At 42.1% G+C, this 72,089-nt stretch overlaps 1 protein-coding gene across 2 annotated transcripts; it reads right to left on the reverse strand.

The window, feature by feature from the left end:
* Nucleotides 1-26,803: 26,803 nt before the first annotated feature.
* Nucleotides 26,804-48,052, reverse strand: LOC120447498 (protein gustavus). Of its 2 annotated transcripts, none has more exons than XM_039629026.1 (3): nucleotides 47,907-48,052; nucleotides 39,700-40,589; nucleotides 26,804-27,225 (listed from the first exon to the last, which is right to left on the reverse strand). In XM_039629026.1, coding segments are annotated over exons 1-3 (1,032 nt in total). In that variant the 5' UTR covers nucleotides 47,909-48,052; the 3' UTR covers nucleotides 26,804-27,085. The 2 variants fall into 2 exon arrangements, with proteins under 2 accessions (XP_039484960.1, XP_039484874.1); XM_039628940.2 differs by lacking the exon at nucleotides 47,907-48,052 and adding an exon at nucleotides 40,915-41,150.
* Nucleotides 48,053-72,089: the final 24,037 nt, after the last annotated feature.

Here is a 72,089-nt window from a genome sequence, read left to right on the forward strand (position 1 = left end):
TTTAAGGAGCTCGTATAGCTCGCCCATAAGAAGAAAATGGGAAAATGGAGACTATGCGTGGACTTCTGGCAGAAAAACACGAAATCCATAAAGGATGCCTACCCAATGCCACGTATAAATTACATCCTCGACCAACTAAGAGAGGCGTGCTTCATAAGCAGTCTGAACCTCAAAGATAGGTATTGGCAAATACCTTTGGAAGAATCAGTGCTATTCCAATGGAGAGTGATGCCCTTTGCACTAGATCAGGTAATTGGACCGGAAATGTAGATCAAGATGACATTATCGTGATTGACCGCAGCCTAGAGGAATACAAAATAAACCTCAGGTCAGTCGAAAGACAATTGCGCGGCTGGCAACCCGGTACTTCTGGACAGGTATGCAGAGAGACGCAAGGGCGTACGTTCGAAAATGCAATTTTGCACAATGTTCCAACCAAATCAGTGGCAGGCGGCGGGAAAGATCCTGTAAGAGCCCTGTGTGACAGTGTGTGCCGATTTCATCGGACCACTGCCAAGGTCAAAGCATGAAAACAATATGTTGTTGGCGTTGATCGACAGCTTTTCTAAATTGACGGAATTGGTGCCTTTGCGAACAGCCACGGCGGAAACATTGCAGAAAGCGTTAGGGAACGCATAGTCGCAAGATTTGGAGCCCCGAAAGTGGTGATTACTGATAACGGCGTGCAGTTTACGAGCCGGGCTTTCAAGAAGTTCCTCAATGACATGGCGATAAAGCAGCAGTTTACTGCACCGTACATCCCGCAGAAGAATCAGACGGAGAGAGCGAACCGCACTGTAAAGGCAATGGATAGCACAGTTCGCCGGACACAACCAAAATAATTGGAATGAAAGATGGCCCAAAAATATGCTGGCTGTAACTTCCAGATATCAGACTCTACGGGCTACTCACCGCCGTTTTTGACAAAAGAAGAGCCGATGCTACCGGACGCACTATACGACAGAGAAACTCTAGGTACAGGAAGGCAACCAAAGTCGCCGGAAGGAAACGCCGAGAAGATGAAAGAAATCATCGAGATAGTGCGGAGAAACCTGGAGAGTTCCCCAAGACCAGGCAAGACATAACAACCTGCGAAGATGGTTTGAAGCCAAGGATTGGTTAAGTGGCTTGGGCTAAAGAGCACCATTTTTCGAAAGCGGCCAAGGGATTTGCGGCTAAACTGGCCGAGGTTCGATGGGCCGTACCAGATTGTGGATTTCGTATCGCCAGTGATTTGTAAGATTCGGAAGAACCGAAAGAAACGCACGGTACACATTAGAGACCTTAAGCAACAGGATCAGATAAAGGATAAGGCCGAGAATGAGGATACGGATCCGACGGGAGGAAACAGGGAGAGCATGCAGTAGAGACAACAATACCCGAGAATGGACGGAGCCAATCATCTGTGTTAGCCTCAGGCCAGAGCCGGAGTCAACGGAGACACGCCGCGAGCCAACCGGAATACTCCATCCCACGAACATTCCGAGAACGACTGTTTATTCGTCTGGCCTCCTCCAGAGTCAACAGCCCCACCATCAGGGAAAAGTAAGGTGGCAAACTGCGGGATGTAGATGGACGACAATACCTGAGAACGGACGAGACACGACAACCGTTCTAGCGTCAGGCCAAGGCGAGCGTCAACGGATGCAGACCACGAGCACAACAACAGCGTCAGGCCAAGGCGAGAGTCAACGGTTGCAGAACACGAGCGAACTAGAGTATTGCCCCAATGAACATACCCGAGTGAATCGGGATAAAGGGGTAGAAAATGGATAGAACGACTGTTAATCCATCGACGGCGAACACCAAAGACGGGTTTACAATCAAAAAAGAAACAGGATAGAAAAGAGAATGAGACTACGCAACCGATCAACAGACATACCGCTTATCGTCTCCCGAAGAAAGGGAAAAGACGGTACGAACCAAAAGAACAGTACCGTAAATGTAGGCGACTGGAGTCAGAGACCGACAGATACAGACTGAAGCCCGGACCTCGGAGTGGAAGTGTAGAAAGACATAATGGGGCGAAGGAATAGACACTCACGCAAACGCCAAGGGACATAACGGAAAGGCCCGAAGAGGAGACTCGAAACCAAGGTGTTGTGAAGAAGTCACAGAAGTTTCAACGAGCAACATGAGCGCGCATATTACACGTCAGCAAGCGAGGAAGGGCACGCTGTGGGGTAAGGGCGATCGTGGGGTAAGCGATCCACCCGAGCGATCCACCCAGCGGCCCACCCGAGCTCCCGAGGCGTGGTGCCGAGGACGATCGAGGAGTAGACCCAGAACTGGAGGTCACCTCCGGGGACAGCGACCTGGAGTGGAGGGGAAGACCCGGCCCAGAAGAGGAGGAGATGGCCGACGCGCTTCCGCGTGCAGCAGAGGGCGGCCATGTATGAGGTGCTAATGCGGTTAAGGGACCAGGAGGAGAAAGAAAAGAGGCAGCAAGATCTTCGGAAGGCGGACACGGCACTGGCCACCCAGCCCCCCACTCAATTCCTCCGGATGGAGGAGTCGACGACCCTGGTGATTGGGTTTCGCCAACGCCCGACACCGGGGCAGCGGCGGAGCTGGAGAAGGGGCCATGGGTATGGACATCACCTGGACTCCAGAAGCAAGCATCCGCTCCGGCGGTAGGTGCGAAGACTTCTCGGCCGTCCTGGATCCGGATGGCTTCAACGTCGGAGGTCCAGCGGAGGGCTACAATCCCGGAGTCAGACTGGCCCGTCGGAGTCGAGAAGGAGCCAGTCATCGGAGACGTCAGGCGCCGAGAGGCCGTCGGTGCGTCGTCCTTCATAGCGGCGGCGACCGATTCCGGGTGAGGGTGTCCACGACGCGGATCTGGGTATTCGTCCTGGTGGGCGGGGCCGAGGGAAACAAAAAAAAACACGTAGTACACTTTTACCGGGCTATTTAAACAACGCGCACCAAACATGGAAGAAATCAGCATATATTCTCGATCGTAGCAAAATATAACAGGGAAACTTAATTTTGATGCAATCTGAAAAAAAAAAGGGAACAAGTCAGTATGCGCAAGAAAAAAACAAAGGGAGCAGGCACTCACGTGTGTGTCGGAGAAATTAAAGTTGGAGCGTTAAGAGCAGCAAATGTGAGGGCATCCATCCGCAATACCGGTGGGTGCAGAAGAGGACCATTGTGCCAAGAGAAAGTGAAATAAATGGAGGGAAATTAAAATAAAAAAATTTCCCTTCGCCTAAATTCCTTATTGTCAGCAGTTGCTTCGTCACCGTTTGCTTAGCGAAGGAGGCGCCTCAATCACAAGGCGGTTGATCGGCACTCGATAGTGCCAATCGATGGGCAAAAGTATCGGAACAATCAGCAAATGAGCACGGGAGCTATCGGCAACAATCGATCGGCAGGAAGTAGTGTGACCAGATGACGAAAGGACACGAATGCGGAATACAGAAGAGTGAAGCAAGAAGTGGCTTCACAAAAATAAGAATCGGCGCCAAAATTTAAAAGAAGTAACAGAGCAGTACGCTGAGGGATATCGGCGCTGTGAAACTCAAGACTGAGCTGTGAGCGTTGACGGGATCTCAGGAATGTTCCGCAAGCATGCAGTCCTTGCGAATTTAAATTTTCCCAAAGAAAGGGGGGATGTAAAACTCTGCACAAATACAAATGACAATTGCTAGAGAAGGGCCTGCCGTTGCCAGTAACGCAACAAGTCAAGAAGTAGTAACGGCAGTGCGAAGCCGAGGAGAAACTGAACCGGTAGAAAGAGAGTTAGCAGAAACAGAACCGGTAGAAAGAGAGTTTGGAGAAAAGGCAGTTTGAAGGAGAGAAGAGGGAGATGGCACGAACTGGAGCAGGAGAGCAAAACAATAGTAAGCGTCGACGTGCCAGGGTAAGGAGAACAACGGTATCAGCTGGACTTTGGACCAGACCGAGCTGGACTTTGGACCGGGCCAACGGTAAAACCGTGGATTTTGGATCCGGAGACTGGAGACAAGAGGGAAAACCAGTTAAAGAACAGTCAAGGAGAACGAGGATACGAGTAAACAACGTAATGCAACGAAGTCAGTATGAAACTACAGTCGTGATAATCAGAAAGGAACAAGATCGCTACGTCGAGACGTTCGGGACAAGGAAAGTCTCCGAATTGAGACACAGATAGCTGAGGTCCAATACGGTGAGACACGGTTAGTCCGGAAGCGTTCAACAGTCGGGGCCAAACCGAACAAGGACCGGATTAGGCGGTAGGAATTGTAGTGAAGACTCGACAGTGTCGGAGATTACGTACGTGAACCTGGCAATTGCCTGGTGTGTCCACCAGTCAGAGCAGACGTGGGGTAAGCGTGTTGCTGTTTCACCAGGCGTTTGCCTTGGGGACCGCAGCCGTTAGCTGCAATGAGTCCGCATACGACGGCAATTCTTAGACCAGCGACACGGTGTGCACCATTTAGGATGACGAGAGCGGCGAGACAGCAGAATGAAGTCACTGAGGAGACCATCCAGGTCCGTCCGCACCATCTAGAGAAAAGGGTTAGGGTGAAACGTTCATCTTTTACTGGGCGTCTTACTACAGGGACTGCGGCGTAAGCCGGTCGATCGCGCGGAGCGTCGGTAGGAACTAAACAGGCGTCTGGCGGGGCCGGCGGGACAGAGCAAGGGACAGGAGGTTGCGGCTAGCGAGGCGTACGCCTTGAGAGCCGAGCACGTGTGCACCCTAGTCTGGGAACGGCAACGCTTCCCCAGGCCCACAGCCTTTCTCTTCGCCACCAATCACTCGTGACCACAACAGGAGAGCGGACACAACACCGGAGAATCAAATCACAGTATCACTCTAGTCAAGAATAAAGATCAAAGGAACGAGAACTGCTAAGTGTTGTTACTGGTGACCGGGTGATCACTTTTTAATATAATTTTTGTGGGACGAACAAGAATTGGAGGCAGCATATCCAGACAGATCAGGACCAAGCATAAAGCTGATGAACACCGAAGGTGAAGACCTAATAGCAAGTCTGAGCATGGAGGAGATGCAGCAAAAGGGTCAACGAAGAGTGATGAGCAGGGAGAGGAGGCCAAGTTCAGAAAGACCCAGGCCTAGCCAGCCGGATTACGCCAAATTAGGAAAACGAGTCAGGGAATGGTCTTTTCGCTTTCACGGAGGGAAAAACCCTACATGAACCTACTGATACCGGCCAGAGGCAGACACAATGGGTGGCTCGAGGAGAAGTTGTCGGTCGCAGTAATCCAAAAGCACGGCGAAGAGGATGTCAACGATAAATTCCTGGAAACAGAGCTCGTAGAATTTCGTTCTATGACCGGAACATCAAGTATAGCCGAGCACACGATAACCATGAAGGATTATAAACCGAAGCAGAAGTACAACCCCAAGAATCCGAAAATTAAAGGGGAGATTAATGCAAAGGTACTTCTGAATGTCGGATTGATAGAACATTTAAGGAGCTCGTATAGCTCGCCCATAAGAAGAAAATGGGAAAATGGAGACTATGCGTGGACTTCTGGCAGAAAAACACGAAATCCATAAAGGATGCCTACCCAATGCCACGTATAAATTACATCCTCGACCAACTAAGAGAGGCGTGCTTCATAAGCAGTCTGAACCTCAAAGATAGGTATTGGCAAATACCTTTGGAAGAATCAGTGCTATTCCAATGGAGAGTGATGCCCTTTGCACTAGATCAGGTAATTGGACCGGAAATGTAGATCAAGATGACATTATCGTGATTGACCGCAGCCTAGAGGAATACAAAATAAACCTCAGGTCAGTCGAAAGACAATTGCGCGGCTGGCAACCCGGTACTTCTGGACAGGTATGCAGAGAGACGCAAGGGCGTACGTTCGAAAATGCAATTTTGCACAATGTTCAAACCAAATCAGTGGCAGGCGGCGGGAAAGATCCTGTTAGAGCCCTGTGTGACAGTGTGTGCCGATTTCGTCGGACCACTGCCAAGGTCAAAGCATGAAAACAATATGTTGTTGGCGTTGATCGACAGCTTTTCTAAATTGACGGAATTGGTGCCTTTGCGAACAGCCACGGCGGAAACATTGCAGAAAGCGTTAGGGAACGCATAGTCGCAAGATTTGGAGCCCCGAAAGTGGTGATTACTGATAACGGCGTGCAGTTTACGAGCCGGGCTTTCAAGAAGTTCCTCAATGACATGGCGATAAAGCAGCAGTTTACTGCACCGTACATCCCGCAGAAGAATCAGACGGAGAGAGCGAACCGCACTGTAAAGGCAATGGATAGCACAGTTCGCCGGACACAACCAAAATAATTGGAATGAAAGATGGCCCAAAAATATGCTGGCTGTAACTTCCAGATATCAGACTCTACGGGCTACTCACCGCCGTTTTTGACAAAAGAAGAGCCGATGCTACCGGACGCACTATACGACAGAGAAACTCTAGGTACAGGAAGGCAACCAAAGTCGCCGGAAGGAAACGCCGAGAAGATGAAAGAAATCATCGAGATAGTGCGGAGAAACCTGGAGAGTTCCCCAAGACCAGGCAAGACATAACAACCTGCGAAGATGGTTTGAAGCCAAGGATTGGTTAAGTGGCTTGGGCTAAAGAGCACCATTTTTCGAAAGCGGCCAAGGGATTTGCGGCTAAACTGGCCGAGGTTCGATGGGCCGTACCAGATTGTGGATTTCGTATCGCCAGTGATTTGTAAGATTCGGAAGAACCGAAAGAAACGCACGGTACACATTAGAGACCTTAAGCAACAGGATCAGATGAAGGATAAGGCCGAGAATGAGGATACGGATCCGACGGGAGGAAACAGGGAGAGCATGCAGTAGAGACAACAATACCCGAGAATGGACGGAGCCAATCATCTGCGTTAGCCTCAGGCCAGAGCCGGAGTCAACGGAGACACGCCGCGAGCCAACCGGAATACTCCATCCCACGAACATTCCGAGAACGACTGTTTATTCGTCTGGCCTCCTCCAGAGTCAACAGCCCCACCATCAGGGAAAAGTAAGGTGGCAAACTGCGGGATGTAGATGGACGACAATACCTGAGAACGGACGAGACACGACAACCGTTCTAGCGTCAGGCCAAGGCGAGCGTCAACGGATGCAGACCATGAGCACAACAACAGCGTCAGGCCAAGGCGAGAGTCAACGGATGCAGAACACGAGCGAACTAGAGTATTGCCCCAATGAACATACCCGGGTGAATCGGGATAAAGGGGTAGAAAATGGATAGAACGACTGTTAATCCATCGACGGCGAACACCAAAGACGGGTTTACAATCAAAAAAGAAACAGGATAGAAATGAGAATGAGACTACGCAACCGATCAACAGAAATACCGCTTATCGTCTCCCGAAGAAAGGGAAAAGACGGCACGAACCAAAAGAAGAGTACCGTAAATGTAGGCGACTGGAGTCAGAGACCGACAGATACAGACTGAAGCCCGGACCTCGGAGTGGAAGTGCAGAAAGACATAATGGGGCGAAGGAATAGACACTCACGCAAACGCCAAGGAACATAACGGGAAGGCCCAAAGAGGAGACTCGAAACCAAGGTGTTGTGAAGAAGTCACAGAAGTTTCAACGAGCAACATGAGCGCGCATATTACACGTCAGCAAGCGAGGAAGGGCACGCTGTGGGGTAAGGGCGATCGTGGGGTAAGCGATTGCCTATCCAGCGGCCCACCCGAGCTCCCGAGGCGTGGTGCCGAGGACGATCGAGGAGTAGACCCAGAACTGGAGGTCACCTCCGGGGACAGCGACCTGGAGTGGAGGGGAAGACCCGGCCCAGAAGAGGAGGAGATGGCCGACGCGCTTCCGCGTGCAGCAGAGGGCGGCCATGTATGAGGTGCTAATGCGGTTAAGGGACCAGGAGGAGAAAGAAAAGAGGCAGCAAGATCTTCGGAAGGCGGACACGGCACTGGTCACCCAGCCCCCCACTCAATTCCTCCGGATGGAGGAGTCGACGACCCTGGTGATTGGGTTTCGCCAACGCCCGACACCGGGGCAGCGGCGGAGCTGGAGAAGGGGCCATGGGTATGGACATCACCTGGACTCCAGAAGCAAGCATCCGCTCCGGCGGTAGGTGCGAAGACTTCCCGGCCGTCCTGGATCCGGATGGCTTCAACGTCGGAGGTCCAGCGGAGGGCTACAATCCCGGAGTCAGACTGGCCCGTCGGAGTCGAGAAGGAGCCAGTCATCGGAGACGTCAGGCGCCGAGAGGCCGTCGGTGCGTCGTCCTTCATAGCGGCGGCGACCGATTCCGGGTGAGGGTGTCCACGACGCGGATCTGGGTATTCGTCCTGGTGGGCGGGGCCGAGGGAAACAAAAAAAAACACGTAGTACACTTTTACCGGGCTATTTAAACAACGCGCACCAAACATGGAAGAAATCAGCACATATTCTCAATCGTAGCAAAATATAACAGGGAAACTTAATTTTGATGCAATCTGAAAAAAAAGGGAACAAGTCAGTATGCGCAAGAAAAAAACAAAGGGAGCAGGCACTCACGTGTGTGTCGGAGAAATTAAAGTTGGAGCGTTAAGAGCGGCATCCATCCGCAATACCGGTGGGTGCAGAAGAGGACCATTGTGCCAAGAGAAAGTGAAATAAATGGAGGGAAATTAAAATAAAAAAATTTCCCTTCGCCCAAATTTCTTATTGTCAGCAGTAGCTTCGTCACCATTTGCTTAGGGAAGGAGGCGCCTCAATCACAAGGCGGTTGATCGGCACTAGATAGTGTCAATCGATGGGCAAAAGTATCGAAACTATCGGCAAATAAGCACGGGAGCTATCGGCAACAATCGATCGGCAGGAAGTAGTGTGACCAGATGACGAAAGGACACGAATGCGGAATACAGAAGAGTGAAGCAAGAAGTGGCTTCACAAAAATAGGAATCGGCGGCAAAATTTAAAAGAAGTAACAGAGCAGTACGCTGAGGGATATCGGCGCTGTGGAACTCAAGACTGAGCTGTGAGCGTTGACGGGATCTCAGGAATGTTCCGCAAGCATGCAGTCCTTGCGAATTTAAATTTTCCCAAAGAAAGGGGGATGTAAAACTCTGCACAAATGCAAATGACAATTCCTAGAGGAGGGCCTGCCGTTGCCAGTAACGCAACAGGACAAAAGTTGTAACGGCAGTGCGAAGCCGAGGAGAAACTGAACCGGTAGAAAGAGAGTTAGCAGAAACAGCACCGGTAGAAAGAGAGTTTGGAGAAAAGGCAGTTTGAAGGAGAGATGAGGGAGATGGCACGAACTGGAGCAGGAGAGCAAAACAATAGTAAGCGTCGACGTACCAGGGTAAGGAGAACAACGGTATCAGCTGGACTTTGGACCGGGCCAACGGTAGTGGATTTTGGATCTGGAGACTGGAGACCAGAGGTAAAACGAGGATACGAGTAAACAACGTAAAGCAACGAAGTCAGTATGGAGCTACAGTCGTGATAATCAGCAAGGAACAAGATCACTACGTCGAGACGTTCGGGACAAGGAAAGTCTCCGAATTGAGAAACAGATAGCTGAGGTCCAATACGTTGAGACACGGTTAGTCCGGAAGCGTTCAAAAGGCGGGGCCAAACCGAACAAGGACCGAATTAGGCGGCAGGAATTGTAGTGAAGTCTCTACTGTGTCGAAGACTACGTACGTGAACCTGGCGATTGCCTGGTGTGTCCGTGTGAACCGAGTAAGCATGGTACCGGCGCCACCAGTCAGAGCAGACGTGGGGTAAGCGTGTTGCTGTTTCACCAGGCGTTTGCCTTGGGGACCGCAGCCGTTAGCTGCAATGAGTCCGCATACGACGGCAATTCTTAGACCAGCGACACGGTGTGCACCATTTAGGATGACGAGAGCGGCGAGACAGCAGAATGAAGTCACTGAGGAGACCATCCAGGTCCGTCCGCACCATCTAGAGAAAAGGGTTAGGGTGAAACGTTCATCTTTTACTGGGCGTCTTACTACAGGGACTGCGGCGTAAGCCGGTCGATCGCGCGGAGCGTCGGTAGGAACTAAACAGGCGTCTGGCGGGGCCGGCGGGACAGAGCAAGGGACAGGAGGTTGCGGCTAGCGAGGCGTACGCCTTGAGAGCCGAGCACGTGTGCACCCTAGTCTGGGAACGGCAACGCTTCCCCAGGCCCACAGCCTTTCTCTTCGCCACCAATCACTCGTGACCACAACAGGAGAGCGGACACAACACCGGAGAATCAAATCACAGTATCACTCTAGTCAAGAATAAAGATCAAAGGAACGAGAACTGCTAAGTGTTGTAACTGGTAACCGGGTGATCACTTTGTAATATATATTTGGTGGGACGAACACACAAAATCTTCTGAGCTAGCGAGCAGAACAATAAAATCAGTGCGTTACAACTCCTACGGATCATAGCATACAAAAATCGATTTGTTTAAGGGAAGAAGCGTCAAAACGAGGTCATTATTTCTGCTAACGAACTGAAGTTGTCGGTTTTTAGGATTGTCCTAATATTTCAAAAATCTTAGGTTGGTTCAGAATATGTAAAGTTGGAGAAATCTGAAAATGCAGCCTCCATCGGACTCATTACCATGCCGGTGTCAAGGTGATGCTATCACTTTTCAGAAAATGGCCCGTAGCTGCGTTTACTGTTTCCGTTATATGGTAAAGAAAGAGACAATGGGCAACTTGCGAGCTGAGCAGTATGGCACGCCACCTTTCAATTTAGTGTCTTTAAAGATCCGTAGTAAACCTCCTTTTCGTGAAAGGCTAATCATCTTGAACTGGTTGTCGATCTATCCACTGACAGTTCGTTGGAAGGAAAGGGCTGCCGGAGAAGGTGTACAGCGACAACGCCACTAACTTTGTAGGAGCGTGCAACGTTTTGCAGGAGTTGAGCGCAGCGTTTTACCGCAGTTAGGACATGCTGAGAGGATACGCGGCTCGCTAAGGCGTGGTGGAGTGTTTCATACCGCCGAGGTCACCACACTTCGGAAAACTAGGGGAGGCAGACGTTAAGTCGGGCAAACTCCGTCTGTTGCGAGGAGCGGCTCAACTCTCTTCCAATCGCTTCCCCGGGCAACGATCGGAACAAATGGAGCGTCGGAAGCCGCAATCTGGAGGTCGGGTGCTTGGTGCTCGTACACGAGGACAACTTGGCCCCGCAACGGTGGCTAATAGGCCGCGTGGTGGCATCAACAAGGGGCGAGGACGGTAGAGTGCGGGTGGCGGAGGTACGGACCTCAGGAGGTGTCATGAAGCGCACCATCCACAAGCTGGCATTGCTGCCATTAAACAATGCTCCGATCGAGGAGATTAAAGCGCCGGAGGCCTTGAACGGGGACGGAATGTTGGAGCAGTAGTTTTTAAGTTGTATTGTATTAAATTTAAGTTAGAATAAATACTGAAATTATGAAGATGAAATGCAAACAAACGATTGTAAGCAACTTGTAAAACGCCCTTTGCATCGTTGTAAATTTCGGATGCTGCTCGGAAAGACAGTCGCTAAATTGATGTGGACCCTTCTGGCTACGCCCGCGCAATAAATTATCCAACGAACTTCTCTGGTTTTCTACGCCGCATGGAAATTCACCAGCAAGGCCGCTAGTCAGTCCGATTTGTTAAACACTTTTCTTACGGAAAACTCTCCCGGACTCTCTATACACTCGTTTTTGCATTTTCTAATAAAGCGGAACATATAGCCAAAAACTCCAAACAGTTTGGGGAGTGACGAGAATTCCTCGATGATATCTAGCAAATCGGAAGTGTGCACAGCAGCGGTAAAACCGTCTTCCCTGCTTCCGGTCGCAAGACGTAATCGAAGTCGAATGCGCTCAAAATGCGCATTCTTGTGCCAGTTTTCCTCTTTAACCCTCATAAATAGGGGCCTTCTTGAGACTCCGCTACCCTTTTTGAAACGAATGTCGACAACGAATCGAATCGGATGAAGTCGAATCCAGTGAAGAGAAACATAAGAATCCGACCATTATACAATTCGTTCAATAAAAACTTTTAATAAGGGTTTGAATCTATGACAGAGATCTGCGAGAAGGTGAGCGCCACATATGGTACATGGTATTGAGCGGCGCTACTTTCGACTTTAAGGTCAACAATAATAATTTTCAACCTTTTGCAGTTTGGATACGAATATAAAGGCAAGCTCCATAAGCTCTCATGGATGCGTTGGCAAATGCATGAAACTGTACTGGTGACATGGGGTAGTATGCACGAACCGAACAATTTAAATCTCATCCAATTGAGGCAGAGTGCTTTTTAGCGTATTACAAGCTGTTTCCCTATGCATCGGAATCGAATCATCCCAGTCTAAATTATTAAGCCAAAGTTCCTGCAATAGGATCTTTCCTTTAATCACAATGGGACTTAATAAGCCGAGTCTACTGAAACAGCTTCGGTGTTACTGATAGCTCGGAGACCCATGACAGAAGTGTCAATTTTTAACGTAAAGGCATCTTCGCTAGGCAGCCACGATACTCCTAACGCCTTAGTTAACTCTGAATCCGAGAAAGTTATCTTCTTAATTGTGCTCTCAGATGAAGTGACCTCAGGTGAGTTTGTCATTTCAAAACCTGTTGTTTAAAGAACTTGAGACACTTCAGACTAATTGTCTTTAGCTCCTCTACGCAGCACCAGTCACTATGTATTAGTCAGCACATGTCATCGACGTAAAAATCGGATCCATTTACATCAGCAGTTAAAGGGAATGCAAATCTTGCAGATTCACTCTACCTTTCTAACACTGAATAGCCAAAAATGGGGCTGGTCCAGTACCATATGTGTAGTGTTAAGCTTGTATTATCTCAAGGATTCAGAGGGGTCTATTTACCACACTATGAGTTGAAACTTCCTATCCGCTTCATGAACTATCACTAGGCGATACATTTTTAGCGTGGACTACAACTTTTCTTGAATAGTAGGCCCCACCATCAGGATGTCATTTAAGGCCCCCCGATATGACGTATTCCAAGAAGCATCGAACATGACGCGCAATTTTGTCGATGTACTCTGGGACCTTAACACGCATTGATGGGGAATGATATAAAGTGGAGTGGTAGGGATTTTGTTGTTTGTAGGCGACATATAACCTATGGGAAGATATCAAATACATGGTCTTCATGTTAGGAGCTCGAGACAACCTTCGCTCAAGCGACAAAAACTACCGTTTTGCAACCTTGAAGGAGTCTCCCAACCCATTTGGAGCGGACTTAAATGGCAGCCTTAAACCGACCTAATGGCAATACCTTAGAAGTCTTCCTGTAATAATCTTTTATAACTTGTGCTAAGGCGACAGGATTTTACTTGGATTTCGCACTTCCCTCAGTGACCGAAATTTCTGTAGTGTGCTGACAATCGATTCTAACGGCTTTTCGTTTTTCGGTCTGCACTAACACAACCGTAAAAGACGATGCGCGCGTGCTCTCGCTCTGAACAGAACTTTTCGTTTCTCTTCGTTTTGGTTTTCTGTTGACTGCTCTCAGTTTCGTGGTTCTTCTTATGCTCACACAACATAACTCAGAGAAAGCGATCCAACTGAACGCTCGCTCATTCAACGTCAGCAGAAGAGCGAAAAAAAGAAGGACTCGTCGTGAACGGTCTTTTGTCTTCAGCAGGGCTGCTACGTGGGAGCCGGCTAGCTTCACACGGCAAACATTGCACTTTGTCTTATTGTGTTCTGCATTTAATTGAAAAAAAACTGAACTTATTAATAACAAAAGTTATAACACTCCGAACGCACCGAAGCCACAAAAGCAAGTGTGATATACATACAAGTACACTGATCATACACTCATACAAAGGCAAAATACTTTTATTTTCTTCGCTCCTTGCAAACCGCTATTGGTTTTTGGTTCGTTCAAGAGACTTTGGTGTACGGCTCTTGTATGACTTTTTGTGGTGCGCAAAAAACTGTTATTTGGTGACTGCGAGAAACGGTCAACTGTTGCTTGCGAGCTCTGGCCAGGACCTTATCCAATTTGAACAAGAGCTAGCAATTCGAAAAATGATTGTACTCCTATCAAAATATTCATTTTTTGTGATTTATAGAAATTAGGGTCTGCTAGTGGTAAGTTTTTTAAGATCTTCCAAAAACTAAAGTTCACCGATTGATCAGGATGGTAATCGGAGACAGATTTCAAGATCCAAAAATCGAACGAATTCTCGACAATTGTGTGTACCTTTTCTCGAACATTTTAACATTTTCTTAAAGGGAAAAATTCTCATAATCGAGCTCTCCATCCATTTTTGTTTGGTTTCTTGCCTCATTATTAACTAATTATTTAAATTTTTTATTTAAAATTTAATTATAATGGTAGAAACTAAATGTTCTCAAACAATATCGAAAACAAAAAATAATAAGCTTCGAATCAATACATTCAATTCACTTCCACCAGCTAAGTAACGGGTGTCAGATAGTCGGGGAACTCTACTATAGCGTTCTCTCTTGTTTTGTTATTATCTGTGTCACTGTCACTTTATATTTTTGTACTCGTTTTTTAATTTAGTTGACATTAAATAATTAATTAGTTTTTTATAAAAAGCAATAACTTTGTTGGCAACAATAATTAATTTTTTCGCGATGACGAAGAGAGCTTGACGGTTTCAAATTTCGATATAACTTATATTTCCACATGATCACAATTAGAGCCAAGCTTAACGAAAGTAGGCGAAGGCGAGGCGAATTTGCAAAGAGCTCTTCATTATGCTCCCGCCTTCGCCTTACTAACTTACACTAGACTTTACATTTTCCTCCATAAAAAAACAATAAATAATAATAATAATAATCCATACTAAAACTTCAGCTAACAGAAGCGTTTTTGACCATATTCTTGATCAGGATCATAGTCGAGTCGATCTAGTCATAGTCATTTGTTGAGCCACGTTGCCACGCCCACACTAATGAATAATGTTTTTTAGTTTTTTTGTAAAATTATATAGATTTGCATAACCCGCCCAATGCCGCTCGCCCACTCTAACACCCACAAACCGCCAAAAACTGTCTGTGCTGAAATTTCTCCTTCGCACTTCCACTAGCTGAGTAACTGGTATCAGATAACCGGGGAACTTGAAATAGATTTTTGGTATGTTGGGATTGGGTTGGTAAAAAGCTTTTAGTTGGTTTTTTATTATTAGTAGTGAGCTGCAAGTGTATGTTTATTATTACCTGTCGTTTCAGAAAGGTCAGGTTTGATTTGCGCATGTTTTTTCATGTATTCCTTTATTAACATATAAATTAAGTTTAGAATTGGTTATGAGATAAAAATAAAATATCTTTATTCTTTCGGTTTTTTATTAGAACTAAATGAATACAAAAAGAGTTTATCCTAAGAAGGCTGCTGCCGTTGGGAGCCGCTGCCTTCATTGATTGGAGTCTGTCTTACTTGGATAATTTGCAAGTTTCGCATGTTATCACTATCACTTTCGCTTCGATTTTTTTTCGGAGGCTTGGGAAAAAGAACTGGCTTATTATTTGTACAGCGTTCCTATGAGCCTTTTTATGTTACCTCACTACTATATCGCCCTGTTTGTCTTCCCTAATTATTTCTTTTACCCGTTTTTGCGTGTACCTGACCTTATACCCTCTGAAATTAATCGGATAGATGTTCTGTATCTTTCCCATAATTTTCTCTGCGATAAATAAGCCATTTAAAAGTTTTGGATCAAATCGATTTTTTATGATCCGATTTAGATCTTCTTTTGAACAATATTTCCTCTTGAATCCTTTTGAATACTATTTCCTACAATATGTCGGTGGTAAGTTGGGAAGGGTATGGAGAATTCTTCGGTCTCCTCCTCTGAGGTTAACAGTAGTAACTTAATTTGGAAAACGGTGATCTGTACATTTTCTAATGGTATCAGGTTATGTGAAGGTTTCTGAGCGCTGTGGAATTCACAGCGTCGGTGGCCGGTGTATATCACCACCCTGGTAGTACCGTATAGGTACATACGCAAACTCTGAAGAGCCCATACTATCGCTAACACACTTAGTGTGGGCCTTACTTTGTGTTTTGAATATGGTGCTTAAGTGCGAGGCATGTTCGGACTCGGACCGACTGAAAACTATGATATCGTCGATATACATGTAGCATATTTTTCCTACGTGGTCTCGTAGAATATCGTCCATATCTGGAATATTGATGGCGAGTATAGTGAACTAGTATTTTCCTCCGTTTACTGAGAATGCTGTCTTTTCTATCCATACTGGAATGTTTTATGGTGGCCGTGAAGGTCTTACAATGCCATCTAATAGCAGTTGGTTCATTTTTATTTCGACCTCAGGTCTCAATGAGGCGGGTTTGTTTGCTATACACCGGTAAATACGATTAGTTCTTATTTCTCATTCTACTTTGGTGGTATAAGTGAATTTTTGTCGGGTTCAGCGAATAACTCGGCGTGTTTCTTGATGATTGAGTCCATGTGTTCTTTCTGCTTATCAATCATATGCTCAGTTCTCACTTTGATGTTGTTAAGCACCTTAGTGGGCAGCTGTTTAATGTTTACCCTATTATTCCCGTCTATGATCAAAAGGTAATTTTTATCATCGATGACAGCGGTAAGCCGTTTTAAAGTGTCATTTCCTATTATACAAAAATCGAATCGAAAATAGATTTATTTGTATGTAGTTTTAGTTAGATCTTGTATCAATTAAGAATTTAAAAGCCTTTCCGTTCTTCGTAACACTATTGATGTAAGATAACGAAGAACTATTTAGTCTAAGATCTTGATATCGGCTACATATACGAATGCGGTATTCATTCTCCTCTGTTAACACGCCCTTTAACTCCGCTACCCCTTGTTGTTCAACATAAGCTTACTCGAGCCCTTCCGGAGGGTATGACATTTCATACTCTGATTCTCTATCTGACCCCGGCTCTTCAGTGGTAACGTAAAATTGACTATGGTATTTGGGTGTAGGACCAGACTGGCCATGAGAAGGGGGGCGTTTCTCAGCTTCTTCGTTAGCCAGTGGTCTGTTTATCGACTTCCATAGGTGTCGGTCTTGGGTATGGTTTCGGTGCGAATGGTGGGCGAGGTGCTACTTGCTGGTGGCCCTGTGTGGCATTTGCATTTGGTATGGAATATAGAAGTTTTGTGGTGTTAGTATTTTGATTAGCACCGGTCGAAGGCAATAAATTTTGGTATATTGCTGGACTTGGGACGTGATAAAGTCGTGGGTCAAAGTTCCTCCATTGCATGGAACTTACGTTCTGTAAAGGTATTTGGGTCGCGAACCTAGTTATGTGGGGGGTGGGAGTGGGGGTTGTTGTCCAATCCTCGGCGCAAATGGATTTCTTTGCTCCTGGTTCTCTTTAAGACCACACAAATGCAATGCGTGGCTTGTATCTTTTGGTTCCTTTATGGCTAGTAGTAGTTGTCGGTTAGCGCTCTAATGACTTTCGGTGCCTCTTCATGGGTTCCGCTTTGATTTAAAACAAGAGAAAACGCAATAGTCGAGTTCCCTGACTATCTGATACCCGTTACTCAGCTAGCTAATTTCGATAGAAATTTACAAGACTAATACAAAAATGAAAAAATATCAAATCATTTTTCAAAATTGTGGGCGTGGCAGTTTTGGGTGGTTTGTGGGCGTTAGAGTGGGCGTGGCAACATGAATCGATAAACTTGCGATGTGTCTATGTCTCTGGAGTCTGTATGCTTAGTCTGAACTTTCTAGCTTTTGTAGTTCTGAGATCTCAGCGTACTTTATATGGTCGGAAACGCTTCCTTCTGCCTGTTACATACTTTTCGAGGAATCCAGTGTACCCTTTTACTCTACGAGTAACGGGTATAACAATAAGAGCTGATGGTAGACTGCCTGGTAAAATTCGGAAGTGGTCATTCGGCCTTGGCTTTACAAGAACATTCAAGTATCAGATGTTCTTGTAAAGCCAAGGCCGAATGACCATTTCGTTTATCAGCATATTGCTCTGTAAGGCGCTTTCCAATTCATTGGCGTGTTATATGATTCTAGAACCGCGTCTTCGTCACCAACTACCTTGGTACGTACAGATAAAGTCATCAAATAGAATCTATAGGTTTCTTCCTGTCCATCATAGATTCCATGAATTAAAGGTAGTTCTGTCTCCCAAAAATTCCTTATTAAGTTTCGTTAATTTTGGTACCCCACGCGATGAATAAATGATTATTTGTGGTAATGCTGTTACGTTGGGGATGATGATTAATACCAAGCTTAATTCTTCGTGATGTGTGATAGGATTTTTGTTTTGTGTTGGCTTTTATACCCGTTACTCGTGGAGTAAAAGGGTATACTAGATTCGTTGAAAAGTATGTAACAGGCAGAAGGAACCGGTTCCGACCATATAAAGTATAAAGTATGTCCGTCTGTATGTAGCTAGACAGTGAGATTAAGTTTCCAGAGACATAGACGCACCGCAAGTTTGTTGATCCATGCTGCCACGCCCACACTTCTGAAAATTGGTTTGATATTTTTTGTAATTTTCAAATTTCAATAGAAAATCTTTTTACCTCGCCCACAAACCGTCTAAAGCTGCCACATTTGGTTGGGCTTGTAAATTTCTTTTGATTTGTCAAATATTTTTTTCCACGCCCATTCTAACGCCTATAAACCTGCAAAAATGGTCAGTGCTAAAATTGCTCCTTCGCACTTTCACAAGCTGAGTAACGGTATCAGATAGTCGGGAAACTCGATTATAGCGTTCTCTCTTGCTTTTATATATTTTAGTATGTCTTTTAAGTTAAGAATTTCTTTGGCTATAAGTGGATGTTCCATCTTCTTTCTGGTCTGCGCGTTCTTCATTAAGAATGTTGTCAATAGGTCTCGCTTTAAATGCGGCAAAAGCAGTTCTGAAGGCAGTTTTTATTGTTGCTATTACTTTTCGTAGTGTTGTTTGTAGGCAATATACGTAAATTGGAAGCCTGAGGGCCCGGGTCACAAAATAGCTCAGTCTCAAACGGAGAGCTCAGGGTACCTGGCGACCCCCTGTTCTAAGAAGCCTTACCCGGGCGTCGCGGATCTCCGCCCGGGTGGATCCTCCTTTTCTCCGCAACTCGTGGGAATCACATGGAGTCAAGTGACGGCAGTGACGACTGAGTCTCGCCGTACAAACTTCAAGGCAGCGAAGTTGGCGAGTGAGCCCACCTGCCTGGCCAACACCACAGGATCGTGTTCGGGTGAACCCCGCCTCAAATCTGAGGCGACTGAGTGCAAGCCGCCCAAAGCCGTCGCCATGGGAACATCTCCAGGCCCTAGTGCCATGATGCCCCCTTCAGGCGCATCCAAGGACGGCAAGCACTCAGTGGAAACCGGTAAAGGCAAACACATCTACGCAGAGAAACGATCTACAGGTCAAATCCTACGCAGCCAGGAGAGATCGAAAACAGCTCCATCGTCTGAATGGATGAAGAAGGTGGAATGGGCTAGATCCATTTGCCAAACTTCGGCAAGGAAGCCCCCTAACCATCCAAGCCCACAGAGGTCAAGAAGCGACCTCCACCTAAGGCAACGCGTACAGCCAGGGCGATCCTTTGCGGAGATCGCGAAAAACCGCATTCTCCTGGGCGTGGTCGATAAAAACGACCCGAGTGGCAGGATTCCACGAAACAAGTGGAAGTGGGTGGAAGCAGCCCTAGCCACAAAATGCTTTGAAATTCTAGCCAAAGAACCTGGCCCCCCTCCTGTCTGCAAAGACGTGGAATGGTTCCAAGGCGGCGTCAAGGTGATCGCCTTTGACGATGAACGCTCTGCGGAGGTGTACAAAGCCGCAGTAAAGGAGCTGGGGAAGGTGTATGAGGGCGCCGGACTTGTTGCGCTGAGCTGGTCCGACGTACCTTGCCCCGTACAAGGATCTGGATCCCGGCATACATCAAGACCAGATCCTCACCATGCTGCAGCGTTGCAACCCGCACCTTCCCACCTCGTACTGGCTAGTGGTGAAGGTGGACGAAATGGAGGGGCCAACAAACCAGGCCATCCTCATCCTAAACAAGGAGTCTCTAGCTCCCTTTGAGGCCGCTTACGGGGAGCTAAACTTCGGGTTTAGCTCAGTGACCATAAAGGTCTACAAATCAGACTCCGCCAAGGAGGATCAGGAAGGCAGTGGAGGAGTGATCGAGGAGATTGTCGCCGAAATCGAGGCATCGGAAACCGAGGAGTGAAAGTGCGAAGGAGGTCTTCGACATTGACAGTTTTTGGCGGTTTGTGGGCGTTAGAATGGGCGTGGCAAAAAGTTGTTTGGCAAATCGATAGAAATTTACAAGACCAATGCAGAAATGAAAAAATATTTAAACATTTTTCAAAAGTGTGGGCGTGGCAGTTTTGTGCGGTATGTGGGCGTTGCAGTGGGCGTGGCCGCATGATTCGACAAACTTGCGCTGCGTCTATTTCCCTGGAGTCTGTATGCTTTATCTCAACTTTCTAGCTTTTGTAGTTCCTGAGATCTCGACGTTCATACGGACAGACAGCCGGACGGACAGACGGACATGGCCAAATTGACTCGGCTATTGATCCTGATCAAGAATATATATACTTTACATGGTCGGAAACGCTTCCTTCTGCCTGTGACATACTTTTCAACGAATCTAGTATACCCTTTTACTCTACGAGTAACGGGTATAATAAAGTTGAAAAATTGAGTTACATGATTCAAACCTCACAGAATTTGAGCCAGTGCGACCATGCCCACGCTTGCTGCCCCTGCAAGCTGTTAACGGAAGGTACCTCTTTTGAGAAGGGCTTTCTTTTTGCTTTGAGAAACACTCGAAAATAATGGAACCGAAGAGTCTATAGCTCTGTGAAATATATGTCATGGTATTGAGCCGACTATTTTTCCTTTAATGCGACAATCTATCTTTTTTGTAAATTTTATTGCGTGCTTCAGAAGCCTTTTCGCCTAAGCATCCTAGTCGACCTAAGTTCGAATTATTAATCTGGTAACCGTGAACTAATATTTTATGAATTGTTGGTGACATTGGTAATTACGCATATATAAAAAAAAAAGTTGTTTCACAAAATGACCGAACTTTTTCCCGAATTTATATAATAATTGAAAGAAATGACGGTTAAAATGTCGAACAATTTATTTAAAAGATGGCCGTCAGTCGGCGCTGTAATTGTCCATACACCCGGAAGTGCGACTATACTCTCCACGCGAGGGCAGCTGGAAACAGGTCCCCTGGCAAGGTTATGCCCCTGCCAGAGTACGCTTGCAAATGGTAGTCGGGCGTCCCGGGCCGGACTAAGGTGTAACTCAACCCAGCCTGACTGAGGGCCCGGGTCACAAAATAGCTCAGTCTCAAACGGAGAGCTCAGGGTACCTGGCGACCCCCTGTTCTAAGAAGCCTTACCCGGGCGTCGCGGATCTCCGCCCGGGTGAATCCTCCTTTTCTCCGCAACTCGTGGGAATCACATGGAGTCAATAAAAATAAATAAAAAGGAGTCAGGATCTCCCAAAAAACCTACTCAAACGGCGGTGACGACTGAGTCTCGCCGTACAAACTTCAAGGCAGCGAAGTTGGCGAGTGAGCCCACCTGCCTGGCCAACACCACAGGATCGTGTTCGGGTGAACCCCGCCTCAAATCTGAGGCGACTGAGTGCAAGCCGCCCAAAGCCGTCGCCATGGGAACATCTCCAGGCCCTAGTGCCATGATGCCCCCTTCAGGCGCATCCAGGACGGCAAGCACTCAGTGGAAACCGGTAAAGGCAAACACATCTACGCAGAGAAACGATCTACAGGTCAAATCCTACGCAGCCAGGAGAGATCGAAAACAGCTCCATCGGCTGAATGGATGAAGAAGGTGGAATGGGCTAGATCCGTTTGCCAAACTTCGGCGAGGAAGCCCCCTAACCACCCAAGCCCACAGAGGTCAAGAAGCGACCTCCACCTAAGAGGGAGCGCTCCCAGGACGTTCCCTCCGACGCCTCGGCAAAGCGGCAACGTGTACAGCCAGGGCGATCCTTTGCGGAGATCGCAAAAAACCGCATTCTCCTGGGCGTGGTCGATAAAAACGACCCGAGTGGCAGGATTCCACGAAACAAGAGGAAGTGGGTGGAAGCAGCCCTAGCCACAAAATGCTTTGAAATTCTAGCCAAAGAACCTGGCCCACCTCCTGTCCGCAAAGACGTGGAATGGTTCCAAGGCGGCGTCAAGGTGATCGCCTTTGACGATGAACGCTCTGCGGAGGTGTACAAAGCCGCAGTAAAGGAGCTGGGGAAGGTGTATGAGGGCGCCGGACTTGTTGCGCTGAGCTGGTCCGACGTACCTTGCCCCGTTCAAGGATCTGGATCCCGGCATACATCAAGACCAGATCCTCACCATGCTGCAGCGTTGCAACCCGCACCTTCCCACCTCGTACTGGCTAGTGGTGAAGGTGGACGAAATGGAGGGGCCAACAAACCAGGCCATCCTCATCCTAAACAAGGAGTCTCTAGCTCCCTTTGAGGCCGCTTACGGGGAGCTAAACTTCGGGTTTAGCTCAGTGACCATAAAGGTCTACAAATCGGACTCCGCCAAGGAGGATCAGGAAGGCAGTGGAGGAGTGATCGAGGAGATTGTCGCCGAAATCGAGGCATCGGAAACCGAGGACGGCTACTCGACCGATGCCTCAATCCTCCGCAGCCTTGCGAACATGGGTCCAATGCAGACCTAGACAGGACGAGGAGGGAACCGATACAACCGTGGTGGAGATGCCCACAGCAGATGTCCGTGAGGCTTCTGCAAATAAACCTCTACCACCACAGTAAGGCAGCTTCCGCTGCTCTTCAACTCTATCTGGCTGAAGATGGAGTCGACATAGTCCTGATCCAGGAACCTTGGATAGTGGGAGGAAAGGTTTCAGGATTAGGGACTAAGGAATATAAGCTTCTAACAGCTCCCAGCGAAGGTAAAGTAAGGGCCTGCATTTTAACCAAAAAGCACCTTAGCATTATTCTGCTCCATAATTACAGCGATGCAGATAACGCGGCAGCCACCGTGGAGAGTCAGCCATCTCCGTTCCGAGTGCTGTACATGGCCTACGAAAGGCAAGAGCCGCCGGATGAGCTGGTAAGGAAGACTGGTAGAAGACAGCGAAAAGCAAAACATAGGCCTACTAATAGGCTGTGATGCTAACGCCCACCATACACAATGGGAAAGTACAGACTCAAACGACCGCGGTGAGTCTCTTTTTAACTTTATCTTTAGTTCAAATCTCTTCATATGTAATAAGGTAATGACCCCACCTTTAGATCCCAAAAGAGGTAATTGACCTAACTCTCCTCTCTCGTCTCGTCAGATTTCACCGAAACCTGCAACTATGCACTAAAAAAGGCCTGCCCCAATAGCAAACCCAAAAGAAAAAGAAAACCTCCCTGGTGGTCAGCAGAACTGTCCCCCCTCCGAATCGTCTGCAGAACCCTTTTTAACAGGAGGAGGCCCTGTGGACCGCCTACAAGAGAGCCCTTGCAAACTACAAAAAAGCCCACTTCCCAAGAAACAGCCAAAACGCTCTCACCCCCCAACAAACGCCACACTGGCAAGTATCGAACTGTGCATAGACCCAAAGGTCCATTGGGCCATACACAGCTTTAAACCATACAAATCTGCAGGTACAGACAAAATCATACCGGACAAATCCAACATGCGGGAAATATAGCCATAAACTGGCTTCTTGACATTTTTAAAAGATCCCTATTTCTTGGACACCTACCATAATCGTGGCTAGAGTCCAGTATTGTCTTCATCCCCAAAGCTGGGAAACCATCACACACAACCCCGAAGGATTTCAGACAAATTAGTCTGTCATCCTTCCTACTAAAGAATCCTTCATTGAAAGAATCATCGGCCAGCATCTGAGATCAACTCTCAATCCAAGTCTCATCGCAGACACACAACACGCCTACAAGAAAGGGAAATCGACAGAGACAGCACTACACTCTCTCGTCTCCAAGACAGAAAAATCAGGGTACGTGGCGTAATACTTGACAAGAAACTGAACTGGAACTTGAACCTCACAGACAGGTACAAAAAAGCTTCAATAGCACTCTTCACGTGCAAGAAAGCAATAGGGCTCAAATGGGGCATGACACTCTATATAGTAAACTGGATATATACGGCCATCGTCAGACCAATACTACTGTATGGGGTCGTGCTATGAAGGCCGGCTCTGAAAAAGATATCCAGCATAAAAATGCTAGCAAAGATGCAAAGAGCCGCGGCACTCTGCATCAGCAGTGCTTTACGCACCACCCCAAACGAAGCCCTAAATGCCATACTCAACCTACCGAGCACAGAACTAGCTGGCATGGAACAGGTTACAGTAGCGGCAATCAGGCTTAGAGATACCAAACAGTGGAACCCACAAGAAGCGGGTCACTCATGTATCCTAAAAAACATTTAAATAGTCCCCTTCAGGACAGACTACTGCACTCCGAAGGAGTACATGCAAACACCTTTCAACACAATCATCCCAGAGAGGGACGATTGGAACTCACGAACACCTGGCCCCCAGCTAGGCCTACGCATCTCGTTCAGACTCCCCGATCATTGCAGCGTCTTCCAAGCTGAAGTATACCAATAAGGGAGGCCCTAAAACACTTAAAATCACTAAAACCGGAAAGCTCACATGTAAACATTTTCAGTGACAGCCAAGCAGCTATCAAATCGATTGGCTCAATCTCAAGTCAGTCGAAAACGTTATCGAATTGCCGATCATCTTTACACGAGATGACACAACAATTCGTAATCAGCCTTATATGGGTACCCGGACATAGAAGGCAACTGCATCGCAGATGAACTAGCTCGAGAAGGCACTTCAGCGCCACTCATACAAGAGATTGAGGGCCTGAGTATGCCTTTAGCAACTTGTAAACTACTATTTGGGGAAAACCTAAACCGAAACAAACAGACAATATGGGAAAATACCACACACTGTCGGCTAACACGCCAAATATGGCCAAAAATAAGCTCAAAAAGAACGTAAAAACTTTTAAGATTGACCAGAGCAAACCTCAGCACTGCTATGAGAGTCATCACAGGGCATTGGTTGATAGGCACCCATGCCAGAAGACTAAATGCCCCGTATAATGATTTCTGCCGTAGCTGTAGGGACGAAAAAATGGAAGAAACGGTAGAGCATATTCTGTGCCTCTGTCCAGCACTGCAAGCGAAAAGACTTGGAAGAAGACTTAGGAAGCTCTCCTAGCTGGCTGGGAAGATATTTATGAATGTAACTAACAAAATTACTTTTTTTTTCTATTTCCTTTATCTTTCTTGGATTCCAACGCGTTTTATTAATTGCAGCGCCATATTTCGAAGCGCCATAGTTCGCTGTGACTAAAATCAAAACTGCCTATATAATTCCAAGCTTGTGGCTAAAAACAACACTCACAAGTACAATCTGCTTTCAGCATGGAGCAGCTTATTAGTTATATTCCGCGAAAGACGGAGAACGCATGTTAGTTTTCTAAAAGAATACACATAAATTGGATATTACGCAACACTAAATTTCTAAATACATATATAAAATAACACGATAGTGAATACCTTGAAAATTATTATTATTATTATATTATTATAAATTATTATTATTATATTTGGAGCAAATTTCTATTCGGAAATCAGCTAGAGATATACAACTTTAGATTGCAATAAATAAACGATGTATTATTCGATTGACATTTATTTTAATTATCTGAACGATAATCTTGTAACATTACATTTTATATATGATTTCTGGCATATGACCGATACCTCTGGCTCGGATGTAGTCCGATTTTCGATGACTTCAACATTTTGTGGCCGTAGATCGGCAATATCACGGCGAATGGTGTCATTTTGAGGCTTAGGCAATGACTTTACATAGCCCTATAGAAACTAGTCTAGAGGTATTAAATCACAAGATTTGGAACGAAAATCACAGGTACAAAACGTAAAATTAGGCGGTCACCAAACGCGTCTTTCAATAAATCGATTGTGAGCTGTGTGACATGTTGCACCGTCTTGTTGGAACCACAGTTCCTGGACATCATGGTTGTTCAATTCGGCAATAAGCATGGCTCTATACCGATCACCATTACTGTAACGTTCACATCATTATCGTTATTGAAGAAGTATAGATCAATGATTCCAGCAGCCCATAAATCGCACCAGTCAGATATCTGGATGTGTTTTGAGATACACTTGAGGATTAGCGTCACTCCAAATCCAGCAGATTTGTTTGTTGACGTAGCTTGACGTGCGCTTCATCGCTAAATAAAATTCTCTTATGAAAATCCTTCTTCTTGATCCTTCCACAAAATCTTCCATAAAGTAGATGGACACAGATCCAATTTCTCGATGGTTGATTAACCCATGCGTGTCTTCATCAATGGTATATTCTATATATAAGAAAGAAAAAAAAAAAATGCGGTGGGAAAACAATCCATGGTTAAACGAATTTACTGCTCAGATGGACGAACCGTAATGCCAACTGAAAGTAAATCTATAAAATAATCTACAACGCATAAGCAAATTCTGGTGTTTATGAATTTCTAAAATAAAACATATATTGCAACTTTCATTTTAAGGTCGTTACATACTTTTTTGTAACAATTTAATATAATTTTATTGAATACTACTCAGCAGGTAGCGAGCAACATTGTAATTGTAATTTGCGCAATTCCAGAATTTTCTGTGTCCTCACGCCTTTTGCCTAGAAATTTAAATCAGTTTACAAATTGTAATTATTATTTACGATATTTTAAGCTTTTCCCGAAATATATTAATAAAAAATTAAACCAATTACTTTTGTAGTTTTTTATCGTAGAATTAATTATACATAAATATATTTTAAGTAAAACTGCGGTTTTAGGTTTTAATATTTTTACAAATATACTTTTTTATATAACACGAAGTGAGTATAGTTTTTAAATAATGCTACATGAAGAAACACGATTCTCCAATTTATTGCAAAATGTGAGATGTCATTCCGTGTACATACTATTATTTGAATGCTTCTTAATATTCAATATATCTTTATAGCTAAAGTAAAGTATTATTACGAATTGTATACCTATGATTTTCCTGTTGGAGGACAGACAAACATTGATCTAATACTATTATAATCTAACACAATTTGTTTTTGCTGCTTTCATCACATGCAGCAAAAAATTGAAATTGCTTCTCCATCTACTTAACAAAACTATTATCTACGGTTTTTATACAATAAATATGTTTTCATTGATAAAGGAAGTTGAAGCTGTTGAATGCGCTCCTCCAAGTTCGTGCGACCAATTTTTTGACGAATTGTTCTTCGGCAAAGATCCATTAAAGGCAAAGGTTCGGCTTAAAAGATACAAGTAAGAAATTGTTTTTTTTTTGTAATATATATATATATATTTTATGAAAACCTTAAGAACTCTAAATGCTGGTACTTTTCACAGTGCAAAGTAAATCTACCGTGAACATAGCAAAGGTAACTTTTTATAATAAATAAAAAAATGTTTAATTTTCCAAAAGAATTGACGTGGGAGTTTTGTGGGCGTTAGGGGTAGCTAAAAGTTTTTATACCCGTTACTCGTAGACTAAAAGGGTATACTAGATTCGTTGAAAAATATGTAACAGGCAGAAGGAAGCGTTTCCGACCATATAAAGTATATACATTCTTGATCAAGATCAATAGCCGAGTCGATCTGGCCATGTCCGTCTGTCCGTCCGTCTGTCCGTCCGTATGAACGCTGAGATCTCAGGAACTACAAAAGCTAGAAAGTTGAGATTAAGCATACAGACTCCAGACGCCCACAAACCGCCCAAAACTGCCATGCCCACACTTTTGAAAAATGTTTTGATTTTTTTTCATTTTTGTATTAGTCTTGTAAATTTTTATCGATTTGCCAAAAAACTTTTTGCCACGCTCACTCTAACGCCCACAAACCGCCCAAAACTGCCACGCCCACACTTTTGAAAAATGTTTTGATATTCTTTCATTTTTGTATTAGTCTTGTAAATTTCTATCAATTTGCCAAAAAACTTTTTGCCACGCCCACTCTAACGCCCACAAACCGAAAACAACTATCAGTTTCATCCACTAGCTAAGTAACGGGTATCAGATAGTCGGGGAACTCGACTATTGCGATTTCTTTTGTTTTTTATTAGTCAGTTAGTGGAAGGGAGAATGAGAGCCTTAAACACTGACAATTTTTGGCGATTTGTAGGCGTTTGGGTGGGCGTGGCAGAAAGTTTTTTGGCAAATCGATAGAAATTTACAAGACTAATACAAAAATGAAAAAATATCAAACATTTTTCAAAATTGTGGGCATGACAGTGTCAAAGTTGCGTTAAAATGAAAACATTGCAGGAAGAAAATATTTAAGAGTATGAATCATGGTACGAACAAAATAAAGAGAATTGCTCAATTAATCACTGTGGAAGCGCGGGAAAAATGAAAATCGATGGAATTACGGAAATGTTTCAACGATCAGTCGCGAGGCATGGGGTAAAATACGCTTGTTATGTTGGCGGAGAAAGTAAAACTTTTGATGGGATTCTTTATTCGAACCCATACGACGATGAAGTAATTGTTGAGAAAAAGGAATGCTTTGGTCATGTCGAAAAAACAATTGGGACGAGACTTAGAAATTTAAAAAAAGCAAACAATGGCGTTGGGGGGAATGGCAAAGGCAAACTGACTAATAAACTGATTGGTGAATTAACCAAATTCTATGGCCTTGCAATACGCAGAAATTTTGATTCTGTCGATAAAATGAAAACAGAAATGTGGGCATCTTTGGAACATTGTTGCTCCTCAGACAAAAAACCGCAACACAAGAAGTGTCCCCCTGGCGAGAACAGTTGGTGCAAGTGGCGTCAGGCGAAAGCGGCAGGGACTTTGGCCGATTTCACTCACAAGAGAGTACCCATCGATCTCTTGATCGTGAAACTGATAAAGCCAATTTACACGGATTTGTCGGCAAATTCATTGTTGGAGCGCTGCTTGGGTGCATACACCCAAAACAATAATGAATCGTTGAACAGCTGCATCTGGATATTGGCGCCGAAACACCTACATTCGGGGAAAGATGTAGTCGAAATCGCAACTTATCTCGCTGTCATTATTTACAACGAAGAATTTTCGGGCATTCTGAAAACAGTGGATGTTTTGGAAATCACTTTGGGGCCGCAAGCTAAGGCAAGTGGAGCGAGACTGGACGAGGAACGCATACAGCGCTCGGAGCGCAGGATCAGCGACGTGGTGAAAAACGCGAGAATTATTCGTAGCTGATCTGGAACGCCAAAATGAAGAGTAAGGAGTTGTATGGTGCTGGAATAGATAATTCGTAAGTTTGACTAAATTGTCAGTTTTGCCATCGTGTAATTTTATAGTTTATCTTTAAACGCGTTTTCCCAAAAGTAGTGTTTTTCAAAACGGTCGTTAAAATTACTCCGAAACTATAGAAGATATCCTAAATCTGTAAAGCGTCACTTATACACAAAACCTATTACTTTTTTTGACCATGTCCAGTTTTGAAGATATGGAATTTCGAAAATGTTTCTTCTTCTTCTTATAAAATCGCCCTAAGGAGATTTTGAGTCCCAAATATCGTATAGATGCGTATCAAAAGAAAGAAAACTCGAAGGGATTCTAAGCAATACTTATAGTTTGATCGGCTTTTTGACATTCTGTTTTTGATTGCTTGGCTTTAAGGAACTGAAGGTTGTAAACGTATTTATGTAGATCAGGCACAATAAGTATGTTCCTAGGTTCGATCAAGTAGTTCTCGGTTCTGAGAGTATGGTGAAGACGGCAATACAGTCGAAGTAGAGTCACAAACTCTTTCATAACTTTTAAAACTTCATCTTTCTTTGCTACCGCTGTGTGGTGAAGTCTGTGATGCTTCAAGATTTCGGAGGTTGTAAATGCATCGCGTGATGACTTCAGTTTTAATATGGATTTTGTAAGACTTTGCGTTCAGTGGATGTCGAAACAATTTTTCGTTCATATCGCCTTAGCTCTGCAGAATAATCATTGAAGTGAGCGCTGTCACTTTAACGTGCAGTTTTTAGCCCCCTTTACAATCCTGATTTGTGTATTCCTTACAATTTGGAAGTGCGACCCCAAGATATTTAAGTTTTTTTACGGTTTCAAGGTTCCCTTCATCCAGCAGTCAGTGTTCGTTTTCCGCCGGAAGACTTCTTATGAGGGATTCTAGCATAAATCCCAAGTTTTTGATCACAAAGTTTTTAAGGCAATTTTATAAGAAGAAGAAGAAAATTTTATAACAGAAGAAAATATAACAGTTTTAACCTCATAAAAATCGTTGGTAGTGACGGCAGAATATACCAGTTAAAGGAGTACAGAAGATTTTGGAAAGACAAAAACTAAAATGGAAACCTGTTTTTAACTGATGTGTACCGAATGAGAACACTGTAAAAAAGGGAAAAATAACAAATATATTTCTTTCTTTTCTAATATATCCAATGAATACTCAGAATTGTCTAATGACAGATTAATGATGTAGTCTCTCGACATTAATCAAAGCAGAACTGAAATTACAGGTTATCAAAAACCGGGAGTTCCAACTTTTGGGAAACTTTCATGAAAATAGTTTAAAACTAAGAGAGAAGTTTTGCGTAGAAACTGATGGTCTGACAGACGGACATGGCAATCTCGACTATGTTTATATATACACGCCCTTCAATACCAAAATTCCTCGCCTGTATTCTTCCTTGCGAGAGCTCGAAAAAAACAAATCTCACAGGCCTTTTCTAACAAAGTTTTAAACACCGAAGTCAAGCCGAATTCGGTTTGGCTCTGCCGCTGCCCCCCCACAGTTCATATTTGTTTTTTTTTTTTCGAAGTAGTTCAGAGCAGTGACCGAAAATGAGAGTGAGAGATGAGAGGAGACAAACTCAGAGTCGAAAAAAAAACCCTAGGTATAAACTTCTGGATACTTTTGTAATAATTGGTGGGATATTTAAATAGTTTTAAGTGTAAATTTAATTTATATTTGTTGATTTACGGATTTATAATTTTGTAAGAAATAAACCTGTCGCGTTTAATTATTTTCCTATGTATTACACGGGATCATTATGGTCGGAAATACCCTGGTACGCGCATGTCAGGATTTTCGGTTTCGTTTTTCGTCACCCCTTCTCTTTTGCATTTGCATTCAATTGTAGAACGTGACAAGTGGTGTATGGAAAATTTTCAACGTTAAATATATGTATAAAACCGGTAAGTAGTGTTTCGCATTGATAAACTAAATTCCAAACTACATGATATTAATATATATTATTAAAATATTTTTCTGTACAGATAGCATGAGCACATTAGAAGTCAGCAGCCAGCGAAGAAAGCCTTGGACCACACACTGGCATGTGTAGAAAACAATGCAAACAAAAAAATTAATGTAATAGAAGAAAAAATAAAAATGTAATTTAACATTTAAGTACATTTTTTATGTTTTTTGGAAGATTTTTCTGGATTTACAGGTATTTTTCCGAGGGATTGAAGAGGAGAATTATAAAGGAACTCCCGGGAAATTCACAAGGAATACTAAAGGGATTCCCGAGTAATACTATAGGGATTCCCGGGAAATTCCCGAGGAATACTAAAGGGATTCCCGAGGAATACTATAGGGATTCCTGGGAAATTCCCTAGAAATTCATCTAGTATTCCTCGAGAAAAGACCTTGCTTATTTTTCGATATTACCCAGGAATTCCCTAGGAATTTACTCGGGAATTCCTCGGGAACTTGTAATTCCTCGTCACAAACGCCTGTTGTATGGAAATTCCTCGCTGATTTGTATGGAAAAATCCTCGGGATTCCTCGAGGATTCCTGGAGACACCCTAGGATTCCTTTGGGACTGGTACTGTAGGGTGTATCTAAACCTACTTATATATGCATATGTACATATGTATGTATATGCATGCATACACATATTCATGTATGTACAGTTGCGGTCAAAATAATAGTAGTGCCGGTGAAGCAACACGTTTTTTCTCATTATTTCCTCTAGGCCCTAGCATATTCAAATAATTTTTTCACACAAGTGACGGTAATTCTCTGCTCTCTCAGAACGTTAAGTTATTTTCGGTTCTCTCTTCGCAGTCAAACAAGGCGATGTCATGGAGTGGCCCGCAGAGTCACCCGATCTTAATCCAAGTGAGAATTTGTGGTGTGACGTAAAGAGATCACTCTCAGAAACAAAACCGAGTAATAGCTTTGAACTCTGGGAAGCTGTACAAAGGTCATGGGACTCTATTCCTGTTCAAAGATGTCAGAATTTAGTTGATTCCATGCATAAGCGCTGTGCGTCTTTTATTTGAAAAAAGGCTATTCAACAAAATACTAAAATAAACATTAAATATAGGGCTATTACATAGATTTAATTTGGCTGTGATGCTGTTTAAAAAAATGCACTACTATTATTTTGACCGATCAAATTTAGGTCCATTTTCACATTTTCATTTCTTTCTGAAAAGTCTTATGCATTTTCCAAAGTCAATTTTCATTATTATCACCTACTATGAGTTAACTTTCATTGAAAATGAAAACGTTATGAAAGTGGTTTTTTTGAAAACCTCTGTGGGCACTACTATTATTTTGACTGAAATCTAGTCCTGTACTACAAGGGGCGTGTCTGTACTGTAATGCCGTGAGGCTAAACAACAACTAATTTCTGCTGGAAAGATTTATGTACAAAATATTATTGGGTTATCACTATGGTAAGATACGCAATTAAATATGAGCCAGCATTTGTAAGTCGTGGTTGGCCAAAGTTATTGGTCAAAAGGTAAGGTCATTGCTTAGAGGGATTCGGATCGCAAAAAGAAAACATCGTTACCGTTATCTATACGTTAAAGAACACCTCACTTGTTTAGACGTTTTAATAGGACGAGGTCCAAAACATAAAAGTAAACTTGCGACCAATGCAGTCGATGTCATTGAGTGGCCCAGTCATCAGATTTCAATCCAATTGAAAATTTTTTATTGGTGCGATGGAAGAAGTCTCAGTAATATAATTCTTAACTTTTAGCTAGCAATGCCAGAATTTAGTTGATAGAAACCAATCATATAAAACAAAATACCAAAATAAACCCTAAATATAGGTTCATATTTTTTTTGGCTGTAATGAATTTTGAAAGATTTACTATTATTATTTTGACCGAGTTATTTTTTGTCCCATTTCAAATTTTTATACCCGTTACTCGAAGAGTAAAAGGGTATACTAGATTCGTTGAAAAGTATGTAACAGGCAGAAGGAAGGGTTTCCGACCATATAAGGTATATATATTCTTGATCAGGATCAATAGTCGAGTCGATCTGGCCATGTCCGTCTGTCCGTCTGTCTGTCTGTCCGTATGTCGAGATCTCAGGAACTTCAAAAGCTTCCCAAAACATAGAAGCAGCGCAAGTTTGTCGATTCATTTTGCCACGCCCACTCTAACGCCCACAAACCGCCCAAAACTGCCACGCCCACATTTTTGAAAAATGTTTTGATATTTTTTCATTTTTGTATTAGTCTTGTAAATTTCTAACGATTTGCAAAAAAACTTTTTGCCACGCCCACTCTAACACCCACAAACCGGCAAAAACTGTCAGTGTATCAGATAGTCGGGAATCTCGACTATAGCGTTCTCTCTTGTTTTTTTTTCTGAGAAATCAAATGAATTAACCTTATGTTTTTTGTGTTCATTAAAATAACAGTGGATGAGAAACTATCCCTTTTCGTGAACAACTTTTTTTTTTTACTAATTTTTGTAAAATGGTAGAAAAAAAGAAAGTCCCATTAGTTTTTCAAGTTATGCTTATTATCTTTATATTCTTGAGCAAATTAACAATTTTTAGGCAGATCATTACAATAACAATGTCTTGTTTTGTCTAACGAAAAGTCTCGAAATGATCAATATTTTGCAAAAAGTGAGTTTGGTTAAGTTGATTAGTATATTTAAAAGGACAATAAATTAAAAAAAAAAAAAAGCTTAGAAAGGATCTAATGCCATTAAATATGATTTAAAGCCCGTAAATTGTGGTGCCTTACGTAAAACCTAAGATACAGAGGATCGACACAAAGTGCGTTTGAGCAAGGTTAATCCTTCGACGACGACTACTGAATGAAAATTTAAGTGTCCCCACATAGTCAAAGGCAGAGGTTAGATTTCGCCAAAACCCAATTAAACTGGCCTAATATCCTCTGGACTGTTAGTCGAAAATAAACCTATTTGGTGGAACAGGTTTCTGTCAGTATGTTAGTCGACCTAAAAACACGGAGAACCACCCAAAACACTCATTCATGACTGTTAGGCATGGTGGACCCAATATCCTGGTATGGGCTTGTTTTTCATACAATGCACTATGGGAAATTTGACCACTTTTTCTGGCCAAAACCCATTTTCTGAAAGTCGGAATATTAATATTAATTTTAAGTGTACGCATTCATAATCGACCAATCTTTGGTGCTGCATACTAGAAATTTTAATAGATGGCGCCACAACAAAGAAATCAGCTGTTAAAACAGCTGTTGCGTGTGCAATAAATAATTATCTGCAACGATAAGTTTTTCCTCTGTTACAACTATTTTAATATCTTTTGAACGAAAGCGTTTTTTTTCATTCTGCAAAATCAGTTTTATTCAGCGTGGTTTGTATTATGTGTTTTTGTGACTGTCAATAGAAAAAAAAACTCGTGTTGTCCCAGTAGTTTAGTAAAAATGTAAGTTGCTTTACAACACTATTTTTTTTATAATGCCTAACCTTGAATAGAGATTTAAAGTGATTGCAGCAGATTGCATCAATGAAATGTACCTCATGTTGTAGCTTATTTAATTCTTGTTTAGATTATTGTAATTTATAAAGCCACTTTTACCGATTCTTGGAGAAATTTTGATTTTTAGGTGATAACCTCACTTTTCAAAATGTGCATGTGTTCAGCGTATGGCTAGAAGTCAAAGCAATAGTTTCAAGGGAGGATGCCTTGTTAAATTATTTTAAAGCTTCAAGGCCAGAAGTTGAAAAAGACCTGCATTATGGCATTTTTAAAGAAAAAGCTAGAGATATTTGCTATCGCTTGGCTAAAATGTGGAAAAAAGCCCACTTTTGCCAATCAGTTTCGGCGTAAACATGAAAATCGGCTAAATCCCGACACGGTAATAAAGTTTCCAAAATCGAAAAAGGCCGTGGAAAGGCCATCACTACCTTATAATGCAAAGGGCATCAGATCTCGAAGAAGACGTGCTGCAGGTCTAGCGCAAATGGATCTTAATATGCTTATTCATGCAGCGAGCATGGCTGCGCGAAAAAAAAAGCTTGTAGATCTGGCCAGTGTTCTTAGGCTTCTTTCGATATGTCCCGATTAGGCGAAATATATACGCAAAAGTATGGCTCCAATGAAAAAACCAGAAGCTGTTTCTCGAGGCATTAGCTCTACTCCTGGACCAGCAATTCACAAAAGACCAGCTGTCAAAAAGAAAGCATTGCGATATTTATCCACTATACCAGTCAGTTGCTGAATGTAAAAAAATGTGCCGACCTAATGATTTTTCAGTGTGCGATAAAAAAGCTGAAGAAACGCTTCAAAGTCTTTTAGCCCATACTGCAACTCGCATCGTCCAATTGCAAGCTGATGTCGCTGAAAATATTATGTTAAGCCAAGGGACGCAGTTTTTATCGGCGGAACTTATTTTAAGTTATGGATTTGATGGAAGCTCTGGCCAATCCCATTACAATCAAAAGAACTCATTAGGATTTCTTGAAATAAGTTCCAGTATATTTGCTACTACAGTAACGCCTTTACGACTTCTAGATGCGTCAAGCAATATTTTATGGAACAACCGCACGCCGCAATCCGTTAGATTTTGTAGGCCCTTAAAGTTGGAATTTGTCAAAGAGAGTAAGGACTGCATTACAAAGGAAGACGAATATGTGAAGCATATTCAACTTTGTTCCATGCAAAATTGTCTTAGACAGCGGAAAGTTTGTGTACGTCACTTTTAGCCTGTATTTAACAGTAATATACGGAAAGGTTTTAAATGCGCTAACGGGTACCAACTCGTCTCAAGCTTGTCCAATTTGCGGAGCCACACCCTCTGACTTTCTTGGGAAAAAGGACTTCAAGTGCGCAAAGTTTTTACCATTGATCAGTCACTTAAAACACGGTCTAAGCCCTCTGCACAGCTGGATTCGTATTTTCGAATTTATTTTACATGCGGGCTATAAATGTAAGCTGAAAAAGTGGAGAATTTCAGATGAAAACGATAAGAGAGAATTTCGTCAACGAAAAAAAGAAGTTCAGGATTTGTTTTGGGAACACCTTGAAAGTCGATCAACCGAAAGTTGGAGGATTTGGAAGTACAAACGATGGAAACACAGCTCGACGTGCCTTTTCTGATCCTCATGTCTTATCCAACATCACAGGAATGGATGAGCAACTCATTACAAACTTGCATACCATTTTAATATGCCTCTCGTGTCAGCTGCCAATAGCTATTCGAAAATTTCAAACTTTCTGTTAACACGGCTGAGTTAATTATTGATAAATATCCTTGGCTTCCAATGACAGCATCTGTGCACAAAATTTTAATTCACTCAAGTGACATTATTGAAAACACCCTATTGGGTATTTTGGAGAGGAAGGAGCCGAATCTCTAAGAAAATATAAATCTGATCGTTTGCATCACGCCAGAAAATGTGGAAAAATACAAAACCTGATAGACGTGTTTTACAGAGCAATCGATACTTCAGATCCTATAATATCATCCGTAAATTTGGATAAGCGAATTCAACGACAAAACAAAATGTGTCTTCCTTCAGACGTATTGGAGCTACGAGGGTCGTTTGATAAGTCCGTGACTTTTTGTATTTGCCGCGCACCTGCTCTAAATACAACACTGCTCCTGTCAGCAGTTATCGATTAACAGCTGACTGTAAAATTTTGAGAAAGCTGCGTTTTTTGGTTTGCGTTTTATAGGCATTGAAAGCAGACGATCTCGTGAATTTTAACGAAAATGGAAAAAAGTGAATTTCGTGTGCTAATTAAGCATTATTTTTTGCGTAAAAAATCCATCACCGAAACCAAGGAAAGACTTGATAAATATTATGGGGACTCTGCACCATCAATTTCAATGGTTAAGAAATGGTTTACTGAGTTCCGTTGTGGTCGTACCAGTACAAGTGATGCCGAACGTTCAGGTCGCCCAAAAGAGGTCGTCATGCCAGAAATCGTCGACAAAATCCATGGAATGATATTGGATGATCGGAGAATGAAAGTGCGTGAGGTAGCTGAGGCTGTAGGCATCTCAACTGAACGGGTACATCACATTTTACATGAATATTTGGACATGAAAAAGCTTTCCGCGCGATGGGTGCCGCGATTGCTCACACACGACCATAAGCGCAACCGTGTGACCATTTCAAAGGAGTGTTTGGCGATGTTCAACCGCAATCCAAACGAATTTTTGCGCCGTTTCGTTACCGTAGACGAAACATGGATCCACCACACCACACCAGAGACCAAAGAACAATCAAGACAGTGGGTTTCTCCGGGTGAACGTGCACCAAAGAAGGCCAAGGTGGGTCTGTCGGCCAACAAGGTCATGGCCACAGTTTTTTGGGATGCACAAGGTATCATTCACATCGATTACCTTGAAAAGGGTAAAACGATCACCGGCGAATATTATTCAGAGCTTTTGGACAGATTCGATATTGATTTGAAGCAGAAACGACCGCATTTGGCGAAAAAAAAAGTGCTGTTCCATCAGGACAATGCACGGGTGCACACGTGTGTAGTCAGCATGGCAAAATTTCATAAATTGGGCTACGAACTGCTACCCCATCCAGCATATTCTCCAGATTTAGCCCCCTGTGACTATTTTTTGTTTCCAAACATGAAGAAATGGCTCGGCGGTAAGAGATTCGGGTCAAATGAAGAGGTCATCACAGAAACAAACGACTATTTTGAGGGCCTTGAGAAAACCTATTATTTGGAAGGAATAAAAAAATTGGAAAAACGCTGGACTAAATGTATAGAGCTAAAAGGAGATTATGTTGAGAAATAAAACGCTTCTTTGACGAAAAAAATATATTTTATTCAAAAAGTCACGGACTTATCAAACGACCCTCGTATTAGAGTGTTCATACAACTTGGATGATTTAATAGTGGATGAAATAGAATTAGAATCTGAATTTCAGTACAATATTGAATTGGAAAACGAAGAACATGAATTTGTATAAAAGGTGTGTAAAGAAGAATTACACAATTTTTACCAAATATTTATATACAGGGCTGCAAGATGAATATACTTGGTTTTTCTTCCTCAATTTGTTTTGTTCCTTAAATTTTTTGTTGTAACTACTACTACTGATTACTGTTGCTGAATTATAAATATATATATATAAAAACTGTCACCAAATCTGTTGTTTAAGATGAAAAAGAACTCTAAATGAAAAGAAAAATTAGTTAAATAAGTATAAGGGGCGGTGCCACGCCCACAATTTTTGGGATCGTAATAGATATGGACAAGTGTAATCTAATGCAAAAAAAAAAACTATATCTCTCTCCGTTCTGGAGTTAGAAACTACAAAAAATATAAGCGGCGGTGCCATTTTTGGTACCATTAAAGATACGGACTAGTGTAACCCAATACAAAAAACACAAACTAAATATCTCTTTCTGTTCTGGAGTTATTAATTTTGGCCAGAAAAAGGGGTCAAATTTCCCATAGTGCAATGGTTTGAGTCTCAAACATATGATTGATGGTATTTTGAACCTAAACGTATATGTTTATGTAAGTATATTTACTTCCAAATGTTTTGCTGTCTTATACTAAATTAAGTATGACCTTAAAATAGACATTCCAGCAGGATAATGATACTAAACACACGAGCAAAGCGGTTAAGAATTGGTTAACCCAGCACAATCTAAAACCGATCGAAAACCTGTGCGACATTAAACATTATGTGTTGAAGAACTCCCCGAGCTCTAATACTGACCTTTGGCAAGTTGTGCAGGATGCATGAGTTTAGATTTCCCCCAAACGTTGCCAGGACTTGGGGGACTCAATGCCGCGCAGGTGTGAGACACTGATAAGCAACATAGGCTATACAACAAAGTATTAGACCCCAATCAAAATATTAGTAAGAAAAATAAAGTTATTTCTAAGTCAGGTAGAATTTTGTTGATATTTTTTCATAACACTGCTATTTTAGTGGGTCTTTTATGTTGTTTTTGTCCATACTTTCAAAACTATTGAAGAAAAAAGAGGGAAACATTTGTTGAGTTGTTTGAAATTAAATACCTGATATATAATGATATTATAAAGAAAATTTTTCCATTAAAAGTGTAATCATAGTTTAATTATAGATTAAACTCGTAGATCAGAAGCACTGATATTTCAATGAACACAGCTGTATGTTAAGTTTCATTGATAATAAAAAAAATGTAAAACGTTGCAAAAGATGTTTATTGTTTTGTTGTTTGAAAAGTCTGTGGGCACTACTATTATTTTGACTATATATATAAAAGTATACACAAATATATATATATATATATACATATATGGGCATGGAAACTTGCACATCGTAGGCCTTACTAGAATCGCCATACCTAATCTCAACTTTTTATCTCGTCCCGATACCACAGCATTCACCCAAACTGACAGACACACAGATAGACACGGTCAGATCGTTTTGGCTAGTGACCCTGATAAAGAATGCATATACTTTATGGGGTCGGAAACGCTTTCTTCTACCTGTCACATACTTTTCAACGAATCTAGTATCGTCATATTTAAATTAAATTAAATATTTCAAATGTACTCACGATCTAATCCACCAATATAACGCATTGTTATTTCACAGTGTCCCCAAACCGCCGAAACAACTGGATATAGTTTTTTTCCTCGCAGTCCTCTAAACGCAATACCGAGATACTGCTGATCAACAATGAAGCTTAGTGTTCCTTCGTCCATATCTAACGCTACTAAGAACTTATCTGGAACTAAAAAAGCTTCGTCGTTTTTAAGAATGGCTGGATATGTGACTCCAGCGCAGTTTTTTGAGTCATGGTATAATTTATTTCTTCCTAAGTCCCAGCCCCAACTTTGTTCAGTTGATCCGACTAAACTTTGGTATCCAACTGAATGTAATGGTGCATCTGCAGTGCATACGCCAACAACAGCGTGTGTTCCTCTTTGCCTTGTTGGCCAATAAATTTCCCAAATGTGCAATCCCTTTGTAAGTCCGACTTTTCCGCGAATGCAATCAGTACTTTGAGCCACTGGGTGCCTATGAAATGTCAACTTGTCGTCCTCTTTTACAAAAATGTTTAAAGACCGATCTTCGGAGTTCCATGAATGCTTTAATTGAAGATCTCGAGATGCTGGCGGCATATCAAGTAAAATATCGATTCGCGCAGGTTTAACGAAATCAGCTTGTAACTCTCTTGGTATTATTGGTTTGAATGTAGACTGTGAATCATTACGACTAACTGTTTTGACTCCGCCACTAATTTTTTGACCCATGTTCATGCCACGGCAGCTTCTGGATCTTCTTTGGTCGATTGCAATTTTGTAGGATAGTCGAAGACGTTCAAACTCCCTCGGTTCCAATCTTGACAGAACAACTCTCGGGGATAGTGTGGATATTGATGAAACACTTTGAGGACGACGCCTTTCACTGGACCTAATAGAAGGTGTCCGACCACCCTTATACCTTTAAAGAAATAAAAATAACAATTATGTGTTACCTTGAAATGAAACACGTTATGTATACACATAAAAGAGTATACATACGTACATATATAAACATATAAATTTACATATACATACATAAATAGACATGTATATGCATATGTGCATTCGCAGTTAAAGACACTTCTACATTCCATGTACTTTACATTACCTTTAAACAATAATGCAGACCAACTTGGTTAATACTTTAAAACATTTTGTACATATTTCAAACATTTAGCAAAACACATACAAAATATATTCAATATTTACTACTTAAATTGGCAATAGACTTCAACAAAATTTACCTTTTTTTACCAAATTCCATTTATAAGGAGTGTATAAAAAGTTTTACAAAATGGCGTCACCGAGTGAAGTTAATTTCTTTTCTTGCTTAGTTGTAAAATCGTGATGTTCATTATGCACAAAAATATGTAGAAATTATTTAAAATATAAACGCAAAAAAAACAACTATTTTCCAACTCAATTGCAAAAATTTGCTATTTAAGATAACACACGGGTTGTCCGATCACAATATATGTAGGCTTACAAGCAGTACTACTAAAGCAAGCCAACAAAACAGGGTGTTTATGGCATCAATCATAAAAGATTTTCTTTGGGCGAAATACACGATACAATTTTCGTTAAATACTAAAATTGTTATTAATACAAAACCTTCGTTCTCGCTAATCTAGAAAGTTATCTAAGTAAGTCATTATCTAAATTTTTTTTATTAATACTAAAATTTTACAGACAAAAAAAGTTTTACGTCAATATTACAAATCCAAAGATACAGATCCGAAGACGTCTATGTCTCTAAATTTTAGCATGTAGATTATAGGATTATAAACAATCTACAGTTAAGTTTTGCATTTCCAGGGCAAAATCGGAAACAAATAAGATAGAGATATAAATATAACATGAATGTGAAGTATTTCATCCCGTAATGTTATTTTTCGATATATAAATGACAGAAAAAATCAATTTATGGTGTCTCTACAATTTCGGCACCTCAATTTGAGGCCAATAGAAACAAGACTCCTCCCGATTACACTTTCATTAGAATTTTACAAGAAAATTAAGTGAAAAAATATAACTCTAATAACAGATCCTAGAACCCTTGTGGGACTTTCTTTCTTTGTTTATGTTCTTTAAACTATTTTTTTCAAATTGATCTTAAAATTAATAAAAGTAAATGAAATCGTTTGACTAAGTAAAAATACCTAGTTCAAACTGGGCTCAATGTGAATATGCACTAAATAGGAAATGTATTCTGTTTCGCGGGAATGTGCTATTTCTGACAAACAAATGAGAGAGATTGGTTGGATTTATTAATTTAATAACGCTAATCTGCATATCTGGCAATTTTGTTCAGTTTTTAAAGTAACAAAATTTTTTCACGTAAAAGAAAATATTTTACCATATTTTATTTAAAAATAAAAAAAATAATTCGTTTATCTTGTTTTAAATTAATAAAAATAAGTGTAGCGGCATTTTGGGCAAACTGGTGTCGGATTTTAAGCGCACCAAGAAATGGCGCAAAGCAAGAAACACAAAATAAATTTGTTACAGAAACTGCAAAGCTACAGAAAAAAAAATGTTTCGTTCTCATACAAATATTTTCGGCTTTATTTATTGTGTTCCAATTACGTTATATTCCCTTGCAGCAGATGCAAAGTCAGAAGTTTTCAGTATAAAGAGTCGATATAGCCATGTCTGTTATTTAATCAAAATCGACCGTCATAGGAACAGTTGGTAGATTACCATCTAATTAATAGAAAAGAATTCTAGCTTTTGTTGTATCCAAATAAATACGCAGATGGCGTAAAGGTTATAAGTACTCGGCGCTATTACACAAAATTTGATGCAAATCCTTTGATCCATATTTTTTGATTCTAAAAAATTGACGACCACGCAAAACACTTATAACGTTAACGCCTCTCTCACCAAAAAGGCCATTCACTTGAATCTTGTCACAGATGTTTGGGAAGAATCTATAATTGAAAGTACATTGCCCGCGAAATTTTAAAAGTCACGTAACTTTTTGAACACACCTTGTACAGGTTCCAATAAGGCTTTTAGCAACGCTTTCCCATCTCCAGAATCATCAATTAATTATTAATTAATTATTATATATTATATATAAAATCGATTTCTGAGTAAATGTAATTTAAGTTTTAGCGGGACTAACCTTTAATATAAATAATTAAAGATAAATAAAGTAAAGAAAACAAATTTTAACCGCATATGTATATTTTTAGTCATTAGACTAACCCTATTACCCTCATATGTTTATTTTTACTCATACTTAAAATAAATATATTCTCAAATAAACAGATACATAGATATATTTAAAGTGAAAATAAATAAATATAAATGTACTGTGAAGAAAAATAAAATGGCAAGAAAGAATAAAGAAGTACTACCCTGAATATATTGTATTGATTTAATAAAATTTTTTTTTGAATAATTATATTTCACTTTAAATAATAATTTTTAAAATCCATTAATTATATAGAGAAGCGCATGATGAAGTAAACTTAACTTGTAAAGCGTATACATATACATACATTTAAAATTATAATTTTTCAAAAGATATTAAAACCTTTTCCTGTTCTTAGAAACGTCTCGCCACATTGTTTGGTCATTATGACTACCCGAATTGAATGAATATATATCGTCTCTGGTAGCTAAAAATGAAACACTAAAGCTTATTCATTTGGGGGTCATACAACGGGTGGGAGAAGATAAGATGAAGTAGTTGTAATTTTATTATTTTTGGGACTATCCAAAATTCGAACATCCGTATGTAATTAATTTTTATGATTTAACAGCTTGCAATCAAGGAGGAATCCCACCTTTAGAGGATGGGAAAAAATATCTTTTTTGCAGTCGCTTTGTAGGTCAATGAAGACCGTTCTTTATAAATCCATATATTATTTACAATTTAAGTCTGAAACCGATTTTAGTCTCAACAAACCAAACATTTTATTGCTCTGGAGCGTTTTTTATCGTCGATGAACTAAAATTTATCAGCGACGATATGACTTACAAGACCCTTGTAAAATTTGTTGAAAACCAAGTTTCACCTTTGAAAAACAAATTTTATTTGATTATCTCAGAGATCACTCTTTGTCGTCCTCTAAAGGTAGCTCCCCCTTTATGAGTGCAGACTACATACATAATACTAAACTCGCTTTCCTTAACCTTTGTATCCCTCAAGGCGCCTACTGCTTGGATCTGAAGATGGCTACGACTACTGGTTACATGTGATTCGAACGCTAGTGTCAGATTAACGAATTAGCAGACCTGTTTTGGAAGGGGTCGGTAAGAGAGTACACGCAAAATGATCACGGTCAAAATGATTTTTTAAACGACCACCACTGTCCCTTGGAGACATTATAATCATAGCGGATAAGGAACATTTGGGCCAAAAGACGAATTATTGTGATATGTACAGGTCGCGTCCGAAGATTTTAAAAAGCTCTTTAAATATTTTGTTTGTAAACCACCTTAAATATAAAACTATATAAATGACTAGAAATTCTAAAAGTACTGCCATAAGCTTCGTAATTTAATGTTTGGCTTCAACAACATATTATATCAAACACCGGTTACCTTAAACGTTACTTTTAAGATTTGTATAAGTTGTAAAATTTGTACAAAAGTAAAGAGAATGTTTTTTATTTTTTTCGATTTTTTAATGGCTTTATCGATGATGATTCGCCCTTTGCCCTTTAGATTACAGAACTTTTATCATATGAAACATCTCTTTCTTGAGTTATTAGCAATATAAAAAAGTGAACTTTTTTTTTTTAAACTAAAGGCATAAAGTAAGCTTTTTCAAAAATTGTATTGTACTTTTGTTTCAGTTTTATGCAATGCACTGGTCTTATTATATTGACATTCAACTCTCACGTACACCATATGTAATGATTGGCTATCAAAGAACCTCAATCCGCGAGGACATTCCTTAATATCTAGATGCAATAACTGCTTCAAATTGGGCCATTTGTACAAAACTTGTAAAAACAACTAAACTTGCTACAACTGCGGACCCACAATGTACCAATTATAGTGAAGATCCCTAACAAATGCGACAACCAAACTGCCCTTACAATTCCTAGGACTCGTAACACTAAAACCACTCCGCTCCCATTCGCATTAGTTACCAAAAACCACAAATCAGCCAAAGCACTGACCTAATCCGAAACGCAGAACCTCAGCATCTCAACAAACCCAAAGAACAACGAGAATCTCCTCCCTCCAGGACTCCATCATCATACGCAGATCTAAGTTCTTCAAAAAATAGTAAACTAAAAAGTATAAGCTTACCTTTAACTAATCAAAAACAATCCCCAAACCCCGTGCATCCCCATCAATACATCTAAACGCATGATCACATCGCACAAAGCAGGTAATAAAATTCGCCATTAGCAATCTACGAGTAACGGGTATAACAAACAAACCAATCCAGGGGACGCGTCTAGCGCCTGTTGCGACATTGACTAATCTTACCAACCAATTTATACCCCCACTAAACTATTTTAATGATAAATATATTACAAATTAAAAAGTTTAGACCATACATGATTGCCCTTCAGGAAACCCACACATCTCATACCTTATCCCTTCATATCCCCATAAACTTTAAAATGTACTGCAGTTTCTGTTCGATTGCATTCGGTGACACATCCATTTTAGTGCACAAATCTTTCTCCCACAGACAACACCAACTAAACCATGACTTCGAAACGATCGGTATTTCGATTATTTCAAAAACTAACGTTACCCTATATATCAATTTCGCCTTAAGAACCTGCAAAATAATAATACCCATCGAAATAATTCACCCATCCAAGCTGGCATCATTACTGGGCTTTCCCCAGAGCCAACTCAAAAGTCAAACATTTATAGATCTTTCAGATTTATTCTCCTAAACGACAAATCTCCTTCCCAATACTCAACCCACAACACGTTCATGCATATAGACCTCTCGCTTGTATCTGCCGAACTAGCTTCCGAAACTAAATGGAATATGATCGACTACCTTAATGGTAGCGACCACTTTCCAATCCTTATTTAAATGTTTCCTCGCCCTTCCTCACCAACTTTCATTGCCAAACCTTCTTTTAACCTTAAAAAACAAACTCTGAACTCTTTAGCAATAAAATCTCATATTTCAAATCTCAATACCCAACTCTGTAATAGTAACGTGAACAAAGAAGCTGTACTCATTAAACAAATTTTAATACAAGACGCATGCACCTCTATTCTACAAAATCCAACAAGGAACCAGGAACTTTTTTTTATTAAAAACATGGAAAAACAATAAAGTGCAGATACTTAAAAGAAATAGTTAAGAAAGAAAGAAAGAGTTAAAGAAGGCCAACGCAACGCATTCCCACATAAGGCAAGCCTACAAAGTTAGCCTAGTCCTTCCTATATTAAAGCCACCAAAACCGATACTATAAGCCAAATCATGCAGACCCAAATCCCTGAACTCATGCCTGGATAAAGTTCTTGATAAACTTATAGGTAAACGGTAGTGGTGGTTTGTTTTGACCAACAAACTTATTCATAACAACCAGCTCGGATTTGTAAGGAGAAAAATCTGTTCTATTATACGTAGACAGAAACAAGATCCCTCTCTCTAAAGGGCCACCTCTCTACAATATCACTAAACGCTACCAAATTATCCAACAGCACTCCCCTCAAAAACGACATCCAACAAGGTTCCCCAATCTCAGTCATTCTATTTCTAATCGCCTACAATTTTCGTACTGCCTTTATGCAACGAATACGCCGACAAAACAGCTAAGGATGCGCACAGACATCTCTCGCCACATTATTTCATATGTGTTGATACCAAACAAAGAGAACTGCATAACAACATAACTTCCTTGTACAAGCTCATCCTTCAAGCTACCAAGCCAAACTCCTCCTACAACACTACATCACACAACAGGAAAACACAAATCCTTATGAGCCGGCTCAGGTTTGGACAAACCTACCCTACCAATGACCACTACATAAACAGATCCCTCCCAACATATGTATGCCCTTTCTGCAAAAAATAGTTAACTGTCCCTCCCTTTCTTTTCATAAAACAGTTGCCCTTCAATCAATCAACACAATAACCGTACTTGCTAACCCAACGAACGATAGCAACAACAAAATTAAGACCTTTTTGCTAAACTGCAACTTAATTTATAAAATATAAAACTATATTATCCTTTCACTCTGTATAAACCACTGTCACCGTAGAAAATCTAATGCTAATGCTCCTAGTGTTAAGTTAAGTTAAATATATAAATAATTTTGTTTATTCATTATTTTAAAATAACATAAATTTTCCTAAAATTCGATATATATAATATAATAACGATACATGATAATTTAAAAATTGTAATTTTATATTTAAATTGTACGAAGAATCTTTTTCGTTAATGGACCTACATACATATGTACGTCATCATACACGTACACACGTGCCCTGCGTCAGATGCCCTAGATATTGACGTTATAAGGAAGGAGTTGGCCAGATCGACTGATATTGTGATCCTGATCAAAAATGCAGGGACGGAAACGGGTCCTCCTACCTGTTACATATTTTTCAACGAATCTACTTTTACCATTAGGTATCGCGGTTAATACAATACAGAACGCTGTGCGCGTGTTTCAGAAATATATTTATTTATGTTTGAGTATGTATGAAATAAACCGGTAGCTTTTTAAAGAAAAGTTATTATGCTGCCTTGAATTTAATGTAATTTTCATACAATAACCAACATTTCGTATTCAACGTTACCTTATAAGTTATTAGCAAATAACTGAGTTGTTTTTGCGACGAATCGGAACTTTTCAAAAAACAAATTTGTGAAAAGTGCATCGCATTTTGCAGTCGGAAATGCATCCTTCCCTATGATATACATATGTATTTATTTTCAACGAATCTTCTTTAAGATTGTGTGAAACTACCTATACATGTATGTATGCACATACATATGTGTCTTTATAAGTGTGCTGCAAAATTCGTACATCATTACCTAGATTTATGGGAGTGAATTAATATTCTTATACTTATACAAAGTCTAACCGAGCAGATCGAATATAATAAATTACATATATATAAAACATATTTTCACATATAATTATTTTTATCTGATAAATCGACATTTTAGTTGTTAAATGTTTATAAATATGTACATATATATTTACATTGCATATCTACAATAAACTTAGTAATGCCGATGGTTAGATTTGTTTAAAGTTCAGTTATCAGTTTCAAAATACTTACATTACTTTTTTCTTGATGATTTTCTATGATTAAAATATAACAACACATAAAGCAAAATATCAGTCAGGAACCTTTGATGCACAAAATATTCATATGTATGGACACATATATGTAGGCATACATCAGCAGTGTTGTGACATGTAACGATTTTTGTCTTCTGTATAAATTCTGCAGGCTGTACCCAAGCAGAATGACTGGGATTTATCATATGGATGATTATCCAAAATTATCTATTATCTGAAAATGGACATAAAATAACTTTCAAAAGGCGACGGTTTTGACAAGACTCAGATATAGCAAAAGAAAATGTAAATTGAAATCATCAATTTTTTGTGTCTTATTGTTGCCTATAGGGCCGGTCACTTTAATACTCCATAAAAACCATTATCCGTCTTGCTGTTTTTTTTATCGGTATGTGACACTTACGCCGATGCTGTTAAAAATTGTTTTGAATTTCTCCCATTTTATTATAGAATAGCAGAGTGAGGGGCCTAACGGGTGGGAAATAAAATCCATACGTATATTAAATGTATTTTATTTGCGCGGAACTATACAACATCTTTCGTTGACGTTAGATTTTAAATTTATACACAAAATATAAAAAATTCACATTCAATCTCAACCCAGATAAAAAATTTATTATACTCTCTGAAAGTCGTGGTCCTTCTTTTCACGTTATGTTCGTTTATAACCACAACATAACGGTCTATAACTTAAGTTATGGCAATGTAAGTGTCGCTTCAGCGCTTTCTGCGATGTCATCTGGTACTTCTTTCTAGTGTGATTTAAATTTGTTAATCATTTAAATGCTTTTAACATAAATATATGTATATATAATAGGTTAGGTTAGCTTAGGTTTTACCGGCCGTCGGTTATCCGACGCACTTAGACCACTTAGAGGTCCATTGTGATACCGTGTATGTTTTCCCCTTTTGCCCGTCGAGGTTCATGTGAAGTTAGCTGTTTCCCCAGCCAGAGGCGCTGGTGAAGTTTTTTTTATCCGATGTGGATCGGTGTCGGACAGGTCGGACGTGTCTATAAGGAATATGCTTCCTAATTGAGCAAGTCTTTTCGCTTGCAGTGCTGGACAGTGGCATAGTAGATGCTCTACCGTTTCTACCATTTCTTCGTCCCTACAGCTATGGCAGAAATCGTTATACGGGGCATTTAGTCTTTTGGCATGCGTGCCTATCAACCAATGCCCTGTGATGACTCTCATAGCAGTGCTGAGGTTTGCTCTGGTCAATCTTAAAAGTTTTGACGTTCTTTTTGAGCTTATTTTTGGCCATATTTGGCGTGTTAGCCGACAGTGTGTGGTATTTTCCCATATTGTCTGTTTGTTACGGTTTAGGTTTTCTCCAAGTAGTAGTTTACAAGTGGCTAAAGGCATACTCATGCCCTCAATCTCTTGTATGAGTGGCGCGGTAGTGCCTTCTCGAGCTAATTCATCTGCGATGGAGTTGCCTTCTATGCCCCTGTGTCCGGGTACCCATGTAAGGCTGATTACGAAATGTTGTGTCATCTCGTGTAGAGATGATCGGCAATTCGATACTGTTTTTGAGTATCTTGAGATTGAGCCAATCGAATTGATAGCTGCTTGGCTATTACTGAAAATGTGCACGTGTGAGCTTTCCGGTTTTAGTGCTTTAAAGTGTTTTAGGGCCTCCCTTATTGCTGCTACTTCAGCTTGGAAGACGCTGCAATGATCGGGTAGTCTAAACGAGATGCGTAGGAGTAAACTCCTCCTTCTACTTTGTTCTGTAGTTTTGACCCTTCCGCATAGAATCATATAGCATTCTGGGGACTAGGTGTCTGTGAGTTCCACTCGTTCCTCTCTGGGATGATTGTGTTGAACGATGTTCGTATGTACTTCGTTGGAGTGCAGTAGTGTGTCTTGGTAGTCCCCATTTGAATGTTTTTTAGGATACATGAGTGCCCGCTTCTTGTGGGTTCCACTGTTTGGTATCTCTAAGCCTGATTGCCGCTACTCTAGCCTGTTCCATGCCAGCTAGTTCTGGGCTCGGGAGGTTGAGTATGGCATTTAGGGCTTCGTTTGGGGTGGTGCGTAAAGCACTGCTGATGCAGAGTGCCGCGGCTCTTTGCATCTTTGCTAGCATTTTTATGCTGGATATCTTTTTCAGAGCCGGCTTCCATAGCACGACCCCATACAGTAGTATTGGTCTGACGATGGCCGTATATATCCAGTTTACTATATAGAGTGCCATGCCCCATTTGAGCCCTATTGCTTTCTTTCACGTGAAGAGTGCTATTGAAGCTTTTTTGTACCTGTCTGTGAGGTTCAAGTTCCAGTTCAGTTTCCTGTCAAGTATTACGCCCAGGTACCCTGATTTTTCTATCTTGGAGACGAGAGAGTGTAGTGCTGTCTCTGTCGATTTCCCTTTCTTGTAGGCGTGTTGTGTGTCTGTGATGAGACTTGGATTGAGAGTTGATCTCAGATGCTGGCCGATGATTCTTTCAAGGAAGGATTCTTTAGTAGGAAGGATGCCAGACTAATTGGTCTGAAATCCTTCGGGGTTGTGTGTGATGGTTTCCCTGCTTTGGTGATGAAGACAATCAGGAACTACTACGATTGCGGTAGGTGTCCAAAAAGTAGGGACCTTTTAAAAATGTCTAGAAGCCAGTTTATGGCTATATTTCCCGCATGTTGGATTTGTGCGGGTAGGATTTTGTCTGTAACTGCAGATTTGTATGGTTTAAAACTGTGTATGGCCCAATGGAGGACCTTTGGGTCTATGCACAGTTCGATACTTGCAAGTGTGGCGTTTGTTTGTTGGGAGGTGAGAGCGTTTTGGCTGTTTCCTGGGAAGTGAGTGTCTAGAAGTATCTCCAGAGATTCCTCACTCGTGCTGGTAAAGGAGCCATCTGCTCTTTTAAGGTAGCCTAGGGTTGTGACCGATTGGGAGAGGATTTTTCTAAGTCCGGCTGCTTCAGTTGTATTTTCAATTTCTGAGCAGAAGGAATGCCACGAGGATCGCTTTGCTTTCCCGATGGCTTTTTTGTAGTTTGCAAGGGCTCTCTTGTAGGCGGTCCGCAGGGCTTCCTCATTTCCTGCCTTGGCCCTGTTAAAAAATGTTCTGCAGTCTATTCGGAGGGGGGACAGTTCTGCTGACCACCAGGGAGGTTTTCTTTTTCTTTTGGGCTTGCTATTGGGGCAGGCCTTTTTTAGTGCATAGTTGCAGGTTTCTGTGAAAATTGAAACTAGTTCGTTTAGACTAGAAATTGTTTGGGGGTATGTAGGGGGACCCGTTGGGATTTTTTCCCTTAAAATATTTTTGTATTTTTGCCAGTCCGTTTTCTTTGGGTTTGTAAAAACTGCTGGTTTTGAGGGGTTAATTGTGAGGGTCGTTTCTATATACCTGTGGTCCGAGAAAGAGTGCTTATCTAGCACCCTCCAGTTACTTTCTCTAATAGTGGTATAGAAACGAGAGCTAGGTCTATTACCTCTTTTCGGTTCTTAATGATAAAGGTGGGGTGATTACCTTTATTACATATGAAGAGATTTGAACTAAAAATAAAGTTAAAAAGAGACTCACCGCGGTCGTTTGTGTCTGTAATTTCCCATTGTGTATGGTGGGGCGTTAGCATCACAGATTTAATTTACAAAGATTGTTTAGTTTAGCTGAATGACTTTATAATTTACTCCACTTCACTGGAGGAGCATATACTGTCTCTAAGGAAGGTCTTTGGGAAACTCAGAAATGCTAATATAAAACTGCAGCAAGATAAATGTGAGTTCATAAAAAAGGAAACTGAAAAACAAACGGCATCAAACCCAATCCAAATAAAACTAACGCAATTACAAAGTTTCCATTACCCAAAACAAATAAAATAATTTTTGGAATTATGTGGTTTCTTTCGCAAGCTCATTCCCAACATTGTCAAGGTAGTTAAAACCTATAATCTGTCTTGCTGTTTTTTTTATCGGTATGTGACACTTACGCCGATGCTGTTAAAAATTGTTTTGAATTTCTCCCATTTTATTATAGAATAGCAGAGTGAGGCCCCTAACGGGTGGGAAATAAATTCCATACGTATATTAAATGTATTTTATTTGCGCGGAACTATACAACATCTTTCGTTGACGTTAGATTTTAAATTTATACACAAAATATAAAAAATTCACATTCAATCTCAACCCAGATAAAAAATTTATTATACTCTCTGAAAGTCGGAATCCTTCTTTCCACGTTATGTTCGTTTATAACCACAACATAACGGTCTATAACTTAAGTTATGGCAATGTAAGTGTCGCTTCAGCGCTTTCTGCGATGTCATCTGGTACTTCTTTCTAGTGTGATATAAATTTGTTAATCATTTAAATGCTTTTAACATAAATATATGTATATATAATAGGTTAGGTTAGCTTAGGTTTTACCGGCCGTCGGTTATCCGACGCACTTAGACCACTTAGAGGTCCATTGTGATACCGTGTGTTTTCCCCTTTTGCCCGTCGAGGTTCATGTGAAGTTAGCTGTTTCCCCAGCCAGAGGCGCTGGTGAAGTTTTTTTTATCCGATGTGGATCGGTGTCGGACAGGTCGGACGTGTCTATAAGGAATATGCTTCCTAATTGAGCAAGTCTTTTCGCTTGCAGTGCTGGACAGTGGCATAGTAGATGCTCTACCGTTTCTTCCATTTCTTCGTCCCTACAGCTATGGCAGAAATCGTTATACGGGGCATTTAGTCTTCTGGCATGCGTGCCTATCAACCAATGCCCTGTGATGACTCTCATAGCAGTGCTGAGGTTTGCTCTGGTCAATCTTAAAAGTTTTGACGTTCTTTTTGAGCTTATTTTTGGCCATATTTGGCGTGTTAGCCGACAGTGTGTGGTATTTTCCCATATTGTCTGTTTGTTACGGTTTAGGTTTTCTCCAAGTAGTAGTTTACAAGTGGCTAAAGGCATACTCATGCCCTCAATCTCTTGTATGAGTGGCGCGGTAGTGCCTTCTCGAGCTAATTCATCTGCGATGGAGTTGCCTTCTATGTCCCTGTGTCCGGGTACCCATATAAGGCTGATTACGAATTGTTGTGTCATCTCGTGTAGAGATGATCGGCAATTCGATACTGTTTTTGAGTATCTTGAGATTGAGCCAATCGAATTGATAGCTGCTTGGCTATTACTGAAAATGTGCACGTGTGAGCTTTCCGGTTTTAGTGCTTTAAAGTGTTTTAGGGCTTCCCTTATTGCTGCTACTTCAGCTTGGAAGACGCTGCAATGATCGGGTAGTCTAAACGAGATGCGTAGGAGTAAACTCCTCCTTCTACTTTGTTCTGTAGTTTTGACCCTTCCGCATAGAATCATATAGCATTCTGGGGACTAGGTGTCTGTGAGTTCCACTCGTTCCTCTCTGGGATGATTGTGTTGAACGATGTTCGTATGTACTTCGTTGGAGTGCAGTAGTGTGTCTTGGTAGTCCCCATTTGAATGTTTTTTAGGATACATGAGTGACCCGCTTCTTGTGGGTTCCACTGTTTGGTATCTCTAAGCCTGATTGCCGCTGTTGTAGCCTGTTCCATGCCAGATAGTTCTGGGCTCGGGAGGTTGAGTATGGCATTTAGGGCTTCGTTTGGGGTGGTGCGTAAAGCACTGCTGATGCAGAGTGCCGCGGCTGTTTGCATCTTTGCTAGCATTTTTATGCTGGATATCTTTTTCAGAGCCGGCTTCCATAGCACGACCCCATACAGTAGTATTGGTCTGACGATGGCCGTATATATCCAGTTTACTATATAGAGTGCCATGCCCCATTTGAGCCCTATTGCTTTCTTTCACGTGAAGAGTGCTATTGAAGCTTTTTTGTACCTGTCTGTGAGGTTCAAGTTCCAGTTCAGTTTCCTGTCAAGTATTACGCCCAGGTACCCTGATTTTTCTATCTTGGAGACGAGAGAGTGTAGTGCTGTCTCTGTCGATTTCCCTTTCTTGTAGGCGTGTTGTGTGTCTGTGATGAGACTTGGATTGAGAGTTGATCTCAGATGCTGGCCGTTGATTCTTTCAAGGAAGGATTCTTTAGTAAGAAGGATGCCAGACTAATTGGTCTGAAATCCTTCGGGGTTGTGTGTGATGGTTTCCCTGCTTTGGTGATGAAGACAATCAGGAACTACTACGATTGCGGTAGGTGTCCAAGAAGTAGGGACCTTTTAAAAATGTCTAGAAGCCAGTTTATGGCTATATTTCCCGCATGTTGGATTTGTGCGGGTAGGATTTTGTCTGTAACTGCAGATTTGTATGGTTTAAAACTGTGTATGGCCCAATGGAGGACCTTTGGGTCTATGCACAGTTCGATACTTGCCAGTGTGGCGTTTGTTTGTTGGGAGGTGAGAGCGTTTTGGCTGTTTCCTGGGAAGTGAGTGTCTAGAAGTATCTCCAGAGATTCCTCACTCGTGCTGGTAAAGGAGCCATCTGCTCTTTTAAGGTAGCCTAGGGTTGTGACCGATTGGGAGAGGATTTTTCTAAGTCCGGCTGCTTCAGTTGTATTTTCAATTTCTGAGCAGAAGGAATGCCACGAGGATCGCTTTGCTTTCCCGATGGCTTTTTTGTAGTTTGCAAGGGCTCTCTTGTAGGCGGTCCGCAGGGCTTCCTCATTTCCTGCCTTGGCCCTGTTAAAAAATGTTTTGCAGTCTATTCGGAGGGGGGACAGTTCTGCTGACCACCAGGGAGGTTTTCTTTTTCTTTTGGGCTTGCTATTGGGGCAGGCCTTTTTTAGTGCATAGTTGCAGGTTTCTGTGAAAATTGAAACTAGTTCGTTTAGACTAGAAATTGTTTGGGGGTATGTAGGGGGACCCGTTGGGATTTTTTCCCTTAAAATATTTTTGTATTTTTGCCAGTCCGTTTTCTTTGGGTTTGTAAAAACTGCTGGTTTTGAGGGGTTAATTGTGAGGGTCGTTTCTATATACCTGTGGTCCGAGAAAGAGTGCTTATCTAGCACCCTCCAGTTACTTTCTCTAATAGTGGTATAGAAACGAGAGCTAGGTCTATTACCTCTTTTCGGTTCTTAATGATAAAGGTGGGGTGATTACCTTTATTACATATGAAGAGATTTGAACTAAAAATAAAGTTAAAAAGAGACTCACCGCGGTCGTTTGTGTCTGTAATTTCCCATTGTGTATGGTGGGGCGTTAGCATCACAGATTTAATTTACAAAGATTGTTTAGTTTAGCTGAATGACTTTATAATTTACTCCACTTCACTGGAGGAGCATATACTGTCTCTAAGGAAGGTCTTTGGGAAACTCAGAAGTGCTAATTTAAAACTGCAGCAAGATAAATGTGAGTTCATAAAAAGGAAACTGAAAAACAAACGGCATCAAACCCAATCCAAATAAAACTAACGCAATTACGAAGTTTCCATTACCCAAAACAAATAAAATAATTTTTGGAATTATGTGGTTTCTTTCGCAAGCTCATTCCCAACATTGTCAAGGTAGTTAAAACCTATAATCTGTCTTGCTGTTTTTTATCGGTATGTGACACTTACGCCGATGCTGTTAAAATTGTTTTGAATTTTTCCCATTTTATTATAGAATAGCAGAGTGAGGGGCCTAACGGGTGGGAAATAAATTCCATATGTATATTAAATGTATTTTATTTGCGCGGAACTATACAACAGCTTTCGTTGACGTTAGATTTTAAATTTATACACAAAATATAAAAAATTCACATTCAATCTCAACCCAGATAAAAAATTTATTATACTCTCTGAAAGTCGGGGTCCTTCTTTCCACGTTATGTTCGTTTATAACCACAACATAACGGTCTATAACTTAAGTTATGGCAATGTAAGTGTCGCTTCAGCGCTTTCTGCGATGTCATCTGGTACCTCTTTCTAGTGTGATATAAATTTGTTAATCATTTAAATGCTTTTAACATAAATATATGTATATATAATAAAATAGGTTAGGTTAGCTTAGGTTTTACCGGCCGTCGGTTATCCGACGCACTTAGATCATTAGAGGTCCATTGTGATACCGTGTATGTTTTCCCCTTTTGCCCGTCGAGGTTCATGTGAAGTTAGCTGTTTCCCCAGCCAGAGGCGCTGGTGAAGTTTTTTTTATCCGATGTGGATCGGTGTCGGACGTGTCTATAAGGAATCTGCTTCCTAATTGAGCAAGTCTTTTCGCTTGCAGTGCTGGACAGTGGCATAGTAGATGCTCTACTGTTTCTTCCATTTCTTCGTCGCTACAGCTAACGCAGAAATCGTTATACGGGGCATTTAGCCTTCTGCGTGCCTATCAACCAATGCCCTGTGATGACTCTCATAGCAGTGCTGAGGTTTGCTCTGGTCAATCTTAAAAGTTTTGACGTTCTTTTTGAGCTTATTTTTGGCCATATTTGGCGTGTCAGTGGCAGTGTGTGGTATTTTCCCATATGTCTGTTTGTTTCGGTTTAGGTTTTCCCCAAATCGGGGAGTCTAAACGAAATGCGTAGGTCTAGCTGTTCGGAGTAAACTCCTTCTTCTACTTTGTTCTGTAGTTTTGACCCTATAAGCATATAGCATTCTGGGGACTAGGTGTCTGTGAGTTCCACTCGTTCCTCTCTGGGATGATTGTGTTGAACGATGTTTGTATGTACTTCGTTGGAGTGCAGTAGTGTGTCCTGGTATTCCCCATTTGAATGTTTTTTAGGATACATGTGTTTTTTTTTTATTTTTATTACAAATACGGAAGGAAAATAAAATCTTCAAAAGATACCATCCACCGTCCGTGAATGGCATGCACGATTCATAACTCTCCAAGTAAAGTTACGCCTACGTACTAAACAAAAACCTCCGAACGCTCTCCAGTCCTTGCTACGCTCACCGGGACTTCCAGTCAAGGTATTACTTCGGTGAGCAGGATGTGGTGCCAGATCGCAACCCCACTTTTGTTGCGTTGCTGCGTAACGCTCCTTCGCTAACTTTTTAGTCGCCTTTTACGACAAGCCGAGCCCGCTGAGGTGGTATTCTTGCCCCGCCACCACACGGGGGTGCTCTTTATCCAACGGGTCTGCTGGCCGTCTCATCGATGCGAACTCGTTTCATCATGCCGATGATAATGCCATGGGCCCTTACCCACACGGTCTTGTCCGCCAGCATTGTGCGCATTAAGTTCCTCGGGCTGAGCGGAGATCCAGCAAGAGTCTCCAGTATCTCTCTCTCTGTACGGAACCTTACACAGTGCAGCAGGATATGTTCCGCTGTTTCGGCTGAGTCGCTACAGAACAGGCACAGGGCTGAGACAACATGGCGAAACCTGAAGAGGTAACCCCTGTGATGACTCTCATAGCAGTGCTGAGGTTTGCTCTGGTCAATCTTAAAAGTTTTGACGTTCTTTTTGAGCTTATTTTTGGCCATATTTGGCGTGTTAGCCGACAGTGTGTGGTATTTTCCCATATTGTCTGTTTGTTACGGTTTAGGTTTTCTCCAAGTAGTAGTTTACAAGTGGCTAAAGGCATACTCATGCCCTCAATCTCTTGTATGAGTGGCGCGGTAGTGCCTTCTCGAGCTAATTCATCTGCGATGGAGTTGCCTTCTATGTCCCTGTGTCCGGGTACCCATATAAGGCTGATTACGAATTGTTGTGTCATCTCGTGTAGAGATGATCGGCAATTCGATACTGTTTTTGAGTATCTTGAGATTGAGCCAATCGAATTGATAGCTGCTTGGCTATTACTGAAAATGTGCACGTGTGAGCTTTCCGGTTTTAGTGCTTTAAAGTGTTTTAGGGCCTCCCTTATTGCTGCTACTTCAGCTTGGAAGACGCTGCAATGATCGGGTAGTCTAAACGAGATGCGTAGGAGTAAACTCCTCCTTCTACTTTGTTCTGTAGTTTTGACCCTTCCGCATAGAATCATATAGCATTCTGGGGACTAGGTGTCTGTGAGTTCCACTCGTTCCTCTCTGGGATGATTGTGTTGAACGATGTTCGTATGTACTTCGTTGGAGTGCAGTAGTGTGTCTTGGTAGTCCCCATTTGAATGTTTTTTAGGATACATGAGTGACCCGCTTCTTGTGGGTTCCACTGTTTGGTATCTCTAAGCCTGATTGCCGCTGTTGTAGCCTGTTCCATGCCAGATAGTTCTGGGCTCGGGAGGTTGAGTATGGCATTTAGGGCTTCGTTTGGGGTGGTGCGAAAAGCACTGCTGATGCAGAGTGCCGCGGCTGTTTGCATCTTTGCTAGCATTTTTATGCTGGATATCTTTTTCAGAGCCGGCTTCCATAGCACGACCCCATACAGTAGTATTGGTCTGACGATGGCCGTATATATCCAGTTTACTATATAGAGTGCCATGCCCCATTTGAGCCCTATTGCTTTCTTTCACGTGAAGAGTGCTATTGAAGCTTTTTTGTACCTGTCTGTGAGGTTCAAGTTCCAGTTCAGTTTCCTGTCAAGTATTACGCCCAGGTACCCTGATTTTTCTATCTTGGAGACGAGAGAGTGTAGTGCTGTCTCTGTCGATTTCCCTTTCTTGTAGGCGTGTTGTGTGTCTGTGATGAGACTTGGATTGAGAGTTGATCTCAGATGCTGGCCGTTGATTCTTTCAAGGAAGGATTCTTTAGTAAGAAGGATGCCAGACTAATTGGTCTGAAATCCTTCGGGGTTGTGTGTGATGGTTTCCCTGCTTTGGTGATGAAGACAATCAGGAACTACTACGATTGCGGTAGGTGTCCAAGAAGTAGGGACCTTTTAAAAATGTCTAGAAGCCAGTTTATGGCTATATTTCCCGCATGTTGGATTTGTGCGGGTAGGATTTTGTCTGTAACTGCAGATTTGTATGGTTTAAAACTGTGTATGGCCCAATGGAGGACCTTTGGGTCTATGCACAGTTCGATACTTGCCAGTGTGGCGTTTGTTTGTTGGGAGGTGAGAGCGTTTTGGCTGTTTCCTGGGAAGTGAGTGTCTAGAAGTATCTCCAGAGATTCCTCACTCGTGCTGGTAAAGGAGCCATCTGCTCTTTTAAGGTAGCCTAGGGTTGTGACCGATTGGGAGAGGATTTTTCTAAGTCCGGCTGCTTCAGTTGTATTTTCAATTTCTGAGCAGAAGGAATGCCACGAGGATCGCTTTGCTTTCCCGATGGCTTTTTTGTAGTTTGCAAGGGCTCTCTTGTAGGCGGTCCGCAGGGCTTCCTCATTTCCTGCCTTGGCCCTGTTAAAAAATGTTCTGCAGTCTATTCGGAGGGGGGACAGTTCTGCTGACCACCAGGGAGGTTTTCTTTTCTTTTGGGCTTGCTATTGGGGCAGGCCTTTTTTAGTGCATAGTTGCAGGTTTCTGTGAAAATTGAAACTAGTTCGTTTAGACTAGAAATTGTTTGGGGGTATGTAGGGGGACCCGTTGGGATTTTTTCCCTTAAAATATTTTTGTATTTTTGCCAGTCCGTTTTCTTTGGGTTTGTAAAAACTGCTGGTTTTGAGGGGTTAATTGTGAGGGTCGTTTCTATATACCTGTGGTCCGAGAAAGAGTGCTTATCTAGCACCCTCCAGTTACTTTCTCTAATAGTGGTATAGAAACGAGAGCTAGGTCTATTACCTCTTTTCGGTTCTTAATGATAAAGGTGGGGTGATTACCTTTATTACATATGAAGAGATTTGAACTAAAAATAAAGTTAAAAAGAGACTCACCGCGGTCGTTTGTGTCTGTAATTTCCCATTGTGTATGGTGGGGCGTTAGCATCACAGATTTAATTTACAAAGATTGTTTAGTTTAGCTGAATGACTTTATAATTTACTCCACTTCACTGGAGGAGCATATACTGTCTCTAAGGAAGGTCTTTGGGAAACTCAGAAATGCTAATTTAAAACTGCAGCAAGATAAATGTGAGTTCATAAAAAGGAAACTGAAAAACAAACGGCATCAAACCCAATCCAAATAAAACTAACGCAATTACGAAGTTTCCATTACCCAAAACAAATAAAATAATTTTTGGAATTATGTGGTTTCTTTCGCAAGCTCATTCCCAACATTGTCAAGGTAGTTAAAACCTATAATCTGTCTTGCTGTTTTTTATCGGTATGTGACACTTACGCCGATGCTGTTAAAATTGTTTTGAATTTTTCCCATTTTATTATAGAATAGCAGAGTGAGGGGCCTAACGGGTGGGAAATAAATTCCATATGTATATTAAATGTATTTTATTTGCGCGGAACTATACAACAGCTTTCGTTGACGTTAGATTTTAAATTTATACACAAAATATAAAAAATTCACATTCAATCTCAACCCAGATAAAAAATTTATTATACTCTCTGAAAGTCGGGGTCCTTCTTTCCACGTTATGTTCGTTTATAACCACAACATAACGGTCTATAACTTAAGTTATGGCAATGTAAGTGTCGCTTCAGCGCTTTCTGCGATGTCATCTGGTACCTCTTTCTAGTGTGATATAAATTTGTTAATCATTTAAATGCTTTTAACATAAATATATGTATATATAATAAAATAGGTTAGGTTAGCTTAGGTTTTACCGGCCGTCGGTTATCCGACGCACTTAGATCATTAGAGGTCCATTGTGATACCGTGTATGTTTTCCCCTTTTGCCCGTCGAGGTTCATGTGAAGTTAGCTGTTTCCCCAGCCAGAGGCGCTGGTGAAGTTTTTTTTATCCGATGTGGATCGGTGTCGGACGTGTCTATAAGGAATCTGCTTCCTAATTGAGCAAGTCTTTTCGCTTGCAGTGCTGGACAGTGGCATAGTAGATGCTCTACTGTTTCTTCCATTTCTTCGTCGCTACAGCTAACGCAGAAATCGTTATACGGGGCATTTAGCCTTCTGCGTGCCTATCAACCAATGCCCTGTGATGACTCTCATAGCAGTGCTGAGGTTTGCTCTGGTCAATCTTAAAAGTTTTGACGTTCTTTTTGAGCTTATTTTTGGCCATATTTGGCGTGTCAGTGGCAGTGTGTGGTATTTTCCCATATGTCTGTTTGTTTCGGTTTAGGTTTTCCCCAAATCGGGGAGTCTAAACGAAATGCGTAGGTCTAGCTGTTCGGAGTAAACTCCTTCTTCTACTTTGTTCTGTAGTTTTGACCCTATAAGCATATAGCATTCTGGGGACTAGGTGTCTGTGAGTTCCACTCGTTCCTCTCTGGGATGATTGTGTTGAACGATGTTTGTATGTACTTCGTTGGAGTGCAGTAGTGTGTCCTGGTATTCCCCATTTGAATGTTTTTTAGGATACATGTGTTTTTTTTTATTTTTATTACAAATACGGAAGGAAAATAAAATCTTCAAAAGATACCATCCACCGTCCGTGAATGGCATGCACGATTCATAACTCTCCAAGTAAAGTTACGCCTACGTACTAAACAAAAACCTCCGAACGCTCTCCAGTCCTTGCTACGCTCACCGGGACTTCCAGTCAAGGTATTACTTCGGTGAGCAGGATGTGGTGCCAGATCGCAACCCCACTTTTGTTGCGTTGCTGCGTAACGCTCCTTCGCTAACTTTTTAGTCGCCTTTTACGACAAGCCGAGCCCGCTGAGGTGGTATTCTTGCCCCGCCACCACACGGGGGTGCTCTTTATCCAACGGGTCTGCTGGCCGTCTCATCGATGCGAACTCGTTTCATCATGCCGATGATAATGCCATGGGCCCTTACCCACACGGTCTTGTCCGCCAGCATTGTGCGCATTAAGTTCCTCGGGCTGAGCGGAGATCCAGCAAGAGTCTCCAGTATCTCTCTCTCTGTACGGAACCTTACACAGTGCAGCAGGATATGTTCCGCTGTTTCGGCTGAGTCGCTACAGAACAGGCACAGGGCTGAGACAACATGGCGAAACCTGAAGAGGTAACCCCGGAAGCAGCCGTGATCGGTGAGAAATTGCGTCAAGTGATAGTCCACCTCCTTGTGTTCGCATCCTGCCCACTCAACTAGATCTGGGATCAGTTGGTAGGTCCATCTCCCTTGTTGCGAATCATGCCACCTAGTCTGCCACACTCCATGCAGCCAGTCTGTGATATCTTCTCCGGAAATACCTTCTCGCTTTAGGTATTGAGCCTCAATCTCTAGATCGATCGGGGGGATGCCCGCAAGAACATGGGCCGCATCTGACGAGATTGTTCTGAATCCTCTGATCAGTCTAAGGGCCAGAGTCCGTGATACTGCACGCGCGTTGTCCAAGTACGTCACTTTATTTGTGACACTCCTCCAGATGGGGGCTGCGTATAAAAGCGAAGATTTCGCGACCGCCACGAGCAGCCTTCTGGCCGGCATCCTGGGTCCGCCTATATTTGGCATGAGTCTTGCCAGTGCTGCTGCTGTCATCGCTGCCTTCCTGCTGGCGTATCTCGCATGCTCCTTGAATGACAGTCTGTGGTCTACAATAACTCCCAGGTACTTAAGGAATCCAGCTGACTCTATTTGGGCGTCTTTGACCGAGACCCGTATACTCTCGACGGCTTTTCTGCTGCTCAACAACACCACTTCGGACTTGTGCGCAGCAATACTTAGACCGGCGTTTTCCAGCCAGCTAATAGTTGTGCTAATCGCTGCATTGCTCCTGTCCTGTAACTCCGGTATTGTTTTGGCAACCGCTGCAACTGCCACGTCGTCTGCAAAGCAGAGTAGCTCCACTCCTGTGGGCTTGCTAATGGACAATAACCAGTCGTACATTATGTTCCACAGGATTGGTCCAAGAACCGACCCTTGTGGGACACCTGCAGAGACGTGGTGATTTCTTGGCCCGGCGTCAGTATCGTACCAAAGTATACGGTCCCTAAAGTAGCTGCCAATGATGATCCTGAGGTATCGAGGAATACCCATGTTGCGCATGGCCCCGAGGATTTTTGGCCATCCAGCCGTGTTAAACGTATTTTTTACATCAAGGGTGATGATGGCGCAATACTTCTTGGTGCCACCTAGCCATCGGTCTCCATCAAGGGCGGACTTGGCCAGATCTCTTAAGGCAGTGAGAGCTGTACCTCTGTACCTCTGTCGTTGTTAAACGTGGGCTTGCCACCATCGTTCAGCAGCACCAGATCCAGCTGGTTCATGGCATCGATAACGGCCCTACCTCGGGGGTTAGATGTCCGGCTTCCCCATTCTATTGCCCAGGCGTTGAAGTCACCTGCAATGACTGCCGGCTTGCGCCCTCTAGCGTGGAGTATCAGGTTGTCAAAAAAGTCCTCGAACAGGTCCGGGCTGTCACTTGGCGGGGCATAGCAGCTGTATAAGTGGACACCCTTCACTTTAGCGTACGCAATGCCGCGCATTGGCACACTTTCCTGGTCCTCTATGACCTGGTCCATATGACTGCCGCCTTACGGGTAGAGTCGAAAAGAGCTTCTGCATTTTCCACTCCAGGGACGTACGGTTCGCTTAGTAGCATGACGTCAGCATTGCGCTCTATCGCTGTTTGGGACAGAAGGCTCTGTGCAGCTGCGCAGTGATTAACATTAAGCTGTAGTATGTTAATCATGGATGCGGCGTCTTAAGGCTCCTTTTGTTGTGCTCGCTTTAAAGGTAGGGCATGTAAAGCTACCTGTCGGGTGATTCCTGTCTGTGTCGCTGTTGCAGATCAGGCAATTCGGCGGGTTGACACAGCCTTTCGCTTTGTGACCTTGTTCGCCGCACCGGAGACAGCAGTCCGAGCGATCAGGCTCCTTGCAGTTGAGTGCCCTGTGGCCGTAGCCCAGGCACTTATAGCATCTTATGGGGCGTGTGTCCTGGATGATGCGACAGCGAGACCAGCCAACATTTACTGACCCCTTATTCAGGACGCCAACTGCGTCGTTAACGCTGAGCGTAATCGTCGCCACTTGGGTCTTATCTCTCATTTTGCGCAACCCACGCACATCTTCTGGATTTAGCGGGATACCTTCGAATTGGGAGGCCATACAGCTATAAAGCTCCATTGCAGTCGTCGCCTCATCCATGCCACTGCAGGTTAACGCCATTCTCCGCGCGCCCGTGCGGACCGCAGCCATTTCCCGAAGGGATTCTTCGATAGCTCCCCTGTATTCGGACATGCTTGCAGCAGCTTTCCCCTCCACTTCGAGCAACAGCTCTCCTTGTTGGGTCCTCCTGATTTTTTTAACGTGGCTGCCCAGTTCTGACAGGCACGGGTCTGCTTTAAGTTTACGGAGCATGTCCGTGTACGAGGCCTCTCCAGTCTTCTTGATTATGATGGCCTCCGGTTTTTTCCGTAGTCGTTTAGGTGCCACCTTGGTCCACTCCGAATTTTTGTTACCCTCTTTTGCAACGGACGCAAAGCTGGGCGGAACTGGCTCGTTCACCTTATGCGTCTGCAAAATCGAGTCCTTGCTAACCAGTAGCTTCTTCTGGGGAGGCTTCGTCGGGGCGCTCCTTTTGCTGGCTGCCGGGGCGCTCGCAGGTTTGGGTTGCGCTTCCGTCTGGGTTGCCGTACTCTTTGCGGGGGCCTCCTTGGCTTTGGCCTCCTGCAGCTGTATAGCTCTGGCATTTAGAGCTGCCAGCTCCGAGATCACACCCTTGGTTTCCCGGGTAACGTGGCGCTGCGTCTCGAAAGCTGATAGCAATACCGCTATTTTCGAGTTCATCATGCCCAGGATGCTGCTCAGATCCTCGTTTTTGTAGGCCGACAGGTCTAGTGGCCTAGACGGCGAAACAGGCGGTGTTCTTGCTGGTGCATATTGGGATGGCACACTGATGAGGTCGGAGATCTTCTTCCTATTCATCAGGGATGTTGAGGGGGCCAAGTCCTCTGCTGCAGTAACTCCACCGATGCTGGGTGTTGACGTAAGCGTCTGAGGGACGGCTTGCGCTCGGGAGGTTGAGTATGGCATTTAGGGGCTTCGTTTGGGGTGGTGCGTAAAGCACTGCTGATGCAGAGTGCCGCGGCTCTTTGCATCTTTGCTAGCATTTTTATGCTGGATATCTTTTTCAGAGCCGGCCTCCATAGCACGACCCCATACAGTAGTATTGGTCTGACGATGGCCGTATATATCCAGTTTACTATATAGAGTGTCATGCCCCATTTCAGCCCTATTGCTTTCTTGCACGTGAAGAGTGCTATTGAAGCTTTTTTGTACCTGTCTGTGAGGTTCAAGTTCCAGTTCAGTTTCCTGTCAAGTATTACGCCCAGGTACCCTGATTTTTCTATCTTGGAGACGAGAGAGTGTAGTGCTGTCTCTGTCGATTTCCCTTTCTTGTAGGCGTGTTGTGTGTCTCTGATGAGACTTGGATTGAGAGTTGATCTCAGATGCTGGCCGATGATTCTTTCAAGGAAGGATTCTTTAGTAGGAAGGATGACAGACTAATTGGTCTGAAATCCTTGGGGGTCGTGTGTGATGGTTTCCCTGCTTTGGGGATGAAGACAATTCGGAACTACCACGATTGCAGTAGGTGTCCAATAAGTAGGGACCTTTTAAAAATGTCTAGAAGCCAGTTTATGGCTATATTTCCCGCATGTTGGATTTGTGCGGGTAGGATTTTGTCTGTAACTGCAGATTTGTATGGTTTAAAACTGTGTATGGCCCAATGGAGGACCTTTGGGTCTATGCACAGTTCGATACTTGCCAGTGTGGCGTTTGTTTGTTGGGAGGTGAGAGCGTTTTGGCTGTTTTGTGGAAGTGAGTGTCTAGAAGTATCTCCAGAGATTCCTCACTCGTGCTGGTCCAGGAGCCATCTGCTCTTTTAAGGTAGCCTAGGGTTGTGACCGATTGGGAGAGGATTTTTCTAAGTCCGGCTGCTTCAGTTGTATTCTCAATTTCTGAGCAGAAGGAATGCCACGAGGATCGCTTTGCTTTCCCAATGGCTTTTTTGTAGTTTGCAAGGGCTCTCTTGTAGGCGGTCCGCAGGGCTTCCTCATTTCCTGCCTTGGCCCTGTTAAAAAATGTTCTGCAGTCTATTCGGAGGGGGACAGTTCTGCTGACCACCAGGGAGGTTTTCTTTTTCTTTTGGGCTTGCTATTGGGGCAGGCCTTTTTTAGTGCATAGTTGCAGGTTTCTGTGAAAATTGAAACTAGTTCGTTTAGACTAGAAATTGTTTGGGGGTATGTAGGGGGACCCGTTGGGATTTTTTCCCTTAAAATATTTTTGTATTTTTGCCAGTCCGTTTTCTTTGGGTTTGTAAAAACTGCTGGTTTTGAGGGGTTAATTGTGAGGATCGTTTCTATATACCTGTGGTCCGAGAAAGAGTGCTTATCTAGCACCCTCCAGTTACTTTCTCTAATAGTGGTATAGAAACGAGAGTTAGGTCTATTACCTCTTTTCGGTTCTTAATGATAAAGGTGGGGTGATTACCTTTATTACATATGAAGAGATTTGAACTAAAAATAAAGTTAAAAAGAGACTCACAGCGGTCGTTTGTGTCTGTAATTTCCCATTGTGTATGGTGGGGGGTTAGCATCACAGATTTAATTTACAAAGATTGTTTAGTTAAGCTGAATGACTTTATAATTTACTCCACTTCACTGGAGGAGCATATACTGCCTCTAAGGAAGGTCTTTGGGAAACTCAGAAATGCTAATTTAAAACTGCAGCAAGATAAATGTGAGTTCATAAAAAAGGAAACTGAAAAACTAACGGCATCAAACCCAATCCAAATAAAACTAACGCAATTACGAAGTTTCCATTGCCCAAAACAAATAAAATAATTTTTGGGATTATGTAGTTTCTATCGCAAGTTCATTCCCAACATTGGCAAGGTAGTTAAAACCTAAAATCCATAAAGTGAAGAAAGAGGGTAGGTGGTCGCCGAGGGTAGGTTGCACTTCGCCAACCTCCCCAACATGGCATCAAAGGGCGGATTCGCCAACAAGGTGGAGGAGTCGCTTGTCAACAACTAGATATCCTTAGCACGAACACGTCAGTGAGGATCTACTGGGTTCCCAGCCACCAGGGCATCGATGGTAATGAGACGGGAGACGAACTTGCAAAGGAAGGCGTTGGACTGACGAATGAAAGATCAGAAAACGTTCCTGTCTCCCTTAGGACGCTCCAAAGCGATCTGAAAAGACGGGCAGACGCACGAGCCAAAAGCAGATGGAGAAGATCCTAGAAGATTTCGAAAACCGCGAAAACATTCTATAAAAGAAACATTCGGACAGCTATGGGCCATATTGGCCTATGCGCGGCCCCGTGAGGGCCTTCCGACCTAACCTAACATAACATAATATAATTTAACCTAACCTAACCTAACCTTTAGTAGACCATTTGAAATACTGAGAGATTAAAAACCTTTGGTATAGGTTAATAATATCAAAGAGCCAAATATGAAGTTACAAAGATGGAATTATAAATTTGAATTACAATAATAAATATATTCCGCGCAAGGAAAATTATATACCGGATGCCCTTTTCCGCACAAAAATTGAAGAAACCAGGCAGGTAATCTAAATTACATAACAATAACTGAAAAAATACTATTAAATTTTTTCTCTAGACAACTAGAGTTAAACAGGTAGAAACATATCCGTCATCAGAAATAAAAACGGTGTGGCCGATAAAGAAAGGTTTCATAAAACCGTGAACGAGAAATTGAGAATCATTAGTAGTGAACAAAATATAGATGATAGATGTACAAGATTTGAAACAATCTAATATATATCTATAATCACAAAACCAAACACAGCACCACTAAAAGATCTTCGGGTATTAGTACCCGTGTACTGGGTAAGGACTAAGGCTTAAGACTATGGAGGGAGGGGCATCCGATGTTCAGGCACCAGGTTGCCAGCGTAAGCCCGTCGATTTTGGGTCGTGGGATCTTGGTAAGCCCCTCACCTCTCCAACATAACGAGAATAAATATTAGAAGTGCCTGTAAAAGTTCGTACCGTTCGTCAGTTAGTAGTCCGTAGCTTGATCGTAAAACGATCGGACAAATTTTCGGCCACATTCCCTCCTCTTCATGCGTCCGCATACCTAAAGGATCGTCGCGGGCCGCGCAATACGATCCCCTTTTATCAAGGTTGTCCATTAAACGTTATGTCATCGTTTTTGACCTTCTCCACTTCTCGCGTCAGAACAATATTAAAAAATATTGAACATTGAATATTTAATGTCTATTAATGGAATATATTGCTTTCGGTTATCATTATTACAAAAATATACATATATTTACCCATGGTATACACATAAAATTGGCACAAGCATATATGCAAAGCGTTCCGTCAAACTTACCCCGGAGCGATATCTCGACGCGTTAGATCCTGGGTGTTGCTTTATATACTGATTAAATTATACATACACCAACGTGCAATTATACATACACCTACGTGTACCAATTATTACACAAACAAAAAAAGAATATACACTAAGTAAAGATCTAGACATGTATATATATATATATGTATGTTTTATTCTCATATTACTTGAATGGTGCACTTGTTTGGGAAAGTTATTTTGTCTTTCTTGATATCCACATAAAAAGCACCGGTTCACTTATTCTTTGATTATTTTGTTGTAGTAAGCGAGTGAGTTTTCATTGACGGATTGTTCTGCAATATACACTGCTGATATACGATCCGTTCCACACTGTGGTGGTGATCCCGACGCCGCTGTTCTGATCGTTTGTAAATCCTTACTAGCATCAATAGTGCCAGTATCAATCGGATTGTTTTCCGAGAAGTGCTTCCCGAGAAGTGAACTCCCGAGAATTGAATCTCGAGTATTGACTCTCGATAACGGAATCTTGACTACTTTATCGGTGGGCTACGGTCCTTTTATACCGGCTTAGAGCTTTTTCTGAACTACTTCGGGCATCGATCTTCTATACCAAGTGCTCCCACCTAGGAGTCATATTTCCAGATTTCCCCTATTTTGGAAGTCAATACCCTCTCGGTGAACTGTGCCCGTAACTGTTTTTTTCTTCGACCTATTGAACTGGTTATCGGACACTCGTTTATGGTCGACTTGCATTTTCTTTGTCGCGTTTCGTCTGACTCAACGAGGTGGTATTACCCCATCCCCTGCTTTAGATTCTGGTTGTGAATCTTCAAAGTCTTGGGATCTTACAAAATGAGTGTACGTAACAGGCTCGAACTAATCGATGCGTTTAGGCATGGTTTACGCTTTCTTTCAGTTGATTTTCCATCCCTGTTCTCATCAGGCGCCCATAAACGTGTGGCTTCGACCCACCATACTCTGCTGACTGCGCTAGCCAGGCTATGTGTATTTATGTAAAGACAGACTAAATCGGTTTTGATCTGTTTCCAAGATCTCCGTGTCCACGACTTTTTGTCAAAAGCGTCGGTGTTCGGTTATGTTTTCATAAAGTTTTTGTGTTCTGCGAGCGTTCTGCGCGATGTTATCCTCTTCCTCGGCGCTGTTGAAAATGCGCTATCGTGCCAATTCATATAGTGCAAAGAGTTTCTACAACCATGCGCTGTTCTGTGGGACTTGCGGCTGTCTCCCGGCTAGCGTTGGAATTCTTCCACAAGGACGCCATCAGGAATACGTCCTTGCCCGTCTGAGCGTTGGATCTCATTTACTGGTGTACTTCGCTTCGGTTTTCCACGGTTTTTTAACCACAGATTTTAAGCTCTGCCAGCGATATTATTGGGGACGTCATGTCCTTTCAAAAGCTCTACAAATTCATCCTTGGCGATTTTGTGTTTCAACTTAAAGTGCAAGCTGTGCATGTCGGAGACATAATCGCTGAAGGACTCGTCATACCCTTATTTCCTCTCCATTAATTCTTTGACCTTCATTAAGTCACTTCCAGTTGTAGGAAAAGCCCGTTTCATTTCCCTGGTAAGCAAAAATAATTAAAATTTTTAATTCCGTTACTTAAAACAAAAAATTAAAATAAACACCGTGTATCCAGAAACTTATACAAATACATAATGGCAGTTCCGCAACTTTCGGAAACCCACCTAAATCAGTTATTAAATCAAATTAAAGAACTGAACTACTCTACGATGGCACACCTGGCAAGCTGTCTGTGTTTGTTAACCAGGTCGAGCAGCTACTCAACTTATACCCTACCCAAGATGCCAGACAAGCACATGTTATCTACGGAGCAGTAAAACGGTTACTAGAGTGTGCAGCATTGGAGGTCGTGACCCAAGAAAGAGTAAACACATGGCTCACTTTGGTCAAATGCAGCAACATCGAAGTAAACCCAATAAGTGCGAAAAATGGATACCTTCTATTCCAAACCGGAACGATGGAAATTCCAACCAGCTACGAATACCACTATTTGAGTATAAACATAACAAAGACAATGCTTATGTTCGAAAATCTAGTAACTGAAGCAAACGATTATCCCAATGTACCTCAGATACAATATTTAGTCGATAAACTAAAACGAGAAATAATTGGATTAAGAATTATTACGTAGTAGGGAAGGCATATAAATACTTTTTTGGTACATTAGATGATGACGACAGGGAGGAGTTAGAGGAAAAAATTAATAACATGTCAGAAGACTCCGTTAAAACCCATGATCTAAACCTGGTTATCGACATAATCAACAGCGGTATAGACATAATTAATAGGCTCAAGGTGGAAAAAGAACAGAACAAACAAATTGCGATAGTGATATTCAACCTACAGGAGTTTACAGAATACATAGAAGACATTGAGTTAGGTAAGCAATTAACTAGATTAGGAATCTTTAACCCAAAATTACTTATTGAAACTATCAGATAGCACTGTAATCTCTAACACAAAATCTGGTTCGATAGTACTTACTGCAGTCACTAAAAGTATCGAATAAAGATCTTTCCCATGTGTATATACTCAACAAAGTCGGACGTGTTTTTACTCAAGCGGAATCAACATCAAGAGGTTATGGGCCCAGAGCACACATACATACATATGCATGTATAGGCCACGCGGTTCTTGAGTAAAAGTTGAGAAGTTGACGGTGTCTGCATTACGAGTGCATGCAGATGAAATTGGAATCGGATCGCTAAAACGAAAAGCTTCATTATGGGTTATGGATTATTGGAGGAAAAGAATTATGATTCTTGGCGTATACAGATGCGCAGCGTACTTGTACACGCGGAGCTATGGGACGTGGCATCAGGCACGTTGAAACAGGATGAGGCAGGTGAAAATTCGAATTGGCCAAGCCGTGACAGTAAGGCTCTAGCCATGATCACTCTCAGCGTTAAAACGTCGCAACTAAGCTATATAAAAACGTGTACGACATCGTTTGAAGCTTGGACCAAACTGAGAGAGGTGCATCAACCGAGTGGACCAGTCAGAAAAGTATCGCTCTACAAAACTTTGCTAAGCTTTAAGATGGAGGATGGCCAAAATGTTTGCAGTCACCTGAATGCTTTCAGTGAAGTTTTGGATCAACTATCGTCTGTGGGAATTGACATAAGTGAGGAGTTTCGAGCTATAATCCTGCTATCGAGCCTTCCCAAGGAGTACGAAAATTTTGTGGTCGCCATCGAGACGCGCGATACACTGCCGGAGTTCAAGGTACTGCAAATCAAGATCAAAGAAGAGGGAGAGAGACGATCTCAATTTGGTCCAAGCGACATGCACGCACAGGCTTTTGTAGCAAACACGTCAAAGCCAGTTTCCAAAAAGAATTGGAAGAATGTTATTTGCTTAATTGTGGCAAGCGTGGACATATCGAGGCTGAATATCGGTTAGATGGAACCGAAAAGAAGAAGCAGACTCCAAAACAGTGCAGCTTATTGGGAGCTCTAGACGCAGATAGCTTTGGTCGTACAAAATGGTGCCTAGATAGCGGAGCTACAAGCCACATGTGCTGTGACGAAAATTTGTTTACAACCCTGGAGAAGCACACAGAGACGATTGGCTTAGCAGGAGACGGATTTCTGATGGCAGAGGGAAAAGGAGTGCTCAAGCTAAAGACGGATCGCTACACTCTTGTATTAAACGACGTACTATTTGTTCCTACAATGAAGGGAAACTTCATGTCTGTAAGTCAAACCGTTTCTAAGGGCAATTTAGTGCACTTTAACGAAAGGCACGCAAAGATTATTCAGAACGGTAAGTGTATATTTCAAGTAAAGAAAACTGGAAATCTATATATATTCGATGAAAAGTCCAATCAGTGTAATGCGGCTGCAAACTCCGATGGTATTTTATGGCACATGCGATATGGTCACATCAACTATCGCAGTCTGTCCGATATCGTGAAGAAGAACATGGTTCGTGGAATTGAAGGCTGTAATATACCACAAAATACATCCTGCAAAACATGTATGGTGAGCAAAATACATGTTCAGCCGTTTCCACATAAAACGGAAAGCCGAGCCAGTGAAATATTGGAACTTGTTCATACAGATGTATG

This window comes from Drosophila santomea, chromosome 2L (assembly GCF_016746245.2).
Source record: "Drosophila santomea strain STO CAGO 1482 chromosome 2L, Prin_Dsan_1.1, whole genome shotgun sequence".
NCBI classification, from domain to species: Eukaryota; Metazoa; Arthropoda; class Insecta; order Diptera; family Drosophilidae; genus Drosophila; species Drosophila santomea.

What these genes read in the sequence shown, in the direction of transcription:
- LOC120447498 (XM_039628940.2), bottom strand. Translation starts at nt 40,934, where the DNA reads ATGGAATTTGGTAAAAAAAG. An exon ending in ATGGAATTTGGTAAAAAAAG is followed by an intron (nt 40,590 to 40,914) that starts GTAAATTTTGTT and finishes ATTTCTTTAAAG; the next exon opens with GTATAAGGGTGGTCGGACAC. An exon ending in TTATATTGGTGGATTAGATC is followed by an intron (nt 27,226 to 39,699) that starts GTGAGTACATTT and finishes GTATCTTTTAAG; the next exon opens with CCGAACCTTTGCCTTTAATG.